The sequence below is a fragment of the Hordeum vulgare genome, chromosome 6H, assembly GCF_904849725.1.
Source record: "Hordeum vulgare subsp. vulgare chromosome 6H, MorexV3_pseudomolecules_assembly, whole genome shotgun sequence".
In the NCBI taxonomy this organism is placed as follows: Eukaryota; Viridiplantae; Streptophyta; class Magnoliopsida; order Poales; family Poaceae; genus Hordeum; species Hordeum vulgare.
Genome location: NC_058523.1, coordinates 188,008,253 through 188,080,341, shown reverse-complemented (window position 1 = coordinate 188,080,341; position 72,089 = coordinate 188,008,253).

Below are 72,089 nucleotides of genomic sequence, written 5' to 3'. Positions count from 1 at the left end.
CAGGCATGGGTGTTCCAATCATGCCGATGAAGATGTTAATTTTGCCGAAGGGGACTCTATAACCAGATTCGAATGAATCAACTTCTAGCCCCCACAACGACTTGTCGATGTAGTACCTTCCGCGGTGGTTCTTCGTCATGATGTCGACTGCATAGCTTCCTGACCCTGGTAGGGCTCCCTTTCAGAACTCAACTCCACCGTGCCCTAGCCCCACGGTGGGCGCCAACTGTCGTGGTTTTTTCATGGCAGATGTCCTCGTGAAAGGACTTAAAGATGGAGCCATCACACCTTGGTGGCGACTCAAAGGGGGTGAGCGAAAGCGAGACTCAGATTTACCCAGGTTTGGCCCCTCGTGTGGAGGTAAAAGCCTACGTCCTGCTTTGTGTAGATTGATGATGGTTTCGATTACAAGGAGGGCGTAACTCGCCTGACGTGGCTCTCGATGACTTCTAACTTGCCCTATCTTTCCCAAGGACTCGCCTTTATATACAGGTCGAGGCCCTAGGGTTTACAAGAGTCCTCGCTATGCTACAAATCGTATCTTTACCTATCTCTAATTCGCCGTGCCTTGCAAGACTGGAAACCTCCTTGGAAGTCTATCTTCTGTATAGCTCTTGAACCGCCATCCGGCTCCTGGGCCAAGGGTTGAGTCACCCTTTTGATGACCCGTCCCATCTAGGGCGGGTTATACCGCAGGTAATATCCCCAACACTTAGTGTTGCACCTGTTGCTATTATTTAATATTTCTCCCCCCTCTTCTTACCGGTAGACCCCGAGACTGATGCTGCTGTCGGGTACATCTATGACCCCGTCGACCAGTCCTTTGCCGCAAAGCAACAAGGCAAGCAAACCTCCCTTGATCATCCCTATATCGCCTATGTCTTTCTTCCTCCTGCTTGCATTAGAATTTTGCTAATGTTGTAGTTAGCTCCTATATCTTATGCATAGCCTATTTTTGATGAATTGCTACTTTCAGTACCACTCTTAACTATTTAGTATAGGTGGAGCAGTCTTCCCCTCTGACCCCGTAGTCTAGTTGCCCCGCTTTGTCTTCAAGTCTCGATCCCTGATCGACGAGCCATACCCGGCACAACACTTACACCCTCATAGTTGTATGACGCTACAGAGATACTATGGGGTACCGAGGGTGACACCTCGTGAAGTATTCCTGATGATATCTCTGTAGTACAGCTAGTCGGTCGTTGTTATCGAGGGTGATTCCTCTTTCACCATTCCCGACGATGCCTCTGTGATGCAACCCCTCAAGTGTGGGACCCTCGAGGGTGATTCCTCTAGGTCCACCTTGACGGGTACATCGTTCGGAATCCAACGAGGGTGATACCTCGGATTCCCCCTGATGTTTCAACCACAAAGTTACTCAACCATGTTTGTGGGACCTTTGATGAATAGTTGTTAGGCGGGTGGATTCCCGCGTGTTTGTGTCGATGACTTAATTAAAATGATAATTGATTTGGGTATTTGATCTGGGTTGGTCGGAGACCTTTTCGCACTAACCGGCTATGCGGGAAGAATTCTGGGTACTTGACTTCGCGGTATCAGCCGAAGTTCTTCAAATGTCAGTGATGGAGCGGCGCGTGCCCGAGTGGTCCCGAGATGCATCGCTCTTGTATTAAGGGTGCTAGGACTGACATCGGCCGCCCACGCATCGTGCATGAGCGTGGAGGGCAAGTGGGCCCATGAACCCTTTGTGCTTAGGAGTTAGATCGGCGGGCTGGCCTCTCTGCTGAGCTTAGGTGGGGCAGCGACGTGTTAATATTCCGAGGTGGGGCATGACCGAGAAAAGTGTATTCGGCCATAGTGTTATCGAGCGTGACGGGAAACTTGGTGCACCCGTGCAGGGCTGAAAATTAACTATTCGGATTGCGGTGTTCACGGTTATAGGATGACTTGGAGTTGTGCCCTTATCTTATACAACTACAATTGTTACTTAACTGGATTTCTTGCCCCGGGATTGCTTCCTCGCAGGGAGTCGGGGGAGGATCTCTGGGCATGACCTCATATTAATATTGCTTCAACAATATGACTATTAACTGTGTTACCTTGCTCTACTCTCGTCTATTGCTGCAAGACCCCTGAAGATGCTAGTCTTCGATAGGACTAAGCCTTCTCTCTATTCTCGCATTGGTGCAGTCAGTCCACATATAAACCCCCCTTTCTTTGATACTGATGCATACTTAGCATAGTTATGATATAAGTCTTGCGAGTACTTTGGATGAGTACTCACTGTTGCTTTGCTCCCCCTTTGTCCCCTTGATCTATTGTTGCGACTAGATGATGGAGCCCAGGAGATGGAGTATCCTGCCGATGACGACTGCTACCCCGACGGTGCCTACTACTACGTGGAGGCCGCTGAAGACCAGGAGTAGTTAGGAGGTTCCAAGGCAGGAGGTCTCGCCTCGTTCGATCGTTGTATCTTTTGTGCTAGCCTTCTGAGGCACCCCATGTTTATGTCTATACTCAGGTATTGTTGCTTCCGCTGACTCGTGTGTTTATCAAGCTTCTGTATTCTAGCCCTTGAGGCCCCTGGCTTGTAATATGAAGCTTGTATTGTTTTATTTGTGTCTAGAGTTGTATTGTGATATCTTCTCGTGAGTCCTTGAGTTTGATCGTACGCATTTGCGTGTATGATTAGCGTACGATTAAATCGAGGGCGTCACAAGTTGGTATCAGAGCCGACTGCCTGTAGGTAGCCCCCATTCCAACTCCTTGGCCGAAGTTGAGTCTAGTGTATGAAAAACTTTACTAACTGTGATGTTGTGGCTTACGGGCCCACATCTCAATTGGGTGGTATTAGTATCTTTTACTCCTTTCCTATACTCTGGGCTCTACTCTCTCTTCTCTTTCGGGTTAAAGATTTTACTAACTCTAACATTAGGTTCTCGTAATCACATCGACCCGGAGCGCTGGACTATCTACTCTGTTCTTAAGAATATATATTACACACACTGTCATTTCACATCCGTCAATCTTCTTTTCAGATGCGTCCCGCAAGAAAACACATGCGCCTGACACAGGCCACTGAGACGACTGGGTTCCCGGCCATTTTGGTCGACCTCCTGACCACGCTGGGATATAGCTGGTACCCCGAGTACACTGTGTACAAGGTCTTCTGCGAGTACAACCAGTACCAGTACCAGGCTGAGGTTCGCATCTTCGACCAGATGGGTGACTCCACCCTCGAGCGCCACGTCTTCTATGGTATTGGATTGTCGATCGAGATGGCCGTCCATGATGCGGCTACATCGCTATCACCCGTCTCCGTGGAGAATACCCTCGCCTGCAGGAGAGTGCTTTCAGATACATCCCGCATGTTCCTGGTGGGGATGAGACTGGGTCTGATCTCACTACCTACACTGCTAGTGTTCGGGAGTGCAACGACAGGTCCTACATTGCTGTCTGCGCCCCGTACGTGATGTGTCGGTACGATGCACGGATTCTGGTGTAGTACACTGAGGCACTGGATCATGCTTTTCGAGCTCTGACTATAGAGTTGTACGCTACGCGTGCTCGTCTTTACGACGCATTGACAGAGCTGCTCTATTCTGGTTCCCCATGTGCACATTCGTGAGCCGAGCAGTACAGAGCTACCATTAGGTCTTGAGTGGACTCATGTTGGGGGTAGAACCCCTGCACTTGGACCTTAGCTCCTCTAGTGGATGCGGTACCCTCACTAGAGCCACCACGGAACGCAGGGTCGTGTTCCTACCTTCTATCACCGCCAGCTACCAGGATTTGTTTGTCCTCTCCGACATTGATGTAGCGTTATCGCTATGTCTCGTTGTGGTACTCTTCCACCGTGTGCGTGCGTGCCGCCTAGTGAGTCCGGGGTATTGTCCAATGCGTTCAGATTATCGCCAAATTTCGAATTTGTAAACGATGGTCTGTAATCGAACTTATGTATGGGTCTGTATGTCGAACTCAACTACTATGAAGTATCTATCGCATTTCCCTTTCGTAATGTCTGATTACTTCATGAATGCGTGAGAGTCCTTTGCAATTACTTTAAGCTAAACTACCCCTGTTAAATATTTAGCAGGATGGTTAGACCAGCTGGCCGCCCGCGTGGCCCCACCAACGATGCATCACCCTCGCCTCCTGAGTATATGGCGAGGATGATCCAACAGTTTGAATTGAACGCTAGTTTATGCAAGGGCTCATGGATCAGTTCCAAAGGCCGAACATGAACCAACAACAAGGCGTGACACTGCAAGACTTCTACCGTCTCAACCCTGCGATCTACCGCAGCTCAACTCAGCCTCTTGATGCTAATGTCTAGCTCCGTGACATTGCTTATGAGCTGGAGTCTGCCAAATTACCCCTGGCGAGCTATGTCAACTTTGCCGCCTACTTCCTGAAGGGTCCTGCTGCTCAATGGTGGGATAGTCATAGGCGCTCTCAGCCCATTGGAACTGTCATCACTTGGGCAGAGTTCAAGGCTGCTTTCCGTGCTCTCTACATTCCTTAGGGAATCATGGACCGGAAGAAGCATGAGTTCCACAACCTTGTCGAGGGCAACAAGAATGTGGATGCTTATCAGTGGGAATTTCTGGACTTATCTCATTATGCTGAAGAATACATTGCAACTGATGTACGCAGACAGGAGAAGTTCCATGAGGGCCTTCACCCTGATATCAAGCTGGCACTCCTTGTTCAGGACAATGCTGATTTCGCCACCCTGGTGAACAAGGCTATTCAGGTTGAGACTGGTCTACAGGAATACAAGGATATCAGCAAGCGCAACCGTGACATGGGCTCATCTTCGGGCTCATCTGCACACAAGTGGAAGATCTGGATTCCCAACAACATGTACCATGCACCTACTCCTGCTCCGAGGCCGTCCTATGCTGCACCTCACCTGCCACCTCCACCACCTAGCCAACCGAGGCTTCCAGCTCCACCGCCTCGAGTTCCTCTTTCCCGTCCTGACGACGGGTTGTGCTTTAAGTGTGGTCGTGCAGGTCACCATGCTAGAGACTGCAGGCAGAATTTGAATCAACTCGCACTTCCCTCAACTGGCAGTGGCAACAACCAGAACCGCAACTACAATGCTAAGCCTGCTTATGTTCGTGGTCAGGCCAACAACATTGAGATGGTCAAGCTCAAGACTAGCCTGCTAGCGTGATGGGTACACTTCTCGTTAACTCAGTACCTGCTTCTGTATTGTTTGATACAGGAGCATCACATTCCTTTATGTCGGAAAATTTTGCATACATGCATGACATTAGGAGCGAAGAGATGAACATCCCTATAGGGGTAAACACCCCCGGGGGCGAATGCGGAACCTCTGTGGTTTGTCCCCATGTTTCGATTGAAATTGAAGGATTAGAATTCCTTGCCAACCCCATTCTACTAAGGTCATCCAACATTGATCTCATACTGGGGATGGATTGGTTGAAAGCTCATACGTCATTGATCATTTGTGCCACCAAGACCGTCCACCTCCTACACCCTTCAGATGAATTAATAAGCTACCATGCCCATCTCGTCTGAGATGCTGAGGCACGGCTATATGCCTTGAATGCATTAAATGTGTCGCCTCTTGAAGGGATAGAAAACATTCCAGTGGTCCGAGAATTCCAAGATGTCTTTCCAGAAGAACTTCCGGGGATTACCCCTGCTCGAGCTGTCGAGTTTGTCATTGACTTGGTACCCGGTACCACTCTTATCGCCAAGCGTCCTTATAAAATGCTACCACATTAACTTCTCTAACTTAAGCAAGAAATTGACAACTCGCTTCGTCTGGGTTTCATTCATCCGAGTTGCTCTGCTTGGGGAGCACCTTCTCTCTTTGTTAAGAAGAAGGATGGGAAAATCGATTGGTTCAAGACTATCGTCCTATCAACCAAGCCACTATTCAAAAAAAATATCCTCTCCCTCGGATAAATGATCTATATGATCAACTTGTCGGTTCCTCCGTCTTCCCTAAGCTCGACTTGAGGTTGGGATACCACCAGATCCGTGTTCACAAAGAGGATATTCCAAAGACCGCCTTTGTTACTCGTTATGGATCATACGAGTACACCATCATGTCCTTCGGCTCCAATGCACCGGCAACCTTCTGTCGATTTATGAATTATATATTCATGGACTACCTCGACAAATTCGTCGTCGCATATTTGGATGATATTCTGGTATTTTCGAAGAATAAAGAAGAGCACGCTGAACATCTTCGTCTTGTACTGGATAAGCTTCGGGAGCATAAACTCTATGCAAAGTATTCCAAATGTGAATTCTGGCTGGACGAAGTGACATACCTTGGTCATGTGATTTCCAAGGATGGTATTGTAGTCAACTCAAAACGAATTCAAGCTATTCTTGACTGGGCTCCCCCGACGAATGTCAACCAAGTTAGAAATTTTCTCGGACTCGCTAGCTATTGTCGTCGATTCGTCGAGAACTTCTCCAAGATTGCGAAGCCCTTAACCAATCTTCTTAACAAAGGTGTTAAGTATGAGTGGACTGATAAATTTTAGGAAAGTTTCCAGGCACTCAAGTACAAACTGACATCTGCTCCGGTACTTGCTCCTTCAGATATGAAAAGGGATTTCGTCATATATTGTGACGCTTCTCGTCAAGGAATAGGTCGTATCCTGATGCATGATCGCAAGGTGATTGCTTATGCCTCACGTCAGCTGCATGCTCATGAAGAGAACTACCCAGTGCATGATCTCGAACTTGCGGCAATTATTCATGCATTGAAAGAATGGCGACAATACCTTGTCGGTAATCGCTGGGAAATCTACACCGACCATCAAAGTCTGAAGTATCTGTTCACTCAACCGGAGCTGAATCTACGTCAACAAAAATGGATGGAGCGTATAGCAGATTTTGACTGTAGTATAGCATATACCCCCGCAAGGCTAACGTAATGGCTGATGCCTTGAGTTTCAAGTCATACTACAACCACCTCTAGGTTCATAAGGTTCATGATCATCTGCAAGAGGAATTCCGCAAGTTGAACCTCCATATTGTTCCTCGGGGTTACCTTGTACCCCCACCTGAAGAGTATAGAAAGATGAACCTTCGTGTGGTTAATCAGGGTTCCCTCAGTAACCTGGTTGTTGAACCAGATCTTGTGGGCACCATCAAGAATCTGCAATGCTTTGACAATGATGTCAACGGGATTAAAAGCTATATTAGGAAGGGTAAACCCTCCTTTTTCACTGTTGCTGAAGATGGCGCCTTGTACTTAAAGGGTCGCCTATTCGTCCCAAATAAGAAGGAAAATCTCAGAATGACCGGAGAGGTGGCGAAAGAAGCTCACAACACACCATTGTCTATTCACCCGGGTAGTACCAAGATGTACCAAGAAATCTGGCAAAGATTCTGGTGGCCCAATATGAAACAATACATTGCATGATATGTGGCAGAACGTGATATTTGCTGGCGTCTCAAAGCAGAACATCAAAAGCCTGCTGGGACTCTGCAACCTATCTCTATTCCTAAGTGGAAATGGGACCATGTTGAAATGGACTTTGTCACTGGTTTTCCCAAAACTCAGAAAGGAAATGACGCTATTCTTGTCGTCATTAACCGACTGTCCAAAGTTGCACATTTCCTGGTCGTCAAAGAAACAATTAATGCTAGTCAACTGGCAGATCATTATATGTCAAGAGTTGTTTCATTTCAGGATATTCCATTGATAATCAGCTCGGACCGTGGCAGCTTATTCACTTCAAAATTCTAGGAAAGTTTTCAGAAGGCTATGGGGACTCATCTGTCATTCAGCATTGCATTTCATCCTCAATCCCAGGGACAAGTTGAACGAGTCAACCAAATTCTCAAGGACATGCTTCGAGCTTGTGTCATTTCCTTCGGTAAGAAATGGGAGGAACCTCTCTAGTATGCCGAGTTCTCCTACAACAATAGCTATCATGCTAGTCTAAAGATGGCCCCTTTAAAAGTATTGTATGGACGAAGGTGTCGAAGTCCTTTGAATTGGTTAGAAACTGGGGAATGATCACTCTTCGGTCCGGATATTATTCAACATGCCGAAGATCAAGTCCGCATTATTCATGAGAATCTGAAGGCTGTTCAGTCTCGTCAGAAGAGTCAGTATGACTATCATCATCAAAATATGGTCTATCAACCTCGCGAAATGGATTATCTTCGTGTCACACCAATGAGAGGTGCACACCGCTTTGGAGTAAAGGGCACGTTAGCTCCTCGCTATATTGGTCCTTTCACAGTTCTCGAAAGGCGTGGAAGAGTAGCTTATCAATTGGAACTGCCGGCGAACCTTTCTCAGGTTCACCATGTCTTCCATGTGTCTCAGCTTCGTCGCTGCTTCAAGGATCCTATTCGAGCAGTGAATCATGATATGCTTGAGCTACAACAAGACCTCTCATATAAAGAGCATCCGGTCCGCATTCTCGATCAGGCTGAACGTCAGACTCGTCGCAAAGTCACCAAGTTCCTTAAAGTGCAGTGGTCAAATCATTCTGAAGATGAAGCCACTTGGGAACGAGAGGATCATCTTCGTGATGAATTCCCCGAGCTCTTTCCTTCTACCTCTTAATTCTTGGGACGAGAATTCTTGTTAGTAGGGGAGAGTTGTGACATCCTGAGCTTTTTCTATATTGTTGAATGTAATTAAGCTATAGTGATCCCGTGCTAATGATGCCACATCACCGTGAGTTATATCGTTGATATCGTGTTAGTTGAAACCGAGTCACAATTCTAAATTTAAAAATAAAGTCGAACGGGAAAAGTTTTTGAATCTTAAAATAAAAATGCCGGAGGAGTTATAAAAATTCCCTAATAAATTATAAAAGTAAATCGGGCATTTTTAAAATTAGTTAAAACCCTATATATTTAAAATAGAAACTAAATAAATAAAATAAAAGTAATAATAACTAAAAGAAAGTAATTAAAAAAAAGAACAACCAAAAAAAGGAAACACAAAAAAGCCCCTGGCCTAACTGGGCCAAAGTGGCCGAGTCGGCCAACCCCTTCCCCACCGGCCCATCCACTAGGGGTATTTAACCCCGAGGGAAACCCTAGCGAGCCCCACCTCCCACTCCTCATGCCGCCACCAGAAGGGAACGGGGGAGTGCCCCCTCGCTCCCCCATCTACCCCTCTCGTCAGCTCCCGTCGCCGGTACCCCACCTACCCCCGTCGGCCCTCCCTCTAGCTCCCCCGCGCCTCCCGTTCCACGTCACCCTGCACCCCTGCATGTATCCCGTCGCCACACCCTCGTCACGTCTCGTAGCTCGCCTCACTGCCGGCCGAGCCTCCCTGGCTTTCACCCCCGTCGCCCCTCCAGCGCCACTCCACCTCATCCCCGCCCCCTGTCGCGCGGTGCCGGCCCGCACCGCCTCCCTCCTCCTCGGGTCGACCCCGTCGCCAACCGGTCGGCCCTCCGACGGCCCTTCACGAGCCGCCTCCCTCCACCGCGACACCCCGGTGCCACGCACCACAACCTCGGGCTCGTCCTTGCCGGAACCGCGCCGCGTCCCCGTCGTCGGGCTCCTCACCGGCTTCCTCACCTCTTCCCCAACCGGCTTCCCAGAGCCCCGCCGCCCCGATCCCCGGCAACGCCGGTGAGCTCCGGGCCCCGGCCACCCGCTCCTCCTTTCCCCCGTTCCGGTTCCGTTCCGGCGAACAGCGCAGCGTTCCAGCGCCGTTGAGCTCCTGTAGGTGGAGGTGGAGGTTGCCTCCTCTCTCTGTGTGTTGAGAGAGATATCACACAGAGTTTGAGCACATAGATAGGTTGGGAAAAGGAAAAGAAAGGAAATGGATGTATTAGATGCATGTATGTATTATGTATGTGTGTATGTACTATTATGTATGTATGCATGTATGTAAAAAATACATATGTATATGTGTGTGTGTTGTGCTTTGTGTGTTTGGTCATTGGGTCACTCTCATGTGGGCCAACCCCCCACTCCCACTAACAAGGGGGGCCCACACAAACCCTGTTAAAATAATAATAAAATATAAGTAAAAATAAAAGATAAATATATATATGTGTTTTTATTAATAAAATAAATAAATAAATAGATATATTATTTAATTATTTACTTAATTAATGAAATAGATAAATAAGATAATGTGTTAATTAGGATAATTAAATTATCCTATTAGAGTATGACACGTGGGTCCCCCACTAAATTAATCTGATTAATTAATATTTAACCTTAATTTATAAATTGTGTCAATGACACGTAGGACCCACTGGTCAGTTGACCAGTCAACTGCTCATGTCAGCATGACATCATGCTGATGTCATAATAGCATTTAAACTAATTAAATCTGTTTTTAATTCCTAAATAGTAAATAAAACTTTAAAATTTATTATTAAATAAATAGTAAGTCACATCAAAATATTTTCAACATGAAAGTTGATCAGCACGGCGAGACGAACCCGGATACACGTTCCATTCGTGTGTCACGCGTCCCTAGCATATTAAACATTGAACTTTTTCATCGTTTTTCATCTAACCAGTAGTAGCTAGAGACCCGGGAAATATCATCTGATATTCTCCCGACCCGTCTATGACGGATGTTGCTACGTTAGCTCATGCCTAGCCTGCATATTGCCATGTCATGCTTAGTGTTGCACCTGTTGCTATTATTTATTGTTTCTCCCCCCTCTTCTTATCGGTAGACCCTAAGACTGACGCTACTGTCGGGTACATCTACGACCCCGTCGACCAGCCCTTTGCCACAGAGCAACAAGGCAAGCAAACCTCCCTTGATCATCCCTATATCGCCTATGTCTTTCTTCCTCCTGCTTGCATTAGAATTTTGCTATTGTTGTAGTTAGCTCCTATATCTGATGGATAGCCTATTTTTGATGAACTACTACTTTCAGTACGACTCTTTTAACTGTTTAGTATAGGTCGAGCAGTCTTCCCCTCTGACCCCGTAGTCCAGTTGCCCCGCTTTTTCTTCAAGTCTCGATCCCTGATCGACGAGCCGGACCCGGCACATCACTTACACCCTCATAGTTGTACGACGCTATAGAGATACTATCGGGTACCGAGGGTGACACCTCATGAAGTACTCCTGATGATATCTCTACAGTACAGCTAGTCGGTCGCGGTTATTGAAGGTGATTCCTCTTTCACCATTCCTGATGATGCCTCTGTCGTGCAACCCCTCAAGTGTGGGACCCTCGAGGGTCATTCCTCTAGGTCCATCTTGACGGATACATCATTCGGAATCCAACGAGGGTGATACCTCAGATTCCCCTGGTGCTTCTACCACACGGTTACTCGACCAGGTTACTGGGATCTTTGATGAATAGTTGTTAGGCGGGTGGATTCCCGCATGTTTCTGTCGATGACTTAATTAAAATGATAATGGATTTGGGTATTTGATCTGGGTTGGTCAGAGACCTTATCGCACAAACTGGCTACACGGTAAGAAATATGGGTACTCAACATCGCAGTATCAGCCGAAGCTCTTCAGACGTCAGCGATGGAGCGGCGCGTGCCCGAGTGGTCCCGAGATGCATCGCTCTTGTATTAAGGGGTGCTAGGACTGACATCGGCCGCCCACGCATCATGCAGGAGTGCGGAGGGCAAGTGGGCCCACGAAACCTTTGTGCTTAGGAGTTAGACCGGCGGGCTGGCCTCTCTGTTGAGCTTAGGTGGGGCTGGGACGTGTCGATATTCCGAAGTAGGGCATGACCCAGAAAAATGTGTCCGGCCAGAGTGTTATCGAGTGTGACAGGAAACTTGGTGCACCCCTGCAGGGATGAAAATTAACTTTTCGGATAGCCGTGTCCACGGTTACAGCACGACTTGTAGTTGTGCCCTGATCTTATACAACTACAATTGTTACTTCACTGGATTTGTTTCACCGGGATTGCTTCCTCGCAGGGAGCCGAGGGAGGATCTCTCAGCGTGACCTCATATTAATATTGCTGCAAGAATATGACTATTAATTGCGGTACCTTGCTCTACTCTCGTCTATTGCTGCAACACCCCTGAAGATGCTAGTCTTTGATAGGACTAGACCTTCTCTCTATTCTCGCATTGCTGCAGTCAGTCCACATATAAACCCCCCTTTCTTTGATACTAATGCATACTTAGCATAGTTCTGATATAAGTCTTGCAAGTACTTTGGATGAGTACCCACCGTTGCTTTTCTCCCGCTTTGTCCCCTTGATCCGTTGGTGCGGCGAGATGATGGAGGCTAGGAGATGGAGTATCCCACCGATGACGACTGCTACCCCGACGGTGCCTACTACTACGTGGAGTCCGCTGAAGACCAGGAGTAGTTAGGAGGTTCCCAGGCAGGAGGCCTCGCCTCGATCGATGTATCTTTTGTGCTAGCATTATCTAAGGCACCCCATGTTTATGTATGTACTCAGATATTGTTGCTTCCGCTCACTCGTGTGTTTATCGAGCTTCTGTATTCTAGCCCTCGAGGCCCTCGGCTTGTAATATGAAGCTTGTATTGTTTTATTTGTGTCTAGAGTTGTGTTGTGATATCTTCCCATGAGTCCTTGAGTTTGATCGTACGCATTTGTGTGTATGATTAGCGCACGATTAAGTCGAGGGCGTCACACGAGGTTGCCTTGTCTTCTTGGCAGCATTCAGAGTTCTGCTCCGTCTTCCCTCCTGGGCCCGTTCTCTTCTGCGCAATGCTAGCCGAGGAGTAACCAGTCTGGGTTGCACACAGGGCCCTGCCGCCTTTTTGTCTTCTTGAACCTCACTTCCTCCGCATAGGTCGTTCCTCATCAGAAGTAAAAGTCTTTAGGTTAGGAAAACAATGCTTTCTAAGTGTAATCAAATGTATCCAGACAGATGAATGAATCGATGCATCCTTTATTCGACTCTCATTTTGTATGATTATTCCTTTGCACTTTGCGGATGCTTGCCGGCTTGACTTATCTTGCTGCGAGTACTTAGAGGAGTGGATCCTCAGAAAACTCAACAGAGGAGGACGTCACCGGCAAGACTCCTTGTCGCACTCAGTGCAACCATGTAAATCGTAGAGCGCGGCTCGAGGCGAAATAAGGTGCTACGTAGCCGTGCAAAACGTTGAACGAGTTCGAAATGAGATGAGGGTGCTCTTTAGCCGCTCAGGTCATTGAACAGGCTCGAAATGAAGTCGGAGTGCATTGATCCTAGCAAGGTCCATCTGCGCGCGAGATTCTCATACAAAAGTCAATGCTTCAAAAGGATACAACTAATCTACCAAGAGTCTGGCAAGAAGTTTGCCTCTGTACTTATCTCGTGCGTCGCGGCATTCCTAGCCGGAGCGTCTGAAGGTGCTGCCGGGTAGGAATATCCGTACCCCCGGCAAGCTGATGTTGCCTCCAGTAGCCTCCTTGCTGACAAGGTTCTCGTCGGTGGCCTTTGGCCACTCTGAAGGAAAGAGGCACGCCAGGGCGTATCATTTTCTCATCTCTTTTGCAAAAGATTTGCTGGCGGAGCCCCCGAGCGCATATTTCTGGCGTCACAATGCTCCAAGGAGAAATGTGAGCCGGAGGGCGCGTAAAGGGGAAATTCGGGGTCTCAGACGCGTCCTTGACGACCATGTGATACTCCGGAGATATGCGACGGTCGGAGTAAGCGTCGGAGGCCTAGACGAAGCCCCCTGTCACGCCCTTGACAACAGCGCGGCGTTCCAAGGAGGTGTGTTGGTCGGGTGATGTAGAGCTCGGGGCTTCCACTCCTTCCACCCGCGCTCGCATAGCACATATGCAGGTGCTATGAGCTCTCACAAGGGCAGAGGAGCCACTGCCTCCTCCCACTCAGGGAAGATGTTGCAACGAACTGAGATCCATGGAGCCGTCGAGCGGCTCGTCTGATCTGGGCGGCGCTGAGGATGGACTGCTTCCGACGACCCCCTACCTAGCGCGCCAAAGATGTTGGCGAACGGATCGACACCCATGGGTACCTCAAAGGTCCCCTTTTGCTGGTTTGGTGGGGGAAGGGGTCGCGGCAAGAGCAGAACCAACAGTCAGGGTCATGCAAGGTCTTTTTTACCCAGGTTCGGGTCGCATGGTGCGTAAAACCCTACTCTTGCATGTGTTTAGTTATTCATTTTGGGTTACTGTAGATATGTCCCTTTTACAGCCTTTCGGTTGGTTAAAAAGCCAAAAGTCCCTACTATTGAGCCTCGGGCCTCCTTTTATAGGCGAAGCGGTCACCACAGTGGCTCAGTGGGTGAACGCTGGGTTCACGAGTGGAACAGCGTCGACCGACAGTCACAGTGTTACTGTGGTGCATTAAATTCTTCGACCTACTTCCCTGACCTCGTCATGGGGGGTTGGACACGTACCCACACGTGGCAACTTTGGGGTGTTGCGCTGGCGTGTGGGCGGATGCGTGGTCCATGCATCGGCGGTGGCATGTTCGTCGGTGGAGGCGCTCACAGGTCGCGAGGGCGCCCTCGGCCCGCACCTCTCCTCGGTCCTTCTCTTCCTTCCCGGTAGGGTTACCTTGTCGGGGGGCTCTTCTTGTTCCTCTCGGCAGGGAGGTTATGCCCTGCCGTGGCCTTGTCAATCTTCCCGGCAAGGATGGATTGTCGGGGCTTAGTCCTTCTTCCTTGGCGGAGGGTCTCACCGTGGCATTGTCTATCTCCCCGGCAGGGAGCTCGTGCCGGGGTCTCTTCTTCTTTCCCAGCAAGCGAGTGCTTGCCGGGGGCTTGAAATCTGCACTTGGCGGCTTCTGTGTCTTGCTTCCGCCTTAAGCTCGAGCGACGTGCCTTACCGCTGCAGAGGAGCTGCCGGTGTCCGCGCACTAGTCCAGGGCACTGGAGACCCCAGTCTTTAGTGCACCGACACAATATTTAGATGAGCAATAAGTTAACATCCTTTAACTATCAATATTTCTGCCAACCAACAACCATGTACTCACACCCTTCTATATTACCACATCAATATCATTAACCCATAATTTCTCTTTTATGTGCCACATGAAAGTTTTTATTATATCATCCTTGAATACCTTCCTTTTTGGACTAGTCTTATAAACCATGCAAATTACCGTTATCCCCTATTAGACTCTCAAACAAATATAAGTGAAGAACGAGGTCGCAATTATTTCTATAAAATCTACACGCCACCGTGCTCTAAAAGATAGAAATCAAGCACTAGAGAAACCTCTTAGCTCAAAAGATAAGTGAAGCACATAGAGTATTCTAACAAATCATGATGAACATGTGTCTCTCTCAAATAAGTGTGTCCACCAAACAATGATTATGTAAAACTAAAACAAAATCAAACTATAATATATGAAGCTCCAAGCAAAACACATATCATGTTATGAATAAAAATATAGCTTAGACGTGTGAATCTTCCTAGGATATTACCTTAGAGTGCCTTTGGCATCCCCATGCTTAGGGTCTTGCTACTCCTTATTCCTTCATCCATTGTGATCGCACCCAAAACTTGAAAACTTCAGCATACAAAACTCAACAGAAACCTCATGAGATCCGTTAGTAAAATAGGCAAACCATCAACTTTAGTTACTCTTGTAAATTGATTCATATTTAATTATTGAAATGGGTACTCTATTCTAAGTTCAACAAGGCTTATACCCCACCCCGATATAATCCATAGCATCATTAAAACAAGTAAACTATGCAAGCAAAAACAGTATATGTGTAAAACAGAATAGTCCATAAAGATCAGCTGAAGACCACACTTCTGCTACTCCGAATTTTTTAACAATTATTGAAACCTGAGGAATTTGTATATAAATTATTTTAAGAAATTCAGTCCAATACAACATTCTGGTAAAATCACAGAATTTCGCCATTGGACGTAAAAAATTACGTCTTTGCATATGATCAAATCTACTTATCATCCAAATCATCCCAAAGGCTTTACTTGGCACAAACACTAATTAAAAATGAAAACACAATAATTAAGTAGCAATAATAATGGGAACACAAACTAATAGAGACTAGAACACAAAAATAAGATAACTATTGGCTTGCCTCCCAACAAGCGCTATCGGTTCACGCCCCTAGCTAGGCATAATGCATAGTATCAAGTGCTGTTACCTTTAACATTCAATCCATAAGTGGCCCTCATGATACATTCATAAGGTGGTTTAATTCTCTTCCTAGGAAAGTGTTCTGCCGCTTTCTTTAATGGGAATTGGAATCTTATGTTACCCTCCTTCATATCAATAATAGCACATATAGTTCGTAAGAAAGGCCTTCCAAGTATAATTGGACACAACAAATTGCATTGAATGTCAAGCACAATAAAATATAAAGGAAAATAATTTATATTATAAAGAATAAGCACATCATTTATTCTACCCAAAGTTTTCTTAATGATAGAATCCGCAATATGCAAGTTAAGGGAACAATCTTGCATATCGGTGAGACCAAGCACATCAAAAAGAGACTTAGGTATAGTTGAAACACTAGCACCAATGTAACGCAAAGCATTAAATTCATATTATTTAAGATTTATTTTTATAGTAGGTTCCCATTCATCATGCAATTTTCTATGTATAGAAACTTCTAGTTCAAGTTTCTCCTCAGGAGATTTTATCATCGCTTAGATGATATGTTTAGTAAAAGCTCTGTTATGTTCATAGGAATTGGGTGAGCTAATTATGGAATGAAACAAGGAAATACATTCAATAAAATAACAACTGTCATATTAAAGTCCTTGTAATCCAAGAAAGTGGGTACATCACTAGTTAAAGTTTTGACCTCTCCAAACACACTTTTTCCATTTTTATCATTAGGATCATCAGCCTCCGAACAAACGGGACGCCATCTAGCTAAAGTTGACTCATATCCAGTCCCTTTATCATCCATTTTCAGATTAGTAAATAAATATTAAATATGAGAAACGCTAATTATTTTAATACCCTCATCATGATTATGGTAAAAACCAGGTGGAAGAGCTTTTTGTAAGAACTCTCGCTTAGCTCTCAACCTAGTGGTCCTCTCCATACTTTCATTAGTAGACACTTGGATATATTTAATGGAGTCACTAATATCATACTTAGGTGGCAAATTTTTATTTTTAAGAGTTTCCACATCATGCTAAATCCTATCCATATTTCTAGCCATATCGTCAACTTTATGATTTTTTCTTCTACCATAGTGTTCAAATATTTTGAGAACTAATAAATTCTTTAATTGTGTTCCTAATATTAGAGGGTATCCTACTATTATTATAAGAATAATTTACATAGGAATTACCATAATTATTAGAGGAATTACCGGGGTATGGTCTAGCATTGAAATTTCCTCTATAAACATTGTTGTTAAAAATATTTCGAGAGAAAAAGTTCACATCAATAGCATCATTATTTTTCTACATGAAGGTAGATAATTGCATATCATTGGTATCAACATGAGAATGTTTACTAGGAATGATATTCATAAGACCATCCATCTTATCACTCGAAGTGGCAATTTGTTCATCTAAATTTTCCTTCTTACGAGTTGGAGCTCACTCGATGTGCCACTGAGAATAATTTATCATGATATTGTCCAGAAGTTTTTTAGCATCTCTCAATGTCACCTCCATAAAGGTACCACGTGCAGCATAATCTATATGATTACTAGACACACAGTTTAGTCCCGCATAGAAATTTTGTATAATCATCCATAAACTCAAGACATGAGTGGGGAATTTCTAATCATTAATTTCATTCTCTCCCATGGTTGTGCAACATGTTATTGCTCATGTTTTAAAAATATACATAATTTGATTATGAAGAGAGATAATCTTAGCGGGAGGAAAATACTTGGCAATCAAAGCATATTTACACTTATCCCATGTTCTAATACTATTACAAGGTAAAGATGGAAACCAAGCATTAGCTTTGTCTCTTAGGGAAAAAGGAAATAATTAAAATTTCACTACATAATTCTCCATATCCTTTTTATTTTGCATATCACATAATTCAACAACAGTATTGAGATGCGAAGCCGAATCCTCGTTAGGACTTCTAGGAAATTGCTCTTTCATAACACGATTTAGCAAGGCAACATTAATATCATAAAACTCTACACTAGTGGTGATGGTATGGGAGTACTAATAAAATCATTATTATTAGTATTTGAGAAATCTAACAACTTGGTATTATCTTGATACATGGTGACAAATCAAGTAAACTAGCAAGCACGATAAGCAAACTAACAAGTGAAACAAGTAAACCAACAAAGATAAATAGTATCGTGTTTTTGATATTTTTAGGCAAGAAAAGATAAAGGCAAATGAAAAGTAGGACAAGTGAATGATAATTTTTGTGAAGGTACTTGATAAGAATTTGGTGATACTCCCTTACAATGACGATAGTAATTATTCCTGCTACTTGTAAAATGTGTTCGGTTTTTTCCCCAAAGCGGAAAGGAGATGCAGCACAATAGAGATAAGTATTTCTCTCGGTGAGAACCAAGGTTCTCCAACCAATAGGAGTACCATGCAAATTCTCACCGTCAGCACCTACACACAAATTCGAAAACACTTGCACCCAACGCGGGCAAGAGGGTTGTCAAGCCCCTTGAACTCGTTATTTTCAAGTATTAAGTAGTGATAAATAATATAAATATAAAATAACATAAAAGAAATAAAATTTCCGTAATATTCGTAGGGTGTTGGTAATATAAATTTGTGAAGACCCTTGGGGCCACAGTTTCGGCTAGAGGCCTCACTGGCGAAGATAGCATACGACGGGTAAACACATTACTATAAGGAAATTGATAGAATATTGCATAGTTATGTAATATTTATTCACCGCAATGATCACACATATAGGCATCACGTCCATAAGCAAGTAGACCGACTCCTGCCTGCATCTATTGCTATTACTCCATGCATTGACCGATATCCACCATGCATCTAGAGTATTAAGTAAAAACAGAGTAATGCTTGAAGCAAGATAACATTATGTAGACAAAGTATTCTCAATTAACATGAATAAAACCCATTGTTTTACCCTTAATGGCAGCAATAAAACATTTTTCATGTCCACTTCTGTCAATGGGATTGAGCCCCACAATATTGAACCCATCGCAATGCACCATTCCCACTTAAGATAAATCAACCTAGTTGGCCAAAAAAACTGATAGATTGGAGATAAATTTGAAGCTATCATAATCATGCATATAAGAATTCAGAGAGGACCCAAATATTTTCATGAATAATATGAACATAAATCCACTGTTATCGGATCCCAACAAACACACCGCAAAGAGTATTACATAGGATGGATCACCGCGGGAACCCCAATGATCTTTGCATTGAAGAACATAAAGAGAGAGATATCCATCTAGGTACTAACTATGGACCCATAGGTCTGTGGTAGACTACTAATACATCACCATAGGAGCAACAAGGTTGATGTAGAGGCCCTTCGTGATCGATCCCCTCCGCCAAGGCACTTGAATAGGTCTCTAGATGGGATCACGATGGAACAGAAGCTTGCGGTGGTGGAAAAAGTATTTTGGATGGCTCTCTGATCTTTTACCAACACATTAGGATTTATTGGAGCGGATTTTGGTCAAGAGGTGACGGGAGGTGGTCCCAAGCCATCAAGGCACGCCCTTTTTTCTTGACGCCACTTCGTGTGGCGTCAGGTCTCCCTCCAATGCTTGGAGGTCTTATTTTTGTCAATATCGTCAAAAAACTTCATTGCATTGGGACTTCATTTGGTACTGATTTCCGAAAAAGACAAAACACACAGAAAACAACAACTGACACTAGGCACTTAGTTAATAGTTTAGTTCCCAAAAATGATACAAAGTAGCATATAAATTCATATAAAGTAGCTAAGAATGATAATATGATAGCATGGAATAATAAAAAATTATAGACCCGTTGGACACGTATCATATCCTCGCTCTATGACAAGAGGAGTAGCGAGGCACGCATTTTTATTGTGGCTACTAAGGATAAAACGATGGGTTTCAAACATATTAATTGATCTAACTTTCTCTACATTATGTCATCATGCTTCAAACATTACTCTATTTGTTACGAACTTAATACCATAGATGCATGTTGGATAGAGGTTGACTTATGGAGTAATAGTACTAGATGAAGAATCATTTTGGTCTACTTCTCACAGACGTATTGCCTATATATTGATCATGCCATGAATAATATTAAAAATATTTCCTTTTCGATCAATTTCCCAATAGTAATTTGTTAACCTACCAAGGAGTAGTGAGCCACGTATTGGTATTATTGCTATTAAAAATAGAATGACAGGGTTTGAACATATTAATTGATCTTAATTTTTCTACATTATATCATCATGATCCTAGCATTACTTTGTTTGTTATGAACTTAATAACATAGATGCATGTTGGATAACGGTCGATTGATGGAGTAATAGTACTAAATGCACAATCATTTCGGTCTACTTTTCACAGACATAATGCGTATATATTGATCATTCCATGAATAGCATCATAATTAATATATATTTTTATCAGTTGACCAACAACAATTTGTTCACTTACCGTTAATATGCTCATGAGAGAGATGCATCTAGTGAACGCTATGGTCCCCGGGTCCATTCACCTATTATATTTCCCAAAATCATAAGAATATACTTGTTGTAATTTATTATATTTTTATTTGTAATTATCTATCCTAAAATATTAGAATTAATCCTTCCAATTAACGAGTACATGGGAATTGACAATCCTCTTGCCCGCGTTAGGTGCAAGTATTTGTTTTTGTGTGTAGGTACTGTCGACCGTTCGTTTGTGTGATTTCCAATTGGTTCGATAAACCTTGGTTCTTAAGTGAGGAAAATAATTATTGCTACTTTACGACATCACCCTTCCTCTTCGGTGAAACTCAACGCCATCACAAGTAGCAAACATCCAATGTGGCGGTTGTGCCATGCGAGGAGTCATAAGAGCATCTGCAACCAGAGGCATCTCTCTCTCATGAGCAAACATCCAATGACTGCGTGCATAGAAAATTGTCACCCAACTTTATAGGGCCAACTCAGACTAAATGTCTCGGTTGACCACACTCCTCATACCTGGTCCACATCTAGGAAAAAATGTGGGGACACACTGTCGGTGTACTAAGATATGGGGCCCTTAGTATCTAGACTTATACACACGTGACTGCGGCCTTTGGATCGGTGATATGTCTCCAACGTATCTACTTTTATAAACTATTTTGCCCTTGTTTTGGACTCTAATTTGCATGATTTGAATGGAACTAACCCGGACTGACGTTGTTTTCAGCAGAATTGCCTTGGTGTTATTTTTGTGCAGAAATAAAACTTCTCGGATTGACCTGGAAATTTACGGAGAATATTTCTGGAATTAATAAAAAATACTTGCTAAAGAATCTACCGGGGGGGCCAACACCTGTCCACAAACCTGCAGGACGTCCACCCCTCTAGGTCGCGCCCCCTGTGTTATGGGGCCCCTGAGGCTCCACCGACCTCGTTTCCACTCCTATATATTCCTATTCGACCCGAAAAAATGAAGGAGAAGAAATCATCTCTTTTTATGATACGGAGCCACCACCACCTCATGTTCTTCCTCGGGAGGGCACATCTAGAGCCTGATTTGGGCTCTGGGGAGGGGAAATCAACGCCATCATCATCACCAACCATCCTTCATCAACGATTTCATGATGCTCTCCGCCGTTCGTGAGTAATTCCATCGTAGGCTTGCTGGACGATGATGGGTTGGATGAGATCCATCGTGTAATTGAGTTACTTTTGTTAGGGTTTGATCCCTAGTATCCATTATGTTCTAAGATTGATGTTGCTATGACTTTGCTATGCTTAATGCCTTTCACTAGGGCCCTAGTGCCATGATTTCAGATCTGAACCTGTTATGTTTTGTCAGGGACGTCGACACCTACGGGAACCTACGCGGAACACTTGATCATTCGGTGGGAGAGGGACGGCGCCAAGAGGAGAGCTAGCGATCAGCACCGGCAAGTTTTTACCCAGGTTCGGGCCGCTTTATGCGTAAAACCCTACTCCTGCTTCGTGCGTGTATTAGGTTTTTATTGTAGGATTAACTGCTATAGTGATTACCAAATGGCTAATGTCTAGAGTGTCTAACCTCCATAGTGTCTAACCCCTTGTGAACTGAGCCTTGGGCCTCCTTCTATAGGCAAAGGGGTCATCAACAGTGCTCAATAGAAGATTCACGAGACTTACAGTGAACAGGGTTTGCTCTTATCTATCTACCATGGTGTTAGGGGCATTGAATGCTTCGTGAGGCCTCTAACCTGCATCAAGGTGGTAGTAACACATACCTAGGTGTTTCGACACCTGGGTGTTGTGCTGGCGCATGAGGGGTGCGCTCGCACTGCGATAGGCGGTAGCACTGTGGCAGGAGGGAGCACCTGCCAAGCGATAGGGGCTTGCCGGGCTGGTGCCCTCGCTAGTGGTCGTGCCTGTCTTCCCTTCAAGGAGGGCTTGCCGGGGCCTTCTGTGTCTTCCTGGCAAGGAGGGCTTGCCGGGGCCTTGAGTGTCTTGGATTGTTCATCACACCCATGGAGGATGTGTGCCCTTGAACATCATCCCGATAACGTAGGCTTGTCGGGGCCTTGTAATATGGGTCTGTTCATCACACCCTTGGACGGGTGTTGCCTTGATGAGCTTGGGGTTAATCTTCTAGTGAGCTCCTGGCGTGCCCTGCCACCAAAGGGTCTGCCTGCTCCCATCCACAAGTCTGGGCACTGGAGACCCCAATGTTTAGTGCACCGAAATGAGCCTTCGGGCCTGGGCCACACACGCGTGCGAGGCGTTGTTGGGTCAGGCCCAAAATTGTGCACGGGATTCTGTGGCTGGATGACTTGTAGGCTGGAGCCGTTGCTAGCATTATTTCCTCCACGTCGCGCATTGAGCGCCTGAAGTGGGGAGGCGTGCACGTAGTGGTCGTCCCACCTCCCGAAAAGCTTCCACCACACATGAGGCATGCACAGTAACGGTCAGGCAAGTGGCAGACGTGGCCTTAGAAGTCACAACCATGGCAGGGCCCGCCCTTGCATCTATTGGTGCAGCAGGGCGGTTCCCTGTTTGCCCGTGAGCACGGGTGATTGGGCGAGAGGGGCGGCGGCTTCATGAGTGAGGGGGCTAGCCTCTGCTCCCCACCCTATAAATTAGGGGGTTTGCGGGGAGGTTTTGCACATCCATCCATCCCTAAAACGCACAGCACCTCAGCCTGATCTGCGTTATTTCCTTTAGCTTCAGGCGGCTCTCGCCCCTAACCATGGTTAGGGGACGAGCTCGGCCACCCTCACCCGCCAGAGCAGCAAGAGGATCCCGTTCGGATCATGCCACAGCTTCAGGAGCCGCAGCTGCAGAGGACGACCCGAACGCACGAGGTGCCGGAAGGATGAGGGGCCGTGGCTGCCGCGGAGGCCGTGGCCGAGGAAGGCATGACACTACTCTAGTACCCCCGCCTTCTCATAGGCTCGTGCCGGCAGGGACTCATGTTTAAAGGACTCCGTTGGAGTTCCTTGTCAGGCTGCGAGGACGCATTAGGACTCGGCTTCAACTCCCCGACGCCTTCGCCAAGGCGAGGAGGAAGAGAAGTCTGCGATGTTGTGGCTCCGCATGCACGGCTGCGGTAACCGCGCCATACCGCTGGTCGTGGAGCGCCCGGGGCCTCAGATCCTATTCCTTGGTCGTGGGTGGAAGAGCTTTGCTCGCGCCCACAATCTCTGGGATGCGCATGTTCTCTGCTTCAAGCTGATGGCGGACAACTTGCTCTCCGTCAAGCTATATGGGAGCTCAAGTGCATGCTTCAGCTGCTGCGAAGAAAGCTCGAGCAGGACTGAAAGCTCTTCCTCACATGGGAGCGACGAGGAAGGGACGGATGGCAGCGACAGCGGGTATGGGTCAGACCCTCGGCAGGCTACACCTGGGTACGAGGATCTAACCTCGGACTTACCACCGGCCACACCATCACCATCAGTCCGTGACTCTCCTCCTCCCGAGCTGGAACTGGTGCGCCGGAAGGACCGTCGATGCCCCATATTCCTGGCAATGCCTGGCTCCTAGCTCTGCCGCCCCTTCTAGTCCCGTTCTCCTCTACGAAGTGCTGGTTCAGGAAGAACCAGCCTGGATTGTGCAGCGGGCCGTCTTTTGTCTTCTTGAACTTCTGTCCGGCAAGTATGGTTCCACGCCAAAGACAATAGCATAGGTTAGAGTAGTAAAAATCATTCATGTAATATGTCTGAGATTGTCCCAAACAAATGAATGAAATATTGTTTCCCCTTTTTCTGATCCCACTTTTTGTATGATACATCTTTGCGTTTTCCGGAAGCTTGTCGGCATGACTGGTCCTCCCGCTTTTTCTTTGAGGAGCGGATCCTTAGCAGTTCGTCGGAGGGGTCGTTACCGGCAAGATTCCTTGCCGCACTCAGTTCAACCATAGAAATCGTCACGTGCGGCTCGACTCGAAATCAGGTGCTCCATAGCCGCTTGGTCTGTTGATCTAGTTCGAAACAGTGTGAAGGCGCTCTGTGGCCGTTCAGGTCGTTGAACGAGTTCGAAGCAGAAACAAGGTGCACTGATCCTAGCAAGGTTCCACTGGGCCCGGATTTCTCATACAAAGATCGGGATCTCTAAAAGGGAAACAATCTATCTACTCAAAAATCTCATCTGGAGCTTTTGTCACTTATCTGTCATGCTGCTTCCCACGGCGTCTGAATCCTTTGCCGGGGCCTCAGGTCCCCGGCAAGCTGGATGTTACCGCTCCCGGCAAGGTCCTTGCCGATGGTCCATGACCATCGCATAGGAAAGGCGTTCGCCGGGGTGTAACTCCTTTTATCTCTTTTTTGGTAGGCCATGCTGACGGAGCCCCCGAGCACAGCTTTGGCGGCGATGCGACATCTCCAGGGGAGAAAGCGCTTTTGCTGGAGTGCGTGCCGGGGCTTTGGGGCCTGTTGGCGCATCCTCGACGGTTATGCATCGCTCCCAGAGGTGCGGCCGCCGGAGGCCTCGTTGAAGCTCCCAGGCGCACCCTCGAGAGCAACGTACTGTCCTGGAGTGACGCATCAGCCTGATGGCGTCGATCTTGGGGTCTCCGCTACCCTGGCCTGCGCTTGCACAGCAGCGCGTCCCCGCAGGCGCTGGGAGGCCATACCAGAGCGGAGAAACCACCGTCGTGCCCCACTTCGTGGAACTGTGACATTGTGCTCAGCTCCAAAAATCCGGCACATAGCTTGCTCAGATTAGCGCAAGCGCTCTCATGCCCCTACCTGGCGCCCAAAGATGTCGGGGACGTCGACAACTATGGGAACCTACACGGAACCCTTCATCGTTTGGTGGGAGAGGGGTGGCGCCAAGAGCAGAGCTAGCAATCAGCACCGACAAGTTTTTACCCACATTTGGGCCGCTTTGTGCGGAAAACTCTACTCTTGCTTCGTGCATGTATTAGGTTTTTACTGTAGGATTAGCTGCTACAGTGATTACCCGATGGCCAATGTCCAGAGTGTCTAATCTCCAGAGTGACTAACCCCTTGTGAACTGAGCCTTGGGCCTCCTTTTATAGGTAAAGGGGTCACCAACAGTGCTCAATAGTAGGTTCACGAGACTTACCGTGAACAGGGTTTGTTCTTATCTATCTACCACGGTGTCAGGGGCATTGAATGCTTCGTCAGGCCTCTGACCTGCATCAAGGTGGTAGTGACACGTACCCAGGTGTTTCGACACCTGGGTGTTGTGCTGGCGCATGAGCGGTGCACTTGCAGTGCAATAGGCGGTGGCACTATGGCAGGAGGGAGCACCTGCCAGGCGATACGGGCTTGCCGGGCTGGTGCCCTCGCTAGTGGCCGTTCCTATCTTCTCGGCAAGGAGGGCTTGTGAGGGCCTTGTGTGTCTTTCCGACAATGACGGCTTGTCGGGGCCTTGAGTGTCTTGGCTTGTTCATCACACCCATGGAGGAGATGTGGCCTTGAACGTCATCCCAGTAAGGTAGGCTTGCCGGGGCCTTGTAATCTGGGTCTGTTCATCACACCCTTGGACGGGTGTGGCCTTGATGAGCTTGGGGGTTAATCTTCTAGTCAGCTACTACCGTGCCCTGCCACCAAAGGGTCTGCCTACGCCCGTGCACAGCTCTGGGGCACTAGAGACCCCAGTCTTTAGTGCACCGACATGTTTTCATGAATATATGTGTGTTCTTGATCCTATTTGCAAATTGTAGACACCTATTATGAGTTGTGATCCGCATCCCCCAGGGTGACAATAACTGGGATTCTTTCCAGAGATAACCGTAGTTTGAGGAGTTCATGAATTCACTAAGTGCTAATGCTTTGGTCATGTTCTCTATTAAAAGGAGGCCTTAATGTCCCTTAGTTTCCATTCGGACCCCACTGCCACCGGAGGGTAGGACAAAAGATGACATGCAAGTTCTTTTCCATAAGCACGTATGACTATATATGGAATACATGCCTACAATACATTGATGAATTGGAGCTAGTTCTATATCACCCTATGTTATAACTACTGCATGATGAATGCCATCTGACATAATTATCCATCACTAATCCATTGCCTACGAGCTTTCCACATATTTAGCTTTCTTAAGTTACTTTCCCGTTGCTACTGTTACAATCACTACAAAACTGCTATTGTCACGCTTGCCACTGTTACCGTTACTTCCATACTACTTTGCTACTAAACACTTTGCTGTAGATATTAAGTTTTTCAAGTGTTGTTGAATTGACAACTCAGCTGCTAATACTCGAGAATATTCTTTGGCTCCCCTTGTGTCGAATAAATAAATTTGGGTTGAATACTCTGCCCTCGAAAACTGTTGCGATCCCCTATACTTGTGGGTTATCAAAACCTTTTTCTCGCGCCGTTGCTGGGGAGCATAGCTCTGTTCTCTAAGTCACTTGGAATTTATATCTATTGATCACTATGAAGAACCTGAAAGACGCTAAAACCAAGATCTACCCCTCAACTACGAGGACAGGTAAGGAACTGCCATCTAGCTTTGCACTTGATTCACCTTGTGTTATGAGTAAATTTGCGACACCACCACCTGCTACTGAATCTTATATGTCGCAAGTAATTGATTATGCTACTTCTTCTATGCGCGATGCCTATGATGGTATTTTTCTTGATAATACTGTGCCACTTGGTTAATTTCTTCATGAACAAATTTCAAGAGTGAATGCTGAAACTGATAATATTTCTAAATCTAATGAAATTATTGGAACTGAACACTATGATGCATCTTCTAGACCTAGCTCTCCGAGATATGAATTGCCTAATATACCTAAGGGTTATGTTATGGGAGGAGAGGTAGCTAGGGACTTTTTTGCTTGTAAGGATAGAGATGATCTTAAGAAATTGCTATGCATTTGGAAGGAAAGATCATTGAATGCTAGAATGCAATATGATCCCAAGTTTGCTACTTCACCTATCTTTGTTACTGATAAGGATTAAGAATTCTCTGTCAATTACATTGGTAGAATCTGATCCTTTCCATGGTTATGAATCTGAAACTGTTGTGGCACACCTTACTAAATTGAATGACATAGCCACCCTATTTACGCATGAGGAAAAAATCCGTTATTACTATATTCTTTAGTTGTTTCTGTTCTCATTAAAGGGTGATGCTAAGATATGGTTTAATTCTCTTGCTCCTAGTTGTGTGTGTAGTCTTGAGGATATGATATATTACTTCTCTGAAAAATATTTTCCTACCCATAAATAACAAGTTGTCTTGTAGGAAATATTTAGCTTTGTGCAAATTGAAGAAGAGAGTTTCCCAAAAGCTTGGGCGAGGCTTCTCCAGTTACTTAAATCTTTGCCTGATCACCCTCTCAAGAAAAATGAAATACTTGATATCTTTTATAATGGACTAACCGATGCTTCTAGGGACCACCTAGATAGTTGTGTTGGTTGTGTTTTTAGGGAATGAACTGTTGAACAAGCTGAACTACTATTGACTAATATATTGAGCGATGATAATGATTGGACTATTCCCGAACCACCTCCAAAACCAACTCCGAAGAAAAGTGGTATTATATTTCTTAGTCCGCGGGATATGAAAGAGGCCAAGAAATCTATGTAATAAAAAGGTATTAAAGTTGAAGATGTTAAGAATCTACCTCCTACTGAAGAAATACATGGTCTTGATAACCCGACACAGGTAGTGTAAGTGCATCTACTGCCCCTTAGTGATTTTGGTGGGTTAAAGACTTATAGCTTAAGAGACTAATATGTTTGTAAGTGTACACGGGCTCTATAAGTCGCTGAAGAGTTTGAGTTATTCGATGAATATCGACCCCTAAAAATGAATGTCTTCGGGTGAAGAAATTGGTCATTTCTTGAAGACTTTGTTCTCAAAGAAATTGCAAAGAAATTGATATTCCTCATGAAGAATTGAAGATGAGCAGTTCGGTGTGTCTTGAAGAAACTGGTTTGAAGACTTTGAAGCTTGAAGATTTACTCTTTTCGTTTCATTTTCTTCTTTCTTGATTCATAGGAACACCGTACTACTAAAGGGGGTCAAGGTAAAACTACGGAATAAAATTCCTCATGATGCTCCACTCACACCTACACCTACCAGATCCTCTAGTGAGGAATATGAGAGACATGAGGGCTTTCATAGTTGAAAGTTCTGACCATTGCCGCGACGCGCGCCAACTGTCCCAAAGCTTATCCACCCAACGGTCGTGTCATTAAGGGCATTTATGTCAAATCATCTCGGGATGCTCCCAGGCTATAAATAGCCACCCCCACAACCACTGGCTGGTTGGCTGCTCCGAGAGAAACTGACACAGGTCATTTAGAGCAACCCAAATTCCTTAGGGTCTGTTAGTGAAAATCATCAAGTGAGGAAAAACCCCAAACACCCAAACCAAACCCAAAAACCCAAATGATTGAGCATCACTGAAGAGTTTGTTCCTATGTGGAACCAAGGCATGTTACCTTTGAGGATTGTGCATCCTCCAGACGGTTAGGCGTCATGGTCTAGAGCATCCAGCAGTGAATTGTGGATCGTTGGGTGACCGAGTTTGTGAGGGATTGGAAGTCTTCCCTGAAGACTTACCACAAGTGTTGGGCGAGGATTGTGTGTCCTTAGCTCAAGGAGAATACGATAGGGACAGTGTGTCCCGGGACTGTGTGTCCTTAGGTTTAAATACCTAGCCGCTCCAAACCAGACATACGGTTGTCACAGCAGTTGGAACTGGGTCATCAAACGCTGTCTTCATCGAGCTATTGGTTCTATTTCCTCAACCTTCCCATTTCATCAAATTGCATGTTGAAGACTTTCAGCTGTACTATTTGAAGAATTTGACTGAAGACTTTGATCAATTTCCTCACCTCAAATTCTTCACTTGTGTTTGTCATCACGTGCTTGTTCAATACTTGTATCATGTGCAAACCGAACTACTTTATTCACATTGAGTACTTTCCTGTAACGTTTCTACACTTATGTCTTAGTACTATTTCCGCTCCACGCGACCTATTACTGAGGACTTTGCTCCCTGGGAATTTCCTCAGTAACAAATTTCTAAAAATCGCCTATTCACCCCCCTCTAGTCGACTTAACGCACTTTCAGGTAGTAGAGGTAAATTCCCTTTGTAGATTTGATGAAGTTGATATTCCTTATAATAAGTCTGCTAGCCAATGCTTGGATGAATTTGAAAACTTTATTGTTAAGCACGAAAATTTCAATGCTTATGTTAGTAGACAATTGAAACATAATTCTTACATGCTTGATTGCTTGGGTGAAAATATGAGGACAACTGACAATGATCTTAGGCTTATTAGCAAACATGCTTCGATGGTAACTACTCAAGTAGAACAAGTACTTAAGGCACAAAATGATTTTCTCAATGAAATGATTAGTAAGAACAAGGATCATTCCGTTAGAGTTGTTACTAGAGGAGGTAGAATGACTCAGGAACCTTTGTATCCTGAGGGCCATCCTAAGAGAATTCCGCTCCGTGGCTGAAATACCGGAGCAAAGAACCACCGAAGGGGAACACGTGTGGCTGTCAAGCCAACAGGGCATGCCCGCATTGATGGCTTGGGACCACCCCGTTGCTCCGTTTCGCATGATTCCAATGATGAAAAATCCTATAAATTTCAAAACCATTAAAAGTTAACCTGGAATTCTGCTCCGCCACCGCAACCCTGTGTACCAAAGAAATATCATTTGGAGCCCTGTTCCAGCACCCTGTCGGAGGGGACAATCATCACTAGAGGTCACCTTCATCATCCCGGCGGTCCCCATGATGAAGAGGGAGTCATTCACCCTCAGGGCTAAGGGTATGTACTAGTAGCTATGTGTTTGATCTCTCTCTCTCGCGCGCATTCTTGAGATGTCATGATCTTAATGTATCACAGGCTTTGTTAACATAGTTGGATCATATCGTGTCCTTCCATTGCTATCTTGTTGTGATGAATTGAGTCTTTCCCTTTCGGTTTTGTTATGTTGGATTGAATACTTTGGATTATAACACTTGATGTATGTCTTGCATGTCGACACCCGTGGTGACAACGGTGTATTCTATTGATTCACATGATATATGTTATGGCATCAACTGAAGGATTCCGTTGACATTGGGGGATCTATGCATATGGTTTAATGCACATTTTTATCCTACTTTCTCCGATATAAGTTATTTGTGTTGGATTGAATATGATGAATCCGAAATTGTTTGATGCATGTCGAATAATCAACCCATGGAAACTTGTGGTGACATTGGAGTATCTAGGTGACATTAGGGTTGATTGATGCGTATCATAGGTATTATTCTAGTACGAACTCTAGGGCTGTTTGTGAAACTTATAGGAATAGCTCAATATATTGACTCATAAGAATAACTTTGAGGTGGTTCTACTACCTACAATAATTTCATCTTATGTTCTCGCATGATATGAACTTTGGAGTGATCAAATGACACACAAGTATAGGGGATCAATCATAGTCCTTTCGATAAGTAAGAGTGTCGAACCCAACGAGGAGCAGAAGGAAATGATAAGCAGTTTTTAGCAAGGTGTTCTCTGCAAGTGTTGTAAGTAACAATGATAGATAGTTTTGTAACAAGATAATTCGTAAGAAGTGACAAGTATCAATAGTAGCAAAGGTGCAGCACGGTAGCCCAATGCTTTTTATAGAAAACGATAGGCCTGAAAGTGCTCCTATATTAAGCATGCACTCCCGAGGACACATGGGGATTTCTATCTAGTCATATTTATCATACTGGGCTGGTTCATGTTCTCTACTTTGAGAATTTTATATGTGGGTGGAACGGTCCTAAGGTGTTGTTCTTACTTGAACAAACAACCAAGTTATGATTACCCTCTCTCGCAAGCATCCCCAACTATGAAAGAAGAATTAAGATATGTAAGTGCCTCTAGTCCCCTTAGTGATTTTTGTGGTTTGAAGACTTATAGGTTAAGTATCTAATATGTTCATGAGTGTACACCGGATCTATAAGTCGTTGAGGAGTTTGAAATATACGATGAATATCAACCCCTAAAAATGTATATCTTCGGCTGAAGAAATTGGTCTTCTGCTGAAGACTTTGATCGCGGAGAAATTGCGATGAAATTGATATTCCTCATGAAGATATTGAAGATGAGGAATTCGGTGTGTCCTGAAGAAAAACGATCTGACGACTTTGAAGCGTGAAGATTTATTCTTTCGGTTTCATTTTCTTCACTCTTAAGTCATAGGAACACCGTACTGTTAAAGGGGGTCGAGGTAACACTACGGAATGAATTTCCTCATGATGCTCAACCCAAGCCTAATCCTACAAAAGCCACAAATGAGGAATATGAGAGACATGAGGACTCTCATAGTTGAGGGTCCCGGCCATTGCTGGAATTCGCGCCACATCATCGATCTTATACACACCAACGGTCATAATATTTAAGGTCCTTAATTTCAAATCATGTCGGTATGCTCCCAGGCTATAAATAGCCACCCACCACAACCATTAGCTGGTTGGCTGCTCCGCGAGAAACTGACACTTGTCATTTAGAGCAACCCAAATTCCTCGGTCTTCGAGAGTAAATCATCAGTGAGGAAATACCCCAAACACCAAAACACAAACCAAAAACCAAGTGATTGATCATCACTTAAGAATTTGTTCATGTGTGGAAGTGAAGCCAAAAACCAAGCCGCTCCAAACCAGATGTACAAGTGTCACAACAGTTGGAACTGGGTCATCAACCACTGTCTTCACTGTGATACGGGTTCTATTTCTTCAACTCTTTCAATTCCTCAATATTGTATGTTGAAGATTTTCATTGTCACTGTTTGAAGAACTTGCTGAAGACTTTCTCTGAATTTCCTCAACCTCAAATTCTTCACGCGTGTTAATCCGCACCTGCTTACTCTGTGCCTGCGTATTGTGAAAACTATTTTTCATATTCCTCATCTTGAAAACGGTTGTAGTGATACTTTGCACGCCTAATCCTTTGCTGTTTTTGCTGCACGTTATTCATTAGTGAGGAATTTCCTCAAAAGGAATTTCCTCGGTGATGAAATTCTAAAAATCTCCTATTCACCTCCCTCTAGTCTATATAACGCACTTTCAATTGGTATCAGAGCAAGGTACTCCCTTGTTCTGTGTGATTTTGGTTTAACCACCTGGAGTTTTAGTTATGTTGACTGCATGCATGATCAAGGTTACTGCAAGATGTCCTACTTTCGAAGGAAAGGACTTCCCTTCTGGAAGACCAAGATGCAGATGCATCTACAAGCTATTGACAATGATCTCTGGTATATTGTGGAACATGGTGTTCCCACCATCACTGCTACTGTCTCTGCCGCTGATGTGAAGAAATTCAAGCATCTTGGTTCTCAAGCGAATAATATCATTTGTGGCCATCTAAGCAAAGGTCAGTATTGCAGAGTGAGTGCTTTGGGCCCAACAAAACTTATCTGGGAAAGGTTGTCCAAAGTCAATGAAGTAGTATCAACTCAGCGTGACTCTCATGTTGATGTTCTTTGCAATCTCTTCAATCGCTACAAGAGGCTTGACAATGAAAGATGCCAAGATACCTGTGATCACCTCACTGACATATCAAATGAAATACAAGCACTGGGAGCTCGAGACATTACTGACCATGAAGTTGTGAAGAAACTGCTAAGATCTTTGGATTCATCATTTGATACACTGGTTCTGATGATTCAAGAAAGACCAAACTACAACATGCTTGATCCTGCTGATATACTCGAAAGACTCAATACTCATGAATTTCAATACAAAGAAAAGACAGATCTATGTGGACCAAGCTATTTTAGACCTCGTGCTCTGAAGGCCAAAGTAATTTCCTCATCTGAACAGGAAGACTCGGATTGCAGCATTGGTGATCCTGAAGAACTTGGACAGGACCTTGCAATGCTCGTGAGGAAATTCCAGAAGTTTACAAGACGTGGCCAGTTTAGTAAATCTTCAATAAGAGATATGAGGAAATCAGAATCTTTATCTGAGGCCTACAAGAAAAGAACATGCGACAAATGCAAGAAATCAGGTCACTATATTGCTGATTGTCCTCGTTGGGTGAAGGAATCGAAGAATAAGAAATACAAGGATGAAAGTTCTAATGACTCGAAGAAAAATAAGAAATCTTCAAAATCCTCATCCTCAAAGTTCTCATCGCACAAGAAGGCCAATTTCAGAAAGTCTCGGGCACTTATTGGCAAGGAAATGGATTCTGAGGCAGAATCTGAGGAATGTGATGAAGAGGAGGGTTCTGAAGATGACTCAGAATCTGGTGTGGCTAGTATTGCACTGGCTACCACATTCGTCAGCAAGTCTACACTGATGACTATGCTGATGACTTCGCTCCAACCTATTGCTTCATGGAAAAAGGTTCAAAGGTACCAAATTACACTTCCTCCTCTGATTCAAGTGACTGTGAACCTGATGATTATAAAAAACCCAGTTACAGTAAACTTGCCAACATTGCAACTAAACAACAAATTGCCTTTGAAAAGCTTTAGAAACTACTAGACAGAAGCGATGACCCGTTGAATGATGAAATGAATCTTACCCAAATCCCCACTTAAGATATGAAAAGTCTTCAGTCCAGATTTGATAATCTTCAAGATCGTCATGGCACACTCCTAGCTGATCATGAGAAACTTTCCTATGAATTCCTTCAAAGGAAACATGATCTTGAGAAGTTGAGGATGTCTCATGATGATCTTCAAATGGAAAATGATTCATTACTCGCTCAACAGATCAGTGCCGCTCAGGTTGAATTCATTCCACCATGTCTTAAATGCATCGAACGTGAAACTGCCAATTCTTCACCAGAATCATCAAACGCTTCTATTGCTACAAGTTCTTCAACTGCTCATGTGGTATCAAATTCCTCACTTGAGAAACCACAAATGTCACTGACGAAAATGCTCGGCTGAAGGAATTGTATGTGACAGGCAGGTACAAAAGTCTCAAAGGGCATCAAACTCCTTGTGATGTGCTCAAAAAGGAGTTTTTGAACAGGAACCCGAGGAAAGAAGGAATTGCCTTTGAAAGGAAACTGAATGCTGATGGATCATACTAGAAACCTGAGCAGTATCCCAAAACCTCATGGGTTGCTGCTAAAGGGCCTCCTGTTAATCCATCCAATCTAACAGGCTTTGCATGTGAATTATCCTATTCCTCAAATGAGTCATTTGACTCCAGCTATAAACTATTCAAAAAACAACCTGGTGAAGTATTTGTTTGATATGTTGGAACTAAGTGCAGGAATGGACAACCCTTGAGGAAAATCTGGGTCCCCAAAAGTTGCCTTGAAAATATTCACGTGAATGTCCTCATGACACCACCTATGAAGAATCTGAACCCGTGATTAAATTCCTTAGGAGGACCAAAGTCTTCAAGATGATCAAAATCCTTAGCTGGTCAAAACTATGCTCCTACTCGTGCTAATGCTTCTGATATGCAGGGAAATTATAAGGGATATAAATATGAGCATTATTCCTCAAATCGTTATGTTCATAAATCCTTAAAGTAATTCTCTGCCTATTCATTTGAGTACTCTAACCCTCCTACTGTAAAGAGAAGTGCATTAGCTTCAATGCCCCCTTTCTCATAGGGTGTTTGCAGGATGATGAAATCTTTGCCACCCCTTAAGATGTGGGTGGTGAAGAAATTGAACTAATCAATTCTGCAGGTCAGGTCTTGAGATGAAAATCATCATCTGAAGAGTTTGCTGGAGACCTGAGGAAAATGCTTGATTGGACGCAAGCTAACTTCGATGAAATGATAACATTTCACACGTCCTCAAATTTACTGTTTATGATGAAATTCCTATCTGATGAAATTGATATCATATTCTTCAAGTCTGAAGCATATGAGATGGTAAGCTGTACTAATTCATCTGTAGGATGACAAACCCAAGAGTACTGAGTGGGTTCTTGATAGTGGCTACACACACCACATGACTGATGACAAAAGCTTGCTAATGAATATGCCACTGACTCCATCACCACTAAAGCAAATCACTTATGCTGACAAAGGTAAAAGCAAGGTATTGGGACTTGGCAAAGTGGTTATTTCCAAGGAAAGACATATGGACAAAGTGATGCTCGTTGAATCCCTTGGGTTTAACCTCATGTCAGTCACAATGCTTTGTGGTCTTGATATGGTTGTTATCTTCGGAAAATATAGATGTGTAGTCATCATGGAATCTGGCAAATCCAAAGTCTTCGAAGGTGTTAGACGAGGAGATTTCTACATTGTTGATTTTTCTACAGGTCCTCAACCAGCCACAAGCTTATTAGCAAAAACCTTAGAAGTGGTCATGCACGCATGAGGAATTTTCACACGCTGGCGAAGAAGAAGCATGTCATTGGCATCGAATCAGTCAAATTCCTCAAGGACCAGCTCTGTGGTGCTTGTGAGTCTGGAAAAATGACCAGATCCAAACACCCCTCGAAGACTATCATGACTACTACTCGTCCATTTGAATTGCTTCACATGGATCTATTTGGACCTACTCATTATGCCACTCTAACAAATGCAACATCTTTATACGGCTTTGTCATAGTTGATGATTATGCCAGATACACTTGGGTGCATATCATTATGTATAAAACTGAAGTGCAAGAAGTCTTCAAACGATTTTCCTCAAGGGTCTCGACGAACTTCGGCGTCAAGATCAAACACATCAGGAGTGATAATGCGACATAATTCGAAAACACTGGTCTTGATGCTTATCTTGATGAACTTGGTATTACTCACGAATTGTCTGCTCCTTATACTCCTCAACAGAATGGCGTCGTCGAAAGAAAGAACATGACTCTTGTCGAAATGGCACGGACCATGCTTGAAGAATATCAGACTCCTTGTCGTTACTAGCCTAAAGCAATCAACACTAGTTGCCATATCATCAACACGGTATATCTTCACAAATTCCTCAAGAAAACCTCATATGAACTCCTCACTGACAAGAAACCCAATGGAAATTATTTCAAAGTCTTCGGTGCAAAATACTGGATAAGAGATCCTCACCATACCTCAAAATTTGCACATAAAGCACATGAGGGTTTTATGCTTGGTTACGGAAAGGACTCACACACCTACAGAGTCTTCAACACCTATCAGAACAAGTTTGTTGAAACTGTAGATGTGCGATTCGATGAAACTAATAGCTTGCAAAGAGAGCAATTGCCTCCTCAGAAAGCAATGAAGCACAAAGCTACTGAAGACATTGTTCCTACTGAGGAAATTGCTAAAGAAGTCACTCCCAGCACTGATGAAAATTAAGAAGATGCTCCTGAGGAAATTGTTGTAGAACAAATTCCTCAGCCAAGACGAAATCTTGAACCAGCTCATCCGAGGATTACAAATGAAGTAGAACTTGACAAAATCCTCGATGACATCAACGCGCCAGGTCCTCTCACTCGCTCAAAAGCTTCACACTTAGTTAACTTTTGTGGGCATTCTTCTTTCATGTCTATCACAGAACCTTCAAAAGTTGCTGAGGCTTTCATGGAACCTGAGTGGATTCAAGCCATGCAAGATGAACTTCTTCAATTCAAGCTAAAAGACGTGTGGCAGCTCGTCAAACGACCAGATCCTCGCAAGCACAATATCATCGGCACCAAGTGGATTTTCCGAAACAAGCAAGATGAGGATGGTCAGGTGGTGAGGAATAAGGCACAACTTGTAGCCCAAGGCTACACATAGGTTGAAGGAATTGACTTCGATGAAAATTTTGCACATGTTGCTAGACTTGAAGCTATTCGAATACTACTTGCTTATGCTAATCATCATAACATTACCTTATATCAAACGGATGAGAAAAGTGCATTCCTCAATGGTAAGCTTGAGGAAGATGTATATGTTGCTCAGCCCCCAGGTTTTGGGGATCCGAAGAATCCGGACAAAGTCTTCAGACTCAAAAAGGCACTCTATAGCCTCAAGCAATCCCCTCGGGCGTGGTATGATACATTTAAGGAATTCCTCATGAAGAAAGGCTTCAAACCTGGTTCACTCGATCTAACTCTTTTCACAAAATCCTATGAGAATGAACTATTTGTGTGCCAAATATATGTCGATGATATCATATTTGGTTGTACTGACAAACGTTATAGTGATGAATTTGCTTACATGATGAGTGAAGAATATCAGATCTCTATGATGGGGGAGCTGAAATTCTTCTTAGGTCTTCAAATTCGTCAACAATGCAATGGCATCTTCATATCACACGAGAAATACCTCAAGGATGTTTTGAGGAAATTCGACATGTATGAATGCAAAGGTGCCAAGACTCCCATGCCTACCAACGGCCACCTCTGCATTGATGAAAATGGTAAAGAATTCGATCAGCAGGTATATCTCTCAATGATTGGCTCTTTACTGTATGTAGGTGCATCTAGGCCAGATATAATGCTTAGTGTTTGCTTGTGTGCTTGCTTTCAAGCAAAACCGAAGGAATCACACCATAAGGTTGTGAAGCATATTCTTTGATACTTAGCTCCCACACCAACACTAGGATTATATTACCCCCAAGGGCTCCAATCTTCATCTTGTGGGATGTTCTGATTCTGACTATGTTGGTGACCATGTGGATCGCAAGTCAACTTATGGCACTTGTCATTTCCTCGGAAGATCATTAGTCTGCTGGTCCTCAAAGAAGCAGAACTACGTTTCTCTCTCCATTGCCGAAGCTGAGTACATTGCTGCTGGATCATGTTGTGCTCAATTGCTATGGATGAAGCAAACCCTCTAGGACTACGGCATCAACATGAAGAATGTGCCTCTCTACTGCGACAATGAGAGTGCAATCAAGATTGCATACAACCCAGTACAACAATGAAAGACTAAGCAATTCCAGATTCGTCATCATTTTCTTTGGGACCATGTCCTCAAGGGCAATATCATCATCTACCATGTGAAGACTTACGATCAACTAGCAGATATTTTCACTAAGCCCTTGGATGAGAAAAGGTTTTGCAAGTTGAGGTGTGAGCTAAATATATTAGAGTCTTCAAATGTTTTGTGAAAACATGCACACATCCTAACACTTACGCAAAATTGATGACATAGATGTGCAACGCACGAAGAATCGATTTTCTTCAATCAATGAAGAATATCACTCTTAGTGTGAGGAAATCAATGAAGAATCTAGTTCTCACGGCCCTACGACAATTGTACACGGCGCGTGAAATCATCATTCTTATACAGTGGGTCACGCCACCACCCAACTTTGAAATTCTTCAAGCTGTTTTTCTTCAAAGTTGAAATTCATCAACCTAACGCTTTGTCACAAAATCCTCAAGTTTGTCAAAATTTTAAAAATCCTCAAAATACTTGATGATTTTCATTTGCCTAGATATATATATATATATAGACTGTGATTTCAAAGTCCTCGACAGCATTCACTTATAGTTATTTCCTCAATTTGATATTTCATCTAAGTGAATGTGATCGGACCCTACTCCCCTCTATGCTATACCCACCTAGTCTATTCAATTCTTCATATGCGTTCTACTTGAAACTTTGCTCAAAATCCTCACTGTGTCCTTGTCAGCTAAGGATTTTGCAAGGAAATCCTCAAATCTTCAAAAATGATTTTTATATTGTTACACAGTAATTGAACCCCACTTCCCACGATCAGATAAGCACGATCTCCACCACTTTAATCTCTGGCTACACGTGTCATGCGGAGATGAATGAGCAAGGGTAGTTCGGTCTGAAAGTTTCGGCCGGACCGTTTTCACCTGAGCTATAAATACGTCCTTACCCTTCAGTCCAAACTCTTTGTTCTCTCGTCCTTCTCTCCGCCTCAAGCAAAAACCTAGCGCCACCGCTAGCAATCTCGTCGCCGGCAAGTAATAGCTTCACTGCCTCGACCTCTCCATCGCCGAACTCACGCCGGAAGCGGAACATCTACATCCGCCGTCGCTTTAGCTGTCTTCTGCCGCCAAGTTAGGGCGCAGCAGACTCGGACCGAAGAGCATCTTACTGTTACTGCCTTTGTTCTTCGTGCTCGCCATATAGGGTAATTAAAATCCTATTTTTTACTTTCCCTTTCGACCTACTATTTTACCTTAGATTCGAGAAATCTGTTTTTCCTCAGTGTCTATCAACTTCGCACACTCTATTCCTCAAACACTTGATGACTTTCACTAAGCCACTAAAATTCTTCACGTGATTCCTCAATTGTGCAAATTTTCAAATCTGCACAACTCTGGAACCCAAGATCCGAGTGCTTAGACAAATTCCTCAACCCACTGCTCAAATTCCTCAACTTTAAAATTTCAATTTCTTCAAACGCATATGACCTCTCCAAATTCCTCGCACCTACACTCTGTTCACAGGTACAAAATGTTAGTTGATGAATCTCTAGTTTCTCATCAACTTAACTCATTTGCAGCGTTCGTCGAAGAAACTTTGCCAGGGTCATCAGAATCTTCAAGAATGCAAATTCCTCAGCAAAAGCATCAGTTGAAGAAAAAGGAAGATGGCAGAAAGCAAAAGGGTGCAAAGAAACTTGAACAGAACACTGCAATTGATATCCCTGAGGATATATATCTTGATTACTGTACGCCAGATGAGCAACAACCTATGCAGAAGCGCAAAATTAGGCTTCAGAAAATAGAACGCAGGTGGACTAAGGAGTGGAAGGAATATCGCTCCGTCACTCCAAAGTATGGGAAGAAATTTGCCCTCAAGCCACCTTGCAAAAGGCTTCCTCTCGGTGATCATCAGGTTGCACATCCCTCAAGCATCAAAACTATTGAGGATTACCCTGAGGAGAAAGACAAACACTTGTCTAAGCTTCAGAATAAAGCAGAAGCTCCAGTGAGGAAATTCAATGAGGAATCTGCTGCTGCCACTGCAGTCACCTCTTCTGCGGCTGAAGCTTCTGGTACAGCTATTCCTCAAGTGAAGTATGTGCCACAAAAACTAAAGGCTTCAAAGCCTAAAGAGCAATTACCTCAGAAGGCTGCACCTGCACCAAAACCCTCAACAACTACATAGGCCTCAAAGCCTGAACACAAGCAGATTGTCAAGCAACAGCCTGCTCACTCTAGCTCCTGTGTACCATCTGCCACGAGCTCTGAGACAAAGTCTTCACCTACACCTTTGAAGACTAAAATGACTACTGGAAGGGGCATTAGGCCCAGCCCAAGCAAAGTCATCAACGTCCCTTCTGCATAAGAAGGAAGTGATGAATTTGATGATGAAACTCTTTAAGCCATCATTAGAAACAAGCAGGAACGAGTTGCACAAGCTTCAGGCAGCGCTATTCCTCTTTCCATGGATCCAAAGGTTCTGTTGGACTACATCAATGTCTGGTATGAAGATCCAAACACCCCATTGATGATTTGAAGCTTCCCCCAGGTATGAGCCATATGGTGGCCACATTCATCAATGAGGTCAAATGGACAGAGATGCAAGCCAAGCAAGCAAAGGCTACAAAACTGAAGAAGGAGAAATTCCTCAGGCAGAATCTCCTCAACCTGACGCTTGAAGATCTTGTGACCACCCAGGCCGAACTGAAGACTTTGACCGACAAGTACATGAAACTATCTTATCGTCAAAGTCTCAAGTCAAATTTAATCAAGTTTGCAACTAATGTAGTTGATGAATATAACAAGAAGGTTGCTCCTCCAGCGAAACCAAAGCAGCCTGAGCCCAGCTATTCTGTTCAGCTGACTGAGGAAGATGAAGAAGAAGAACCTCCTGCTGAGGAAATGCCTCAGGATAGTCAATCTGATGAACCTATAATTGAGGAAATACCTCAAGACACTCCAGTTGATGAATTTGCTCCAGCTAAAGAAAATGCTTCAGCTGAGGAAACTACCAGGACTGATACTGCACCAGCTCCTAAAGAGAAAATTCCTTCACCTCGATCCTCAAAGGTGAAGAAGATGGTTCCGTCTGCATCGGACATGAAGAAAACCAAGGTTGCTGAGAAAGAAGCAAAGAAAAAGAAAAGCTTCCTTGACCCCAGAATCATCACAGGCCAAGCGCCTCAAGATACTTGATGAAACTGCGCTAGTGGATGTTGTGCCTGTGAAGGTAGCTCCATCATATACATTGATTCCCTTCGGAATTGACTATGTCATTCCTGAAGAAGATGAGGGAATTCCAATAGATGAGGAAATGAAAGATGTTGATTCTCAAGAAACCATGGATGAGGAAATTCAAATTGATGATATTCCTCAGTCCTTCATTCCTCACAAGACGTATGATGAACCTGCTCAAGGATCAGCTGCAACAGCTGAAGATTTTTCCACCTCCACCAAGCAAATTCCTCAAACTGAGGAAAATCCTCAAACCGTGGAAAATCCTCAACCCGAGGAAAATCCTCAACCTGAAGAAAATCCTCAACCTAACGAACAGGTTGAAGAAAATGCTCCTGCACCCAATACTGAAACTGCTATTGTTGTGGTCAACTCCGAAACAGCAATGATAGTATCGCCTCAAGAAAAGCAGCATAATCTTCAACCAATGCAAAATCAGCCTTTTTCAAAGAGGCCAAAGTTTCAGAAGGAAGAGTTCCATGAATGTATTTCATCGGTGACAAGCCATATGACAAGCTTCGCATCAGGCACAAGAAGTCTTGGACAAGGACTCAGCTAAACTACTATGCCTCTGTGCTCTGTGGGAGAAACAAAATATTTCAGCACAGGCATATTCCTCATGTTGAGATGGAAGAGATTCCTTGCTTCGCCTAGTCCTCAATGTTCTTCATGAAGCCGGACTGCTGCCTCTTTGCATTGATATTAGTGATTGGAACAATGATATAGTTCTTCATTTTTATGCTACTTTGCACATCTATGGAGACCCGAAGGATATCAACATTTGGGTGCTAGACTGGATGACTCAGCACACTCATTCCAAAGCACCTGCCACTAAGCTACTGCGAGTGCTTCCAGTTTCAACTCCCTCAAAACAAGTTGTTCTGATGTATGATGAACGGGAATTTCCCAACAAGCTGATGGAAGTCCTCATGAAGCCTTTCGCTAAGGATCAAATTCCAAGAACGACCTTTCTGGTTCAAGACTTGAAGTATGAACCAATGCCTGTCTACAGGATCTTGTGCATTGTTATCGCTCCAATCAAAGGCCATGATGATGATGAAGATGTCGTAGGCATCATGAAGAATATCCTCTTTAACATCATCCATGGCATACCAATAAACCTTCGCGACTTCTTCCTGAGGACTCTAGCTGACACTGCTATGTCACCCTTCGACTTGAAGATTTACGCTCCATGGATCATGAGATTCATCACACGAAGGTCAGACATCAACTATCATGCTGATTTCAACAATCACATTGGATATCTGCCTCCTATAAGAGTCAACAAGAAGACTTTTGAGCCTGTTGAAGGAAAAGGAAAATCTGTCATTGATGAAGTAAGTCGGCCCCTTGATGGCCAATTTCGCGAACCAGAAGCATATTCTTCATGAGATGACACTGAAACTCAGGAGCCGCCTAGCCATGTTGCCCCAAGGATAATGACTAACAGAGAACTACTCCTCAGTCTTCATCAGAAGGTTGATCGCAATCACAAATGGATCAAACGTCAATTTAGTGCCATTGTGAAAACCCTCAACGAGACTCGGAATGCAGTGAAGAAAAATCACTACTATCTTCATGAGGTTTTTTATCGCACCTGAGCCGCTCTGGCTCATCTGAAGACTCGAGAAGATCTCGATGAATTGGAGTTTACTCAGGACTTCGACTGGTGGTGGCCTCCCAAGAAGAAATTCAAGCCAATTCCGGTTCCACACCTTGAGGACAATTCCTTTTCTTCATTCCTAACTTCAGAATCTGATGAAGAACCAGAAGACACTGCCACTGGCACAAGGAGGAAGCCCATTGCCAAGAATCCTCATGTGTCTTCTTCATCAGCCAAGAAGTGAAAGTCTTCATGGGGCGTTAGTCCTTAGTTTTGTCCCTTTTCGTCACTTGATGACAAAGCAGAAAAAATCTGAGAGTTAGTCTTCACGCGGGATATATTTTGGGTCTTATGAACTTTATTAAGTTACAAACTCTTGGTTCTTCTGAGGTGTTTTATGGAATGAGTTGTAACTTAGGCCCGATGGTACTCTGACGCTTTTGAACATTTTTCTTCGCATGCTTATTCCTCAAAATATTAATGCACGCATGCTGAAATTTGTCAGATACCATTTGTCATCATGCATTCTCAAATTCTTCATATTATATGTCATATGTATGCATGATTTACAACATACAGGGGGAGATCTCCATGATATAAATCATCAATGTGCATTTGCTGTGAAAAGAAAAATCCTCAAGATATGCACATCTTCAGGGGGAGTCTCTGAGTATATTGATTTCAAATTCCTCAAAATGAGTATTTACACTTCATATTTTTATCCCGTTGAAGACTTAACCTAATTGTCATCAACCAGCAAAAAGGGGGAGATTGTAAGTGCATCTAGTGCCCCTTAGTGATTTTGGTGGTTTGAAGACTTATAGGTTAAGTATCTAATGTGTTCATGAGTGTACACAGGATCTATAAGTCGCTGAGGAGTTTGAAATATACGATGAATATCGACCCCTAAAAATGTATATCATCGGCTGAAGAAACTGGTCTTCTCCTGAAGACTTTGATCGCGAAGAAATTGCGATGAAATTGATATTCCTCATGAAGATATTGAAGATGAGGAATTCGGTGTGTCCTGGAGAAAAACGATCCGAAGACTTTCAAGCATGAAGATTTATTCTTTCGGTTTCATTTTCTTCACTCTTGAATCATAGGAACACCGTACTATTAAAGGGGGTGCAGGTAACACTATGGAATGAATTTCCTCATGATGCTCAACCCAAGCCTAATCCTACAAAAGCCTCAAGTGAGGAATATGAGAGACATGAGGACTCTCACAGTTGAGGGTCCCGACTGTTGCCCCAATTCGCGCCACATCATCGATCTTATCCACACCAACGGTCATAATATTTAAGGGCATTAAAGTCAAATCATGTCGGGGTGCTTCCAGGCTATAAATAGCCACCCCCCACAACCATTAGCTGGTTGGCTGCTCCATGAGAAACTGACATTTGTCATTTAGAGCAACCCAAATTCCTCAGAGTCTTCAAGAGTAAATTATGAGTGAGGAAATACCCCCAAACACCAAACTACAAACCAAAAACCAAGTGATTGAGCATCACTGAAGAATTTGTTCATGTGTGGAAGTGAAGCCTTTTACATTTGAGGATTGTGCATCCACCAGATGGTTAGGCGTCATGGTCTAGAGCAATCCAGTAGTCAATTATGGATCGTCGGGTGACCAAGTTTGTGAGGGTTTGGAAGTCTGCACTAAATACTTACCACAAGTGTTGGGCGAGGACTGTGTGTCCTTAGCTCAAGGAGAATACGGTAGGGACTGTGTGTCCCGGGACTGTGTGTCTTTTGGTTTCAATACCAAGCCGATCCAAACCAGGTCTACAACTGTCACACGTAGTTGGAACTGGATCATCAACCACTGTCTTCACTGTGATACGGGTTCTATTTTTTCAACTCTTTCAATTCCTCAATATTGTATGATGAAGATTTTCATTGGCACTGTTTGAAGAACTTGCTGAAGACTTTCTCTGAATTTCCTCAACCTCAAATTCTTCACACTAGTTAATCCTCACGTGCTTACTCAGTGCTTGCGTACTGTGCAAACTGTTTTTCATATTCCTCATCTTGAAAACTGTTGTAGTGATACTTTGCACCCCTATCCTTTGTTGTTTCCGCTGCAAGTTATTCATCAGTGAGGAATTTCCTTAAAAGGAATTTCCTCAATGATGAAATTCTAAAAATCTCCTATTCACCCCCCCCCCCCTCTAGTCGATTTAACGTACTTTCAAGATAAATCTAACCATATCATTAAACATTTGGATCCAAATCAGCCCCTCATGAAGCAACGTAGAAAATGTGTTTAAGCTTCTATCACTCTCGCAATCCATCATCCACCTATTACTCCACAATGACTTGCCTTAGTTCCATAACATGGTGAAGAGTCATCTAGTCGGCGTTCACATGACACCACTAAGAGAAGTAACAACATTCATATCATCAAAATATCAAACAAATAACAACTTTATATGATTACTTATTACAATACTTGTCACATGTCCTCGGGAACAATAGTTTCTACTCACACCTCACCAACATGTTCAAGATCAGAGGTGTAATAATAATAATTAAGGATCTGAACATAATATATCTTCCACCAACTAATCCAACAAGCATCAACTACAAGATGCTAGTAACCCGCAATTACCGATAAGAGATTTTGAGACAAAGATTGAATACAAGAGATGAACTAGGGTTGGATATGAGATGGTGCTGGTGAGGATGTTGATGAAGATTGGTCCTCCCACAAAGGAGGAAGCGTTGGTGATGATTATGGCTTCAATTTCCCCCTCCCAGAGGAAAGTTTCCCCAACAGAATCTCTTTCTTGGAGAGCAAAAGGGCCTATGCCCAGGTTCCGCCTTGAGATGACAGCGCTTTGTCCCAAAAGGTTGCTTATAATTTGTTCACTGTTCAAGAATTCATCTGATTAACTAGTTAACTTGCCAGTTAATCGCTACTCTTAGGGTGACTGAATCGAGTAACACATATTCATCGTGTTAACTTGCCATGCCGATTAATTGGCTAGATAGACCGATTAATCAGTTTTCATACCGATTAATGAGCTGCCAGACGGATTGATCACTGTTGGCCCATTAACTGGTGGGGAAACGAATGGCACATAACCCCTCCCACCCCCTCCTGCTACTAAATAATTATGATTTGGCCCTCCTGCCGCTTCCTCATGCTCCTTCCAGCCCCTCCTAACCTGGCTGGTGGCTAGTCATGTTCTCACCGGTGCTAGTCACCACACTACACGTGCAAGATCTAGTTGCTCCGTCATTTTGGTCGCCTGCCTGAACCACACCCCCTTGGCCACTCCCCATCCTCTCCCATGGGATCCTCCCCAATCTCTTCCTCAATGGTGTCACTAGCAGGCAAGCTACTACCATCTTCCCCCTATCTTAGAGGAGAATCCAGCATTCATATATTAGTAGATTATGAATTACAATTTTGTGGATGGGTGGATGGAACTGTTGGTTTTGGTTGTTATGTGTAGTATATTGTGTGATGTATGTTAGAAAGTATATGGATAAGTTTAATCGTTTAATTGATAATCTTGAATTTTTAGATTATATATATTTGGATATATAATGATTATTAAATTTACCTCTTGTCAATTTTTTATATGCCTACAATAGAATATTTTCGTATATTACATAGCTAGGTGTGTGGAATTATGGTATAATACATAAAAAATCTAGAAATAAGTTCGCAAGTTTCTATTTAATCTACCGATTAATGGTTGACCGACAAATCCAGTTTATAGGCCGATTCACCGATTAATCGCTACTCCCAAGCCGACGAGCAGCTACCGGTTACCGATTTCTTAAACAATGATTTTTTTTTCTAGTTCAAAACACACCATATAGGAGAAGATGAATGTGAGAGGGCCAGTAGTGGGCCCCAAGGCATCAGGGCGCGACCAGGGGGTTGTTGCGCCCTGTTACCTTGGGGCCAATAGATGGACCCCCTCTTGTGTTTTTTGGCCAATAATTCTTAAATATTACAGAAAAATTCTCCGTGAAATTTTCGGTCATTTGGAGCATGTTCATTTTTCTGCCTTTTTCTCAGTTTTCCGGTCGAGAATTCCAGTTTCTAGATATTTCCCTCTTTGTGATGTATCTTGCATATTTAGAGAGGAAGAACATAAGAATTGTATGATAATAGGGAATAATGGACAAGAATAACACAAATATCAATAATAACTCATGATGTAAAATGGACGTATCAACTCCCCAAGCTTAGACCTCGCTTGTCATCAAGCAAATGTCGAACTCGAAAATAATGACCGCATGATTTGAGAGAGAGGTGTCGTTAAAAAGAGTACGAACATCAGAGCATCATGAATAGTAGCATAGCAGCAAGTATTTTATCATATAGCTCCTAATAAACAAGTAACTATACATTCAGAACTATTGGAGTAAGAAGCATAAACTTTATTGACAATCAACAAACTATGTTCTCAATCATTGGGACAATCATAATTTATCATATTTTAGAGGAAAGTATATGTAAGAGCTTTATTTTTGGAAACTTCACATACTCAACTATCATTTAATCTTATATGATTGCTCACACTCAAGGCATATTTTTGGAGCTCTTGTTTCCATAGGACACATATGACGATATGGGATTAAATTATTTGCCACCCAACTTATTTACCTCAAGTATAATGTTAACAATAATAAATTGTGATCATCTACATCCACTTGGATAAATAAGTCTTGATCTCTGCTTAACACATGGTGCTTGCCACTATAGAGTTAATAGGTAGGAATAGGAATAAACTTTATTGACTCACACATAGGAATGGACTCCTGAAGATAATATATAGGCCCTTCACAAAGGGAAACGGAGGCTGTCATGCATTTTTAAGTTTTTGGGATGTGCAAACTCTTAATGTAAAGTAACATCACTTTATATTGCCCCTTGTGATGGCAAACTTTATTATGCAGTCCATCGTTTTTATTTCTTTACCATCATAAGATCGTACAAAGCTTATTTTCCCTTAAAATGAAAGATCATACATGTTTTAGGAGCAATTTTTATTTCTTGACGCACCAATGACAACCTACTTGAATTATCTTACTCAATCCATAGGTAGGTATGTTGGATTCTCATGGCAAGAGACTGGGTTTCAGGGTTATGAATGCACAACTAGTATCTCTACTTAGTGCGGATTTTTTGGGCTAGGAAGGATATAAAGCAAGCACCACATGTTGAAGGATCCATGACCATATACCTTCTATATGAATGTAAACTACCATAATCATTATGTTGTCTTCCATGTCCAACGTCATCACTTGATCATTATATAATATTTGATTAGGGCTGAGAATCAAAAAATATGTCCAAGATAGTGTATTTATAATATTTGATGAGGGCTGAGAATCAAAAAATATCACTTGATCATTATATAATATCTTCTATCCTCTGTCATAATCTTTCTTAAATTGCATCAATGACTAATAATATGTTTGTTTACAATCAACAACTTTTATCACTTATACCCTTTTTCATGTGAAGTCATTACTTCTCATGAGATAAACAAACGATATTTCTAATTTTTTATTGCCATGCTATGATGATGTAAAGCACACAAACTCAGATAATATTTATTATATAACTCTCATACTCGATTACAATGTTAGATGTATCTCAAAGCAAAAAATCTAAGCAAAGCAAATCTGAAATTTATTTCTCTAAATAACGAAACAACAAAGGATCGAACTAAGAGAGATAGTAATGATGGAAGTGATGGTGATACGATACCGGGGCACCTACCCAAGCTTGGAACAAGCTAAGGGTGGTGCCCATTGATACGTCCATTCCGCATCATGCTTTTATATTTATATTTATTGCATTATGGGCTGTTATTACACATTACGGTACAATATTTATGCCTTTGCTCTCTTAATTTACAAGGTTTACATGAAGAGGGAGAATGCTGGCAGCTGGAATTCTGGACCAGAAAAGGAGAAAATATGAGAAACCTATTCTGCACAGCTCCAAAAGTCCTAGAAACTTACGGAGATTAATTTTGGATTATATAAAAAAATACTAGGCGAAAGAGATACCTGAGGGGACCCACGAGGCATCCAAAAGCAAGGGGGTGCGGCCTACCCCCTGGTCACGCCCTGTAGGCTTGTGGGCCACCTGGCAGGCCCCTGGTGCCCATCTTCTTCTATATCAAGGGTTCTGACTTGGAAATAAATCATAAAACATCTTTCGGGATGAAGCGTCGCTTTCTCGAGGCGGAACTTGGGGAGAAGCAATCTAGAGCTCAAGCGGAGCTATTCCGCCGGGGAAACTTCCCTCCCGGATGGGGAAATCTAAGCCATCGTCATTACCAACGAGCCTATCATCGAGAGGGGGTCAACCTCCATCAACATCTTCATCATCACCATCTCCTCTCCAAACCCTAGTTCATCTCTTGTATCTGATCTTTGTCTAAAACCTCAGATTGGTACCTTTGGGTTGCCAGTGGTGTTGATTACTCCTTGTAGTTGATGCTTGTTGGTTTACTTGGTGGAAGATTATATGTTCAGGTCCTTAATTATCATAAATACTCCTCTTATTATGAACATGAATATGCTTTGTGAGTAGTTACATTTTTTCCTCAGGACATGGGATAAGTCTTATTATAAGTAATCATGTGAATTTGGTATTTGTTCGATATTTTGATGAGATGTATGTTGTCTCTCCTCTAGTGGTGTCATGTGAACGTCAACTACATGACACTTCACCATTATTTGGGACTAGAGGAAGGCATTGGGAAGTAATAAGTAGATGATGGGTTTCTGGAGTGACAGAAGCTTAAACCCTAGTTTATGCGTTGCTTCGTAAGGGGCTGATTTGGATCCATATGTTTCATGCTATGGTTAGATTTATCTTAATTCTTATTTCGTAGTTGCGATGCTTGCGAGAGATTTTAATCATAAGTGGGAGGCTTGTCCAAGTGAGGACAGCACCCAAGCACCGGTCCGCCCACATATCAAATTATCAAAGTAATGAACGTGAATCATATGAACATGATGAAAACTAGCTTGACAGAAATTGCCATGTGTCCTCAGGAGCACTTTTCTTTATATAAGAGTTTGTACAAGCTTGTCCTTTGCTCAAAAAGGATTGGGACACCTTGCTGCACCTTTATTACATTTGTTACTTGTTACCCGTTACAAATTACCTTATCACAAAACTATCTGTTACCGACAATTTTAGTGCTTGAAGAGAATACCTTACTGAGAACTGCTTGTCATTTCCTTCTGCTCCTCGTTGGGTTCGACACTCTTACTTATCAGAAGGACTACGATAGATCCCCTACACTTGTGGGTCATCAAGACTCTTTTCTGGCGCCGTTACCAGGAAGTGAAGCGTCTTTGGTCACTGGAACTTGGTAAGGAAAAATTTACATATTGTGCTGAAATTTACTGTCACTTGTCACTATGGAAACTAATCCTTTGAGGGGCTTGTTTGGGGTATCTTCACCCAAACCGGAAGTGCAAATAAATGTTCCTCATGCTTCAACACCTACTAAAATTATTTACTATGAAATTCCTGCGGGTGTGATAGAAAAAATGCTAGCTAATCCTTATGCAGGAGATGGAACAGTACATCATGATTTGCATCTAATCTATGTGGATGAAGTTTATGGATTATTTAAGCTTGCAGGTCTGCCCGAGGATGACGTCAAGAATAACGTATTTCCTTTTTTTAAGGAGGAGGCATTGACATGGTATAAGCTGTGTGATGATATTGTATCATGGAACTACAACCAATTGAAATTGGAATTTCATCAGAAGTTTTACCCTATGCGTCTGGTTCATAGTGATCGGAATTTTAGTTATAATTTTTGCCTCGTGAAGGAGAAATAATTGCTCAAGCTTGGGCTGTCTTAAGTCAATGTTATATTCATGCCCCAATCATGAGCTCCCGTGAGAAATTATTATTCAGAACTTTTATGATTGCCTCTCTTGTAATGATCAATCCATGCTCGATACTTCTTGTGTTGGTTCCTTTATGAAGAAAGATATTGAATTCAAAGTGGACTTATTTGAAAGAATTAAACGAAACTCTAAAGATTGGGAAATTGATGAAGGTAATGACTCAGGTATAAGCCTTAAGTTTGATTGTGTTAAATCATTTATAGACACGAATGCTTTTCGTGATTTTAGCACTAAATATGGACTTGACTCTGAGGTAGTAGCTTAATTCTATGAATCATTCACTATTCATGTTGATCTCCCTAATAAGAAACCATTATTTTCAATGTTGATCCTGTTATTCCTACTGCTTATATTGAGAAACCACCATTTCCAGTTAGAGTAAAGGAACATGTTGAAGCTACAATTTTGGTTCGTAAGAGTTATACTAGAAAACATATACCTCCAGAACAAATGAAAGTTGAACCTAGTATTGTTATGGTTAAATATCTCTTGGTTGATAATATCGATGGGCATGTCATTCATTTCTGTGATGAAGCCGCTAGAATTTCTAGACCTGATACTAAAGGTAAACATAGACCTATTTTTGGCATGCCACTTGTTTTTGTTAAAATAGGAGAGCATTGTTACCATGGCTTATGCGATATGGGTGCTAGTGTGAGTGCAATTCCCTTTACCTTATACAAAGAAATTATGAATGACATTGCACCAGCTGAATTAGACGGAATTGATGTTACCATCAAGCTTGTTAACAGATATACTATTGTACCAACGGGGATTGTTAGAGACGTTGAAATCTTGTGTGGGAAAATAAAGTATCGTACTGATTTTCTTGTTCTTGGTTCCCCACAAGATGATTTTTCCCCATTATATTTGGTAGACCCTTCTTAAATACTGTTAATGCTAGGATTGATTGTGAGAAAGAAACTATTACTGTAAGTTTTGGGGACGTGTCTCATGAGTACAATTTCTCTAAATTTCGTAGACAACCCCATCACAAAGTATTGCCTAGTAAAGATGAAATTATTGGTCTAGCTTATATCATTGCTCCTCCTACTGATCCCTTAGAACAATATTTGCTAGACCATAAAAATGATATCCATGTGAATGAAAGGAATGAAATAGATAAGACTTTCTTTGATCAGCAACCTATTTTGTAAGACAACCTGCCTGTTGAAATACTTGGGGATACTTCTCAACCCAAAGGTGATCCCGTGTTTGAGCTTAAACAATTACTTGATACTCTGAAGTATGCTTATCTTGATGAAAAGGAGATAGATCGTGTTACTACTAGTGCTAACCTTTCAGCACAAGAAGAAAAGAGATTATTGAAAACTTTGAGGAAGCATTGTGCTGCTATTGGATATACTCTTGATGATCTTAAGGGCATTAGTCCCACTCTATGTCATCAAAAAATTAATATGGAGCCTAATGCTAAACCAGTCGTTGATCACCAACGACGGTCAAATCCTAAAATGAAGGAAGTGGTAAGAAACGAAATACTAAAGCTTCTGGATGAAGGTATAATTTATCCTATTGTTGATAGTAGATGGGTTAGTCCCGTTCATTGTGTCCCTAAAAAGGGATGTATTATTGTTGTTCCTAATGATAAAAATGAATTGATCCCGCAAAGAATTGTCACAGGATATAGAATGGTAATTGAGTTTAGGAAATTAAACAAAGCTACTAGGAAATTTCATTATCGCCTACCTTTTATTGATCAAATGCTAGAAAGACTATACAAACATACACATTTTTGCTTTCTAGACGGTTATTCTTGTTTCTCTCAAATACATGTATCAAAAGATGATCAAGAGAAAAACACTTTACTTGCCCTTTCGGTACCTTTGCTTATAGACGTATGTCTTTTGGTTTATGCAATGCACCCGCTACCTTTCAAAGAGGCATGATGGCTATATTCTCTGACTTCTGTGAAAAGATTGGTGAGGTCTTCATGGATGATTTTCCGTTTATGGAACTTCTTTTGATGATTGCTTGAGCAACCTTGATCGAGTCTTGCAGAGATGTGAAGAAACTAATGTTGTCTTGAATTGGGAGAAATGACACTTTATGGTTAATGAAGGCATTTTCTTGGGACACAAGATCTCCGAAAGAGGTATTGATGTCGATAAAGATAAAGTTGATGCTATTGAAAAAATGTCGTGTCCAATAGAAATTAAAGGTATAAGAAGTTTCTTGGTCATGTTGGTTTTTATAGGAGATTTATTAAAGACTTCTGTAAAATTTCTAAGCCTCTCACTAATATTTTACAAAAAGATGTTCCATTTGTTTTTTATGATGATTGTGTAGAAGCATTTGAAATTCTTAAGAGAGGCTTGATCACTGCACGTGTTGTTCAACCACCTAATTGGAACCTACCCTTTAAAATTATGTGTGATGCAAGTGATTATGCTGTTGGTGCTGTTCTAGGGCAAAGAGTTCATAAGAAATTAAATTTTATCCATTATGCTAGTAAAACTCTAGACAATGTTCAAAGAAATTACGCTACCACTGAAAAGGAATTTTTAGCAGTCGTGTTTGCTTGTGATAAGTTTAGATCTTATATTGTTGATTCCAAAGTAACTGTTCACACTGATCATGCTACTATTAAGTACCTTATGGAAAAGAAAGATGCTAAACCTAGACTTATTAGATGGGTTCTTCTGCTACAAGAATTAGATTTCCATATTGTTGATAGAAAGGGTGCTGATAACCCCGTAGTAGATAACTTGTCTAGACTAGAGAATGTTCTTGATGACCCACTACCAATTGATGATAGCTTTCCTGATGAACAATTAGTTGTCATAAATGCTTCGTGCAATGCTCCTTGGTATGCTAATTATGCTAACTACATTGTTGCTAAGTTTATACCGCCTAGCTTCACATACCAACAAAAGAAAAAAAATCTTCTATGATTTAAGACATTACTTTTGGGACGATCGACACCTTCATAAAGAAGGAGTAGATTGCATTATTAGACGTTGTGTATCTGAGCATGAACAGGGACACATCCTATACAAGTGTCACTCTGAGGCCTACGGAGGACACCACGCTGGAGACAGAACTGCACACAAGGTATTACAATCTAGTTTTTATTGGCCTACTCTCTTCAAGGATGCTCATAAGTTTGTCTTATCTAGTGATGAATGTCAAAGAATTGGTAATATTAGTAGGCGACAGGAAATGCCTATAAATTACTCTCTTGCTATTGAACCATTTGATGTTTGGGGTTTTGATTATATGGGACCTTTTCCAAAGTCCAAAGGGTATACTCACATTCTAGTTGCTATTGATTATGTTAATAAGTGGGTAGAAGCTATTCCAACTAGTAGTGTTGATCATAACACTTCTATTAAAATGCTGAAAGAAGTTATTTTCCCTAGATTTGGAGTCCCTAGATATTTAATGACTGATGGTGTTTCACACTTTATCCATGGTGCTTTCCGCAAATTTCTTGCCAAGTATGATGTTAATCATATAATTGCATCTCCTTATCATCCTCAGTCTAGTGGTCAAGTAGAATTGCGCAGTAGAGAAATTAAATTGATTTTGCAAAAGACCGTTCATAGATCTAAAAATAATTGGTCTAAGAACCTTGATGATGCATTATGGGCTTATAGAACCGCTTACAAAAATCCTATGGGTATGTACCCGTATAAAATGGTTTATGGTAAAGCATGTCACTTACGTCTAGACCTAGAACATAAAGCCTATTGGGAAATTAATAAAGAGCTTAACTATGATTTCAAACTTGCTGGTGAGAAGAGGTTATTTGACATTAGCACACTTGATGAATGAGGAACCCAGGCCTATGAGAATGCCAAGTTGTTTAAATAAAAGGTTAAGTGATGGCATGATATAAGGATACAAAAGTGTGAATTCAATGTCGGTGATCATGTCTTTATATACAACTCTCGTTTAAGATTTTTGCACGAAAACTTATGTCTAAATAGGAAGGACCTTACATTATCGAGGAAGTATATCGTTTCGGTGCCATCAAGATCAACAACGCCGAAGGTACAAATCCGAAGGTGGTAAATGGGCAAAGAATCAAACATTATATCTCAGGTACTCCCATAAATGTTGACACCAATATTATCAATATCATAACTCTGTAGGAGTACATTAGGGAGACCTAACAACACGTTTCAGACTCCAAAAAGGAATAGGTATGTGTTACAATAAGCAAACCGACTCCAAAACTTCTCCAATGGAAATATTTATCACTTTTGGAATATTTAAAAAATTAGGAAAATTTAAAGTAGTCCGAAGAGTGCACGAGGAGGCGACAAGACAGGGGGCGCGGCCTACCCCCTGCCCGCGCCCTGCAGGCTTGTGGCTACCCCTTGTACCCTCAGGACCCTATTTTCTTGTGGTATACTCCTTCGGGTCGGTAAAAATTCATTATATAATCTCCCAAGGGTTTTGACCTCCGTATCACGACAATATCTCCTATTTTCGTTTTGAGCTGTTTCTCCAGCAGATTTAGAGTAAGATGTCATCCAAAGATTCCGATGGGGAGATCTTTACATCATATTATCTTGCCAGTCCCAAGCTCTACGGGGTCTTAGATCCTTATTGATTGTTCTTGGAGGAGGAAATAGAAATATGCAAGTATGCGGAAGAAAGCTCGGATGCAGAGGAGATTTCCCGGACTCAAGCTGAAGATATGCATGTGGAGTTCAAGAAATCGAGCCTCCCAAACACAAGGAGAAAAAGCAAGGTTCTATTTATCCCTTCTCGTCTTCTCCAGGAGAGCAAGGATGACTTATGTCAAAATATATTGAGGCTCGAGCAGGAAGTAGACGATCTAAGGGAACGTAATTTCATGCTTAAGAGAAAACTTGACAAGCTTCCAACCTCACCAACAACTCCAGCATCACCACCTCCGAAGAAAGACAACTAAACACATGGGTATGGGAACTCCCCTTGGCTTGAGCCAAGCTTGGGGGAGGTGCCCCGGTATCGTATAACCATCACATCTTTTACTTCTCTTTTCATTTTTTCTTCTGATCCTTTTGGTTATATCTTGACCTAGTAGAATAAAGTTTTAGTGAGATCTAGTTTTGAGTTTTACTTTACGTTCCCCCTATGTGAGCAAGTCTGAGAGTTATATAATAAATAGTAGTTTTGAGTTGAGGGCCTTGCTTGCTAGCTATGATTGAGAAAAAGAAATATAGAATAAAAGCAAGAGTATATGTAATAATCTTATGGGGAGTGATGACTTCACATATTGAAGGCATGTTGATTGAAATTTGTTGAGACTTTACAAACAAAGTTATTGGTCATTGTTGCAATTAAAAGGAAATAATAAAGAAAGAGAGTTTCACATATAAATATATTATCTTAGACATAGTTTATGATTGTAAGCACTCATTAAAATATTATATGTTCAGAAGTTGATGTTGGACAAACAAGACAACATAATGAGTTATGTTTGCTTATTTCCGAATCGAAGTTATATGATTATAGATCCTTCAACATGTGTTGCTTGCTTCCACCCATATTTGCCAAAAACTCCCGCACTAAGTAGAGATACTACTTATGCTTCCAAACACCTTTAACCCAATTTTGCCTTGAGACTCCACCATAGCTACCTATGGATTGAGTAAGATCCTTCAAGTAAGCTGTCATCGGTGCAAGCAATAAAAATTGCTCTCTAAATTTGTATGATCAATTAGTGTGAGGAAATAAACTTTATACGAACTTGTGACATGGAAGAAATAAAAGCGATGGACTACATACTAAGTTCTTTATCACAAGGGGCAATATAAAGTGACGTTCTTTTGAATTAAGGGGTTGTGAATCAAACTATAAAAGCGCATGACAACCTCTGCTTCCCTCTGCGAAGGGCCTATATGTTACTTATATTCGCTAGTACTTACCCTTAAGCAAGAGTCATGGTGATCTTCACCATTTCTTTTACTTCACATTTATCTTTCGGCAAGCGTCATATGTTGAAGAATGATCTAGAGACATATATCCACTCGGATGTGGGAGATCATGAGTTATTATTGTTGACATTACCCTTGAGGTAAATAGTTGGGACGCAAAATTATAAGCCCCTATCTTTCTCTGTGTCCGATGGAAGCTTTGACCTCGTAGGTACCGTATGATTGTTAGAAATTATGAAATAATATAAGATAATTGAGTATGTGGATTTGCTTTACAAGCTCTTATAAAGTCTTTCCTATGTTATGATAAATTGAATTGCTTCAATGACTGAGATCATAGTTTGTTAGTTCTCAATAGAGTTCTTGATTCATATTTTATCATGTGAATAAATTGTTACTCTCGCATAATAGATTATATGTCAATATGTGTTGTTGTTCTAAATATTACCATGATGCCATCATGTCCATATTTTATTTTATTGACACCACTATCTCTAAACATGTGGGCATATTTATCGATCTTAGCTTTCGCATGAGGACAAGCGAGGTCTAATCTTGGGTGAGTTGATACGTCCATTCCGCATCATGCTTTTATATTGATATTTATTGCATTATGGGCTGTTATTACACATTATGGTACAACACTTATGCCTTTTCTATCTTAATTTAGAAGGCTTACATGAAGAGGGAGAATGTCGGCAGCTGGAATTCTGGACCAGAAAAGGAGCAAATCTGAGAGACCTATTCTGCACACCTCCAAAAGTCCTGAAAACTTATGGAGAATTATTTTGGAATCTAAAAAAAATATTGGACGAAAGAGATACCTGAGGGGACCCACCACACAACTACAAGCCAGGGGCGCGGCCTACCCCGTGGTCGCGCCCTGCATGCTTGTGGGTCACCTAGCAGGCCCATGGTGCCCATCTTCTCCTATATCAATGGTTTTGACCTGGAAACAATCATAAGACATCTTTTGGGACAAAGCGCCGTCGTCTCGAGGTGGAACTTGGGCAGAACCAATCTAGAGCTTCGGCGGAGATATTTTGTCGGGGAAACTTCCCTCCCGGAGGGGGAAATCAAAGCCATCGTCATCACCAACGATCCTCTCATAGAGGAGGGTCAATACCCATCTACATATTCACTAGCACCACCTCCTATCGAAACCCTAGTTCATCTCTTGTATCTGATCTTTGTTTCAAACCTCTGATTGGTACATGTGGGTTGCTAGTAGTATTGATTACTCCTTGTAGTTCATGCTAGTTGGTTTACTTGGTGGAAGATTATATGTTCAGATCCTTAATTATCATAAATAATCCTCTAATTATGAACATGAATGTGCTTTTTGAGTAGTTACGTTTGTTCCTGAGGACATGGGATAAGTCTTGTTATAAATAATCATGTGAATTTGGTATTCGTTTGATATTTTGATGAGATGTATGTCGTCTCTCCTTTAGTGGTGTCGTCTGAACGTCGACTACATGACACTTCACCAATATTTGGACCTAGAGGAAGGCATTGGGAAGTAATAAGTATATGATGGGTTGCTAGAGTGACAAAAGCTTAAATCCTAGTTTATGTGTTGCTTTATAAGGTGCTGATTTGGATCCACATGTTTCATGCTATTGTTAGATTTATCTTAATTCTTCTTTCGTAGTTGCGGATGCTTGCGAGAGAGGTTAATCATAAGTCGAGGGCTTGCCCTAGTAAGGGCAGCACCCAATCGCCGGTCCAATCACATATCAAATTATCAAAGTAACGAACGTGAATCATATGAACATCATGAAAACTAGCTTGACAGAAATTCCCATGTGTCCTCGGGAGCACTTTGCTTTATATAAGAGTTTCTCCAGGCTTGTCCTTTACTACAAAAAGGATTGGTCCACCTTGCTGCACCTTTATTACATTTGTTACTTGTTACCTATTACAAATTACCATATCACAAAACTATTTGTTACCGACAAATTCAGTGCTTGCAGAGAATACCTTACTCAGAACTGCTTGTCATTTCCTTCTTCTCCTCATTGGGTTCGACCCTCTTACTTATCGGAAGGACTACGATAGATCCCCTACACTTATGGGTCATTAAGAATATTTTCTGGCACCGTTGTCGGGGAGTGAAGGACCTTTGGTAAGTGGAACTTGGTAAGGAAAAATGTATACATTGTGCTGAAACTTAGTATCCCTTGTCACTATGGAAACTAATCCTTTGAGGGGCTTGTTTGGGGTATCTTCACCCCAACCGGAAGCGCAAATAAATTCTCCTCAACCTGCCGCACCTACTCAAAATATTTACTATGAAATTGTTTCGGGTATGATAGAAAAACTGCTAGCTAATCCTTATGGAGGAGATGGAACACTACATCCTAATTTGCATCTAATCTATGTGGATGAAGTTTGCGGATTATTTAAGCTTGCAGGTCTGCCCGAGGATGAAGTCAAGAATTAGTTATTTCCTTTATCTTTGAAGGGGGAGTCATTGAAGTGGTATAGGCTATGTGATGATATTGGATCATGGAACTACAACCAATTGAAATTGGAATTTCATCAGAAGTTTTACCCTATGCATTTCATTCATCGTGAACGGAATTTTTTTATAATTTTTGACCTCGTGAAGGTGAAAGAATCGCTCAAGCTTGGGGAGGCTTAATTCAATGTTATATTCATTCCCCATCATGAGCTCCCGAGACAAATTATTATTCAGAACGTTTATGCTTGGCTCTCTCGTAATGATCAATCCTTGCTCGATACTTCCTGTGCTGGTTCCTTTATGAAGAAAGATATTGAATTCAAATGGGACTTATTGGAAATAATTAAACACAACTCTTAATATTGGGAACTCGACGAAGGTAATGAGTCAGGTATAAGCCTTAATTTCGATTGTGTTAAGTCCTTTATAGACACCGATGCTTTTCGTGATTTTAGCACTAAATATGGACTTGACTCTGAGGTTGTAGCTTCATTATATGAATCTTTCACTACTCATGTTGATCTCCCTAAGGAGAAGTGGTTTAAATATCATCCTCCCATTGAAGTTAAAGTAGTTGAACCTATTAAAGTTGTAGAAGAAACCATTATTCAGAATGCTGATCTTTTTATTCCTACTGCTTATTGAGAAACCACCCTTTCCAGTTAGAGTAAAGGAACATGCTAAAGTTGCAACTGTGGTTCGTAGGAGTTGTACTAGAACACCTATACCTCCTGGACAAATTAAAGTTGAATCTATTATTGCTATGGTTAAAGATCTCTTGGTTAATAATAATGATGGGCATGTCATTCATTTCTGTGATGAAGCTGCTAGAATTGCTAAACCTAATACCAAAGGTAAACATATACCTATTGTTGGCATGCCTGTTGTTTCTGTTAAAATAGGAGATCATTGGTATCATGGCTTATATGATATGGGTGCTAGTGTGGGTGAAATTCCCTTTATCTTATACAAAGAAATTATGATTGACATTGCACCAGCTGAATTAGAAGGAATTGATGTTACCATCAAGCTTTCTAATAGAGATACTATTGTACCAATGGGGATTGTTAGAGATGTTGAAGTCTTTTGTGGGAAAATAAAGTACACTACTGATTTTCTTGTTCTTGGTTCCCCACAAGATGATTTTTGCCCCATTATATTTGGTAGACCCTTCTTGAATACTATTAATGGTAGGATTGATTGTGAGAAAGAAATTGTTACTGTAAGTTTTGGGGATGTTTCTCATGAGTTCGATTTCTCTAAATTTCATAGACAACCCCATGACAAAGAATTGCCTAGTAAAGATGAAATTATTGGTCTAGCTTCTATCGATGTTCCTCCTACTGATCAATTAGAACAATATTTTCTAGACCATAAAAATGATATGCATATGAATGAAAGGAATGAAATAGATAAGATTTTCTTTGATCAACACCAATTTTGAAACACAAACTACTTGTTGAAATCCTTGGGGATGCTCCTCCACTGTAACGACTAAGATGTGGTCATTTCCTATTTAGGGGGGCGATGCCCCAAAATGGAAAGAAGCGCATCGATGCATTTTGCAAGGAAGATAGACATAGCACATACATAATTAAAGAATGACAAATAGGGAATCGTTTGCCATCTCACATAGATAATATCAGAGTTTACATCCACACATTTATTCAGACAAGGTAGTTCCGCTACGGACTACATAACATAAGAAAAGGCTATGCTATCCCACACGCTTGCCCACGATCACGACCACGGCCTCAGTCTTCTGGATAGTTCACGTACAGGCGGTCGTTCTCCTCATCATACTGCGACGCCAGCTGCGTAACATCTGGATCACTTGTGTAGGGTGTACCTGTACCTGTTGGGGTGTTGAAGTAATCTCTGAGCCACGAGGACTCAGCAATCTATGACCTCGGTACCGAAACTAGTCAAGTTATCAGGTGAGGATGGATCAGTGTTTAGGTTGCAGCATCCTAAGCATTCATGGTGGCAAACTTATGAAGAACAAGTTATAGATGTGGTGGTCTACGCGAGCGGTCGAAGATTAGATGATCACTAAGTGATCCTGAACACCTACTTACGTCAAACATAACCCGACCGTGTTCCCGATCGAAGAGAGGTCTTCGAAGGGGACAGTCACGGTTACGCACACAGTTTGTAGTTTTATTAAATTAAGTTCAAGTTATGTATAACCGGATGTTAACAAATAATCCATGTTGCCACATAACCGCGGGCACGGCTTTCCGAAAGATTAAACCCTGCAGGGGTGCTCCAACTAGTCCATCACAAACGGTCATGAGCCGCAAAGTAATCCTCTACCATGAATCTCGTGATCTCGTCGGATTCCTTGGAGGAAAACCTCAACTCCGGGGAGAACCAAAGCTTCACCGGGATTCCTATACGCAAGATATATCGCTAAGGTATGACAAGACTAGCAGGACCTCCCGGTGTGTCGACGACCACGATAAGAGCCACGTATCTCAGTCTCAGGACAACACCGTCTATGCATAGTGGACAATGACCAAATGCCTCAAGTTGCCGTGAGGTGGTATTGCCGACTGCTAGGTGGGTGGACCAACACTCATGAGGAGCACTGGCCCGGGTTGTTGATTAGATCCTCGGGGTAGCTATTCCCTATGCTGAATTATTATTAAGTGATTATCAAATTAAAAACCAATGTTGGGTCCTGCCGGACAAGTCTTAACACTACACGATTTATCAAGGGGGTCCCCATAACAACCTCGAACGTGTTAGGAGCGAACAGTTATGGAATCAAACACCGGTAGCCGGAAACTATGGCTGCAATAATGGAACAAAACACCCGGCAAAAGGCTAGGTCTCCCATCATTTACCAAGTATATAGGTGCATTAATTAAATAACAGTTAAGAACATAATGATATCAAATTCTCATGTTAACACATGAGACAGCTGGCACCTGCAACTAGCAACGCTAACATTAGAAGCTGAGCAAGCCTACTTAGCAATTCAATATTAGCTAGGAGGGGAAGGTGTGTGGGTTTCATGGCCATATTAGGAGGCAAATATATCAGGTGGTAGGCAGCGAGCATATGACAAAGGAAACATGAATCTAGGCATAACAAAGCTAGAGACGGTATCAAGGTCATGGTTATCTTGCATGTGATGTCTTCAGCTTGGAACTGCTCTTGTTCGTCGTGCACGTACTCTCCCGGATCCATGTACTCGCTCTCCGATCCCGGTGCTACCCAAGGTAAAAATAGCATCCAATGAACAACAACACAACATGATGCCACAAACACATGATGCATGAGATGAGAATGTAGCATGCATCTCTATTCTAGTCACTTGCATATGCATGAGAAGAAAAGACAAACTTCTGGACAGAACTTCACTCTAAGCTATCTTGACATGCATCAAGACGACATGAACAGGTGCAGCATGAGAAAACGATGCAAAAAACATATAAACAACGTATAGAACGGAGCTATGGATCAACCGGAAACTATGAAACAAAATATGGAGTTCTACGGATCAAATCTACCACAAGCACTCTCCAATGGCATACTTCTGGTATTTCCAGGTTGCCACATGATCAAAAAAAACAAGTATAGGTGGGGTGGTGCAAAGAAACTCACCAACCCACCAACTATGCACTCACAAGCTTCAAAACAACAAAACTATGCAATCTGTCCTAAACAGCAACATAGCAGTTTGTGAGCAACAAGCAAAGCACCTACAGCCACCCAAATGTGCCAAACAAGATATGTGGCAAAAGCTATTCAAAATCTCTACAAGCATGAGCAAAAAGATAATACAAAGGACTTACACACAGAAAGATCTATAGGTGCTAACTTGGACAAAAATATCAGATTTCAGGGACTTTGTGAAAATCTCAGATTCTCACCAGCTGTTTATGCTCTAAAGCTTTTTGACAGCCCCCAAAAAATATCTACAGGAAGTGAAAATGCATGAAAATTGACAAATAGCTAGACAAACACAAAAGCTCCTATTCTCTAATTGATTGCAAGGGCTGATTCCCAACACATGAACTTTTGCAATCACAACTACATGGGAAGAAAATATCAGCAGTTTCTCAAACTTCGTGAAAATCACAGATTTTCACTAAGCTGACAATTTCAGCCACATGCCTACTTTGACAAAGCACAACTTGCACATACAAGATCCTAAGCATAAAACAAAACCACCATGCTGTAGAGGGGTTCACCCACTAGTGCCATATCAAGGAATCATCCTCTTAGGCTCATCACATCTCATCGCACCAAGCTCTAAACATAGATCAAAACATAAAAATGACATGACCAGAAAGTGTTCCAAAGGGAAATCTGATTCCACCAATGGATTCCTGGGATGATTCTACCCCAAAAACATATATAATACCTTGGTACTTGCATAGAACAAATAGGCACAACGTTGAAAGGAAAAACAACATGGAATCACTTAGTCATAAATAGTGCAATATCACATGTGTTTCTCACTAGATCATCACCTACACATGCACTTGCACACACTCACAACTCCAATGGTGACATGAGGGTTTAGACGTCATGTATGTGTGCCATAGCACATCACCATACACACACATACATCAAGCATACACAAGTGATCATGCACACACACCTACACATGCTAGTCTCCAAACACACACATACTTATACTCACATCATCTACCACTAACACACACACGTACATGCTGGCACACAAGTGCTCACTAAGGCAAAGCCATGCCTTGGCATGTGGGTATCACACATCACCACATGGATACATACACACTCACACAACACATGGGTTGCACACTCACAAGCACACACCTCATGCACATGCACTAGTGCACATATGCACAAGCACACACACACATACACACACATGGGCACATACACTTACACAAGCTCTTGGGTGATTACACCACACAAGCACACATACACATGAAAGCTTGCACACACATAGACTAGCACCACTAATCCCTACACATGCACACTAACTAAGCTAGGGGAAAACCCACTGGTTTAGATATATTAGGCAACAGAATAGTGTTGCCCAAGCAAGCTCCAGCAAAATTACTATGAACAGCAAGAAGGAAACACAAGAAATAAAAAGGGGACACAAGGGATTCAAACCCATGCCCTACTGCACTCCACAGACAAGCACATCCACTGCGCTACTGCTCCTGCCTCGACAGAGAGAGGAACGCAAACAGCTTATGCTACTCCCCGTGATGCTACTGTGCCACAAAAAGAAAATAGCAAAAGGGGAGCGTTGCAGGGGCTCGAACCCACGACCCGCGCTAAGGTAAACACACCACTGCCACTGCGCTACGGTATCGAATGTTAACAGAGAGGGGGGCTTGGCTCTTTTAAGCAACCCCCTCTGGATCTACCACAACCTGATGGTGGCCGGAATAGGGGAAGGACGCCGCCGGTGATCCACTAAAAATTGAGCACGGGTTCGTCGCTGGGAGGAAGAGGGGACTCCCACGAACCCATTCCATCACTAAAATCGACCAGAGAAGCCCTAGCACTACTGCACCACGAGCATGCGGCGGCACCGGTGACAGAGAAAGAACGGCAGCGATGCTACGGCCCTACACGCGATTTGCCAACACTAGAAGGGGGAGGAGTGCATCTGCTCACCCACTAGTCGAGGAGGACACGCGTGTCGGAGAGGAAGCAGGTGACGTCGAGGAAGAAGTCGTGGCGGAGGTGGTCGTCGGAGCGGAAGGGGTCGTCGTCGAAGTAGGGGCAGCAGGGGCGTTCGTCGTTGGCTAGCTGCGGGAACAGGCTCCCCTGAGGTCCCGCATGCTCCTGGAACGCTCGGAGAGGAAGGAGGTGTACGGAAGCGACGACAACAAGCTCTTCATAGATCAGGCATGGCGGAGGAAGAGCTCGCCTTCTTCTGTCGACGAGGGAGAGGGAGGAGGAAGAAGGGAAAGGAGGTGGCGGTGCTAAGGAGGAACCCTAGCACACTTCTCGGACACCAAGGATTGAATAGGGGGTGAGGGAGGCCGCCTCGACGTCCGTGAGCGATGGTGTCGCCTGTCTGTCTCGCCTCTCTTTGACGAACTGACGGAAAGGAGGGGGGAAGAGGAAGACGATGTCTACAGGAGAGGGAAGGGAGTGGGCTGCGCGCGAGGAGGGCTACTGGGCCAGCAAGGAGGAGGAGGCCCGCTCGGAGGCGCCAGGTAAGAAAAGAAAAACCCACTGGGGTTTTTCTATTTAAAAACAAAACAGAGACAAATAAAAGTATAGAGGCAACACTATTGACCCTAAAAAAACAAAAATGCGTCTGGTCATAAGGGAATTATGACCCAATAAAATAAAATGAAAAGAGAATTTTTGGAGCACTTAAATATTTACAAAACAGATTTAAATAACATGTTTTGTGAATATTTACCCCTCTCAAACATAGATTTAAAACACATTGGACATTGCTCCACATCCAAGACAAATCACTCTAAATGATCTACATTTTTGAACCAGGGTTAGAGCAAGTAAAACTTGAGCTTGAGAAAAAATAGAGAGGGGGGTTTGAAACCTAGTTGAAAACTAACATAGTTGAAACCCACTTCAAATGCACCAGTCCAACATCACACATCACATCAACACCACAACCACATTCATGGACCCACAACAACCACAAACACAAGAAGGCATGAATGATATGGATGCATGAATGCAAAGGGGAGACAAGGTAATATCACATGAAATGACACATGCATATATCTCACAAGGCAATGACATCATGGACCCACACATGAAGGTTCCAAATATGGCAAGTTACACTCTGGGGCATTACAAACTCTCCCATGTTACAAAAAGATCTCGTCCCGAGATCTAGGACTGAAAGAACTCTGGGAATTGAGAACGGAGGTGATCCTCGCATTGCCAAGTGGCCTCTTTATCGGAATGGTGTTGCGCTTGTTGCGGGTCTTGCGCTTAGTCGCCTCCAGAACCGCAACTGGATGCTCACGATAGGATAGGTCGAGTTGAAGGTCGATATCTTGGAGATGAACTGTGCGGTCAGGAGTCTTGAAGCATCTCCGGAGCTGAGAGGCATGGAACACGTGATGCACATTTGCAAAGTTGGAAGGGAGCTCAAGTTGATACGCAAGGTCGCCTCTCTTGCCAACAACTCTGAAAGGACAAACGAAACGAGGCACAAGCTGGCCTTTGATGCTAAAACGTTGTGTACCCTTCATAGGAGACACTTTGAGATAGATGATGTCATCGAGCTCATAAGACATGCCACGATGCTTGCTATCATAGTAGCTCTTCTGACGAGACTGCGCTGCTCTGAGATTATCCCGAATGACCCGACATGTCTCTTCAGCTTCTTCGATCAAGTCATTCCCAAGAATCTGACGCTCGCCAGTCTCAGACCAGTTAAGCGGGGTACAACACTTCCTGCCATACAGAATCTCAAACGGAGCTTTTCCTGAACTAGCTTGATAACTGTTGTTATACGAGAACTCAGCGAAAGGCAGGCAGTCTTCCCACTTCATGCCAAAAGAAATGACACGGGCTCTCGGCATATCCTCAAGGACCTGATTGACTCTCTCCACTTGCCCACTAGTCTGAAAAGTTGTGCTAAATCATATCTTCCTACCCATCGCAGACTGAAAAGAGTCCCAGAACTTGGAAGTGAAGATACTTCCACGATCCGAAGAAATCAACATAGGCACGCCGTGCAAGGACACTTCGTGGAACTGTATACCTCTGCAAGCTGAGCTACCGAGATGGATTCCTTGACTGGAAGAAAATGAGCCACTTTACTCAACTTGTCGGTGACGACGAAGATGGCATCGTTACCCTTCTTGGACTTCGGAAACCCGGTGACGAAATCCATCTCAATATGGTCGAACTTCCGCTCGAGAATGGGCAATGGATGCACAAGACCTGCTGGACGTTGATGCTCTGCTTTCACCCTTCGACATACATCACATTCATTTATGAACTGAGCAATCTCACGCTTCATGCGAGTCCACGAGAAGGTCTGTTTCAAGTCCTGATACATCTTGGAGCTTCCTGGATGTATTGAGAGCAGAGAGTCATGAGATCCTTCCATGATAACCTTTCTGAGATCACCTTTCGGAACGACAAGACGATCCTCAAAGAATAATGCGTCTTTGGCATCAACACTGAAGCACTTATATTTGGGACCTCCCTTTGCCAAGCGAATCTTAACTTTCTTCACCATTGCATCAAGAAGCTGTGGTGCTCGGACCTGATCTTCCAAGGTAGGAGAGATCTGAAGATTTGCAAGAAATCCCTGAGGTACAAAATGAAGGTTGAGCTTTCTGAATGATTCACAAAGGTCAGGCTGGAGAGGCTTGAGAATGAAACTGTTGCAGTAAGCCTTCCTGCTCAAAGCATCTGCCACGACATTAGCTTTGCCTGGAGTGTACTCAACGCTCGGATTAAAATCTTGTAGCATTTCCACCCAATGAGTTTGCCGGAGATTCAGGTTAGGCTGGGTGAAGATGTACTTGACACTCTTGTGATCGGTGAACACTTCAACCTTTTGTTACAACAAGAGGTGTCTCCAAGTCATCAGAGCATGTACCACTTCCGCCAACTCAAGATCATGCACAGGATAATTCTTCTAACTTGGCTTCAACTGCCTCGAGGTATAAGCAACCACTTTCTTCTCTTGCATCAGAACTGCACCAAGACCTTGAAGAGAGGCGTCGCAGAACACATGGTAAGGTTTGGAGTCATTAGGAGGAACCAAGACTGGAGTAGAGGTGAGCTTCTCTTTGAGTGTGTCGAAGGCCAACTGACACCCTCGAGACCAGACATACTTCACATCCTTCTGAAGAAGACTTGAGAGAGGCTTAGAAATCTTGGAGAAGTTCTCAACGAACCTTCTACAATAGCTTGCAAGCCCGAGAAAGCTTCGAAGCTGCTTCACATTTTGCGGAGGCTCCCACTCAACAATGGCCTGCACCTTCGACGGATAAACTTTGATGCCCTCGGCAGAGATGATGTGCCCAAAGTTAGACAACTTATTTCAACCAGAACTCACATTTGGAAAACTTGGCATAGAACTTGTGCTCTCTCAGCTTATCAAGCACCAGTCTAAGACGTTCTTCATTGTCAGGGCCCCGATCCTAAGTCATAAGAATCCAGCCTATAACACATCACATCTCTTTGCGGCTCACGCATGGTGATCTCCACAGCTGTAGCCTTACCTTAGCCGGGACCGTTTGCGCCTTTTGACTCGTGTATGCAATTTTGTCGCTAGCATTCCGATGTCAAAGAACCCGGGTCGACATGTCTAGTCATAAAATTAAGTGGCAGTTCCGTACAGGGGCACGCATACATGACCCAGCAAAGCAGGTGTCGGTCATCAGCGAGTGTAGACGAGTCATAGCAAGCTACAAGGACTCCATTACACCACGTGACATCTTCCCCAAAGGGACAGACACAGCAACTAAGAAGGACACATGTCGGCCAACCAATGTGTCTGAAGCAGTAGCGAACTACCATGGCTCGGTGGAAGCACAAAGGGGCATTTCCCCGTAAGGAGTGCTACTAAGGCACATGACTACGTGTTCAAACCCCATACATATCAAGTACAACACATGTACGCATGGCATACCGATATGCATAGATACATCGATGGCATCACAACATAACCATAAACATACAAACTTTATTCAGAAGGCTCGGAAGAGCCTCACACATAATACTACACAGATAGGGATCTCACGACCCATCATCACAAGTTATTCAAACAAGTCTTACAAGCCAGCGGAAGATTAAAACTGTCTGAGTACAGACAGATGGAAAAGTAAAAGGCACATGGCCTGACTATCTACAGACCCAACCTAGAGCCAGATCATAGCTGGGACACCAGCTACTCGTCGTCGTCAACGTCTAGATAGAAACCACCATTAGGGTCATTAACAACCTCTGCAACAAATTATTAAGCAAATGTGAGTACAAGAGTACTCAACAAGACTTTAGGATAATCTATCTACTCATGCAATGTATCAACAAGGAGTTGTGGGGTTTCATGCAGAAAGCTAGCTTTGACTCTTGGCTAGACCAACTACATTTTTAAATAGTTTTGACAACTTTGTTTTCTCGCACACGAGTCCACTAACTCCACATCAATACACTATCATGGAATCATTCCGACTTCCTACGGAAATGCCATTCACCACACTCACACTTATCTTGACATTTTTATGAGTAGCCATTATAGTTGTCTATGAACAACATATGTTTCCAAGTAGTCCATATCCGCGGACGCGGCTATTCGAATAGATCATAACCCTGCAGGGGTGTAATTCTTCACACACACTCTCGCCACTTATCACTATGTGCACGTCATGCACCTCGGCAACCTTCAAGCGGAAGCCCAGCGAGGGAGTCGGCCACGACCGTTAACCATGCTAATACCTAGTCCAGGTTTATCGCCTATCTGAGGGTAATCCGCATGGAAGTCCGACCGAGGTTTCCGCCACGGCCCCAAACGATGTGCGCGGGGTTGCCAAGCCCACCATCCGGGTGCCACTTGGTACACCGTGCCACTGCCTACCGCATCATAGCCCACCTCTAAGGTCAGCACTATGCACGCAATCCAGCATGACTATAAACACGAGAAACTACTTGCAATTCCTGGACCGAGTACTAGGCGATTAATAAGTCGAGAGGGTCAATTAAGTATCCCAACGTGTGGTAGTATCTAGTCATGGATTGCATACACGGAACTCATACCCTAAGGACGGTTCCAATGAAACAACCCGCCATGTACTCCTACATAGCCTTTCACCGGTGCCTTTACCAAATGAGGTTCAACACACAACCTTTATTAATAGAACACATTCTCACGATCCTGTTCATCGTCCAGATGACAGACCATATACAACTCTAAGCATAGCATGCATAGCAGGATAAGACACATCATGGCTCAAGCATCTACCAGGTATGCTAGGTTGCAAGGTTTAGCTAATTACTGTGACAAAGACAGGTCATGCAAAGGAATGGGTTCAATTAACGTGGTAAAAATATTGAAAGCATTTTTACCTAATGCAATAAATAAGAGCAGGAGCGAGAACATGGGATTTATCAGGATGATCAAAATAGTTGATTGCCTTGTTGCTCAGTAGAGGGGTGATATCCGTCAGTCGAATAATCAGTCATATCCGAAGGGGCGGGGCCTACCGAATAACAACATACAAATATTAACAATCATATGCAACAATCATGGTGCATGAACATGGCATGAAAAGAAAGGTGCTAAGACTCAATATGTTTGGTGAAACCTTACTTTGCATCTGGTTTGAAATCCAAATTCAAATATTATTTGAAATGGCATATTCATCTTAATTACTTAATTGATTTGACCTGATGTTGTTTCATAACTTTGCTTTTCATGCTTAAAAGTAGCACCATTGTGTCCCTTGAATTTTTCTGATCAATTTGCATATATTATATGTCTGATTTGGAGTTATATTAAAATTTCTATGAATTTCCAAAGTTCTGCAAATATTCTGGAATTATATTAAAACCAGAATTAGATTTATTGCATTAGCATGACATCAGCAGGTCAACTGTTCGTCGAAAGTCAAACCTGACCAGTGGGACCCACTGGGCAACGACTCTCGCCAGTTTTAGATTAAGTTTAAACTTAAATAGCTAATTAAGAGAGCTGGACCCACATGTCACTGACTATTTAACTATTACTATAATTATTATTATTTTTTTGACAAAACTTAATTAGCCTGGGGGCTGGCCCCACTTGCCAGAGACTCACGGGAGTCAACCCCACCGGCGGTGGGGTCAAACCCACCGGCGGCGAGGCTCCGGCGACCACCAGAACGGCGGAGGGCCTCGGGTTCGCTATTTCGGTGACCAAACGCACGGAGGAGGGCACCAGACGATCGGCCACTCGATCGCAGCTCCATTTTTGCAAAGAGCGGGGGCTGAAACCACCGGAGATGATGCCGGCGACGAGCTCAGCGGCTGCCGGAGTTCGGGCACCATCGGGATCACAGCTACGGGGCCTATCATGCACGGGGCTAGGCTCGTACAGCACATACACGATGCACTGAAGCTAACAGTGGCCTTAGATTGACCAGTCGATCACCAGAGGGCTACCGGCGACGAGGTCCCGAGGCGGATCTCGTCGGGCTCCGGTGGAATCGGGGCCTAGAGCTTAGGATCGAAGGGGAAAATGAGGGGGAAAGCACCTTGAGCTCACAGGGAGTGCATAGGCGACGAGAGCGGGCTCGAGGACGATTTGAGGAGGAAGAACGACGCCGGCGAGCTCCAGGGATCCGAGGTTGAAGACGATGGCGTCACGTCGTCTCAGGCGTTCTCGGCGTCGAGCATCTAGTTGGAGAGCTTCAGGGGACCAAGGCGAAGCTATTGCACAGCTCAGGTGAGAGGGAGAGGGGCTGGAGCGACGGCGAGCTCGAGCTCAGCTCGGGCTCTAATGGCGGCCGAGAGAGGAGAGAGCTGGGGGAGGAATGAGGCAGGGAGGAGCTCGGGGACTGCTGCGGGAGGCTTATCCCCTCCTTGCCAGCGCGAAGCGGCAGACATGCAGGCACGTAGGTGCGTCGCCGCGCCGGAGGGAGCGGCGGCCACCTCCTGCTGCTCGCTGGCACGAGGATGACGACAGGGCTAGCTGGGCTGGGCCAGGGGTGAGCGATAGGTAAGGTTTCTTTCTATTTTTTTCATTTCTGTTTCTGTTAATTACTTACTGACTTTGTTTTGTTTTGTTTTTGGCTCCAATGTATTCCTAAAATAGTTTGAAACATGCTGAAATGTTATTTTGAATATTT